The following is a 63,273-nucleotide window of genomic DNA, read 5'->3' as shown; positions in this document are numbered from 1 at the left end:
AGGGTTATTTGATATTGACGGCAAAAATCAACGATGACGGGGTCGAGGGGCCCCAACGTGAATGGTAAATGTAAACACTTAGAAACCCTTCCACATGAGTGGTGATGTCTTCTTCGGGGGTCGGGATCACCACCTTTTTGCCCTCCCAGTTGCAGTCTTTCTTTACCTACTTGCGATATCCCTCAGTTATCGAGCATATATACCTCGACATTGGCTCGCATCGACCAGGAATCGACGAGACTTTTATCGGTCTTAAAATCAGAGTTTAGCGCTCACCCCCAGGAATGCATTGCTCAAGACGGGGTTCCACTGACGCTTTCCCGCCGGCCGGTTGAGAAGAAGAAACAACTTCTTTTTGTGGTACCGTTTTCGACGTTTTTGCCACATGTACCCATATGGATGAGTATAAACTTTTAAAAACCATATAAAAATTATATGAGAAATGTGTTTGACTTATAAAATAAAAGTTAAAGAGAAAATACAAGTTTTCGAAAATGATATTGTTAATCCTATTTAACTAACTTAATAAAGGTAAAAACTTTGTCATAGTAGTTTCATTCATCTCGCTGAGTCTATTCAGGGGCGGCCCGACCAATTTCGTAGCCTGAAGCCAAACTTTATGAGGGGCCTTAACTTTTTTATTAATAAAAAATATTTTATTTTTATTTGAAGTCTATTTTTCAAACTTTTTTTAGATGCAAATTTATTATTAATTTTTTATAATTAATTTATCCTAATAAGTCTTTCTCAATTGACAATATAACTTATTCATTTAATATCTTTGAGACATTGTTGATCTTATGTAAGGTTTTATCAATTTTAGTTTTGAAACACTTTTTTTCGCTGTAGCAACGGTAATAGGAGTTATTAACATTATTCTATAAGTAATATAGGCATTTGGAAAATAATCAAACCTTTTTATTTGATTGAGTATATCAATTAAATTGTTATCTTCTAATTGTACTATTTTTCTTAATATTTTTTATTCAGAAAATAAATCTAAACTATCAATATCGGGTTGATTATTATGATTTAAGGAGCATTCAAGATGAATGCAATATTTTTTTAAATTTCCATCAACTAGTGATCTCAGTTTTTACCGCTAAATATAAAACCAAAAATATTTCCATATGCAAATAAAATTGTAATACAATCTAATAAGGAAAGATTAACAAATGAAATTCTAGCTGATTTTAAAGTTCTAACTTTAGGAAAATTAGCATGTATGGTAATTGAATGTTTATTCCTAAATATTAGGAAGGCAACTTAAATTATAATTTTATCTAGTGTAAAGTCGATTTTTTAAGGGTAAAAAAAGCGAACGATATTTCTCTAAGGGCTTTCGTGCTTTTAATGTATTATAGACTAGTTACTATGTACGTGCATTGCACGTTAATAATGACACGTGATGATGTAGTCAATTCTTTATATGAAGGGACAGTATCAATAATAAAACAACCCTTAACATATTCGTATATGTAATGCCGCCATAATTTAAATGCCAAGAAATGTTATTACATATGTTAGCATAATATGGGAACTCAAACCGATTGGATATCATCGTCTGAACCTACAAAAATAATCAATTAAGTTATGTCAGTTATGACATACTATTATACACTTATAGTTTATAAATATGCAATGTGATGATATCTTACCTAAGACTTCTTTGTAGATGACATTTTTTATGTATTCTTACGCTTTGGTTGCTCCGTCATGATAAGAACTTTTGTTGTGGACATCGATATTTCTCTTGAAAGTGCAACATATAGTTGCCCATGTAAGAAAACATATTGCGGGAGATACAATCGAATATGCGGAATTGTTTGTCCTTGTGCTTTATTTATTGTCATTGCAAAACACAAGCGTACTGAAAATTATTTACGGATAAATTTAAAAGGATATCCTTCATTTTATGGAGGTGAAAGGTAAATTATAGGCATGAACACATGCTTGGAAGTACATTGACCCATCATAATTTTTGCATGTATAACGTTGTTGTCAAAATCTCTACATACCATCCTTGTACCACATAAACCATTTGACGGATATAAGTTTCTCAATAACATGATGGGTGCATTTTTCTTCAAAATCAACCTCTATGCAAGGGAAAATCAATTTTCAATTATTAAAATTATCATTAACTCTTCAGTTAAAACTTAAAAGAAACAGAGAATTGGGGGAAAAAAAGTAATGTATCACGAAGTCAAAGAAATCTAAAGTGATTTAGCTGTCAAAATAAATTAAAATCTTCATAAAGCATGTTTTTGTTACTATTATCTTTTAAAGACTTACGAACTATGACCGAGTGAAAGAGGAAGAAGGCATACAGTGAAATTTATAAAAATAAAATTTTGTAATGGTTGCTAATTCAATGGAAACTTTTTAAGCATTTAGAGAGTTAGAACCTAACCCATTTCAAATTTGATATAATAGCTGTGTGAGATTTTTTGTGTCTGTTATATACAAATATGATAGTAGTAATATATATAATGAATTTGACAATGAACTTATGCAGTGAAAAACTATTTTGTGTAAAGTATTTAAATATTTTTTCTGATAGTAATTGTTGGTATTATTTTATGCGGAGTTAAAATTGTAAAATATTTTGCTCTCACCAGATTCTTAAATAGATATATGAATATAAGATATATGAATATAGATATAGATAGATATAAATTTTACCTCTTAAAACTGTCTTATGCCAAATCCGCCCAAAAAGTTAAGCATTGTGAAAAGTGTAAATTCAATTCAATTCAATTCAAATGTTAGTATCTGGAATAATTCTCTCCATAGAAATGGCGCAGACGTAAAGTATAGCTAAACCGCACAATCAACCCCCCCTCCCCGACTCCCCCTTCCCCAGCCGGGCCATAAATACAGTACAATAGTATTCTTCCTCTTTCCTTCTTTCTTTCTTTCTTTCTCAAACGCACTACCCTACTCTGATTAGTGACTGCTATTAAGGGGCAAATCTTTGGTTTTGGACATCTTCTCTATCAATCTTCAGTAACAAAGATGTCAGGGCCTCAGTGCTGTGAGAACCCACCAACTTTGAGCTCAAGTAGCGGTGTTGGGTCAGTGTTAGAGTTTGGGGGTCTCAAAACCTACGTCTCTGGTTCGTCCAATTCCAAACACGCCATCCTCCTCGTCTCCGACATTTTTGGTACTTACCCTTTTAACCCCTTACTGTCTGTTCTTATTCATGAACTTTGGGCAACTGGGTTCTGCTCAATTTGCACTTCCATTTCTCTTTCTTCTTATTTTAGCACGAAGATTGAGTAATCTATTGATCAATTTGGTACGACGGAAATTTCCGAAAGTTTAACTTATTTTTTGGAAAATACTTCTGAAAAAACGTTTTTTAGAGATTGATAAATAATGTTAGCAAATTAGATAATGTTTTGATGAAATTTGTAAGTTTAAAGATGGATAATGATATCTAATTGTTATTACCTCAGTCCATTTTATGGGACACTATTTCATTATTAGTCCGTTAAATCATTGAAGCTTTTACTATCTTGGAAGTTACATAGATCTTTCTTAAAATATTTTCATTCTAAGGGTTGTGATCTAGTGTGTTCTTTGTTAAGTATCTTAATCTCATTTCAAATGCCAGATTATAGACTGGAAGTTAGATGTTTTGTACCTTGGTTCTCAACTCTTATGTCAAACAATTAAGGAAGAAAATTATGTTTTTTCTGTTGAATTTTGACAAGATTAATGTGAACTAGTGTGAATATTTGAAGCCTCCTTTTAGGAAGAAATTGGTAGATGCATTTTTAATGCATTTACATTGCATGTTCACACTTAATATGATGTCATGCATGACATTATTAAGACCATTTCTCTTCTATAAATAGCAAGAGTTTTGTTCATTTGTAAACATCTCTCACTTGCCTTCTTATCTCCTAAGACATTTAAATCTTCTTTCTTTCTTGTAGTATTTCACTTGTATTTTTGGAGTGAAATAAATTTGAGTTGATTGTGTCCGAGGACTAGGCAAAAAATTAAATTTTGCCGAACCTCGTTAATTTCTGGTGTTCATTTTATTATTGTCTCATTTACTATTTATTAGCTACCTTTAGATATAGTAGTTGTGATTTAATCACTCTCTATATATTCGGCTTCCGCAACAATTGGTATCAGAGCCAAGGTTCTATCTTAGTATGCTCTGTGGTTGCAGCATAGTCTGAACTTCCATATCAGAAAAGAATTACTTTGGTGTTCTGTACTGTTAGCAAATAAATAGTATCTATAGCAAAATGGGAGATAATAAAAATGAAGAGTCCACATCGGGTGTCAGTAATACGTCGTTGGCATCTTCGCTTATGACAAGAATTATGTCAAATGCGAAATTTGCAGTTGAAATTTTTGGGAATTATGTCAAATGCGAAATTTGCAGTTGAAATTTTTGACGGGTCAGGACATTTCGGGATGTGCCAAGCTGAGGTTCTTGATGTCCTTTTTTCAACAAGGGCTAGATATTGCCATAGAAGAAAATAAACCAGACAATATCGGAGAAGGAGATTGGAAGATTATCAATCGTGTTGCTTGTGGTACCATTCGATCTTACCTCGCAAGAGAACAGAAGTATCCATACACAAAAGAAACTTCTGCAAGTAAATTGTAGAATGCGTTGGAAGATAAATTCTTGAAGAAAAACAGTCAAAATAAACTTTACATAAAAAGACTATTACGCTCCACATATGTTCCTGGTATTACAATGAATGATCATATCACCAGCTTTAATAAGTTGGCGCCAGATTTGCAGAATATGGACGTGACTTTTAGTGATGGAGATGTGGCCTTAATGTTATTAAGTTCACTTCCCGATGAGTATGAGCACCTAGAAACTACTCTACTTCATGGGAATGATGAAGTGTCTCTCAAAGAAGTTTGTTCTGCCTTGTACAGCTATGAACAAAGAAAGAGAGAAAAACAAAAGAGTGGAGAAGGAGAAGCACTGGCCGTGAGAGGTCGTTCTCATAATCATATGAGAACGAAGAAAGGAAGATCCAAGTCAAGATCCAGACCCAGCAAAGACGAATGTGCCTTTTGCCGAGAAAAGGGGCATTGGAAGAAAGACTGTCCAAAATTGAAAAACAAGGCCAAACCTAACAATGGAAAGGCTGTCATGGATTCAAATGTAGCTGATTGTGACGACTCTGATTTCTCGCTAGTTACAACTGAGCCATTCAAACCATCTGACATATGGCTGATGGATTCAGCTTGTAGCTATCATATGTGTCCCAACAAGGACTGGTTCGTTGATTTTCAAGAAGGAGAATGTGGAGTTATTCACACAGCAAATAACAATCCTCTTACCGCATATGGTATTGGTTCAATCCTATTAAGGAACCATGATGGATTGATCAGAACATTAACAGATGTTCGATACGTACCAGAATTGAAGAAAAATCTCATTTCTGTAGGAGCCCTAGAGTCAAAGGGGCTCAAAGTCGTTGCAGAAAATGGGGTAATGAGAATATGCTCTGGTGCACTAGTGGTAATGAAGGGAATCCGGCGAAATAATAACATGTACCACTATCGCGGTAGTACAGTTATTGGGACAGCAACAGTGACATCCAGTGATGACAAGGAGGCAGAAGCAACCAAGCTATGGCACATGCGCTTGGGACATGCTGGAGGAAAATCCTTAAAGATTTTATCAGATCAAGGATTGTTAAAAGGAGTAAAGACTTGCAATTTGGAGTTTTGTGAGCATTGTGTCAAGGGGAAATAAACAAGGGTTAAATTTGGAACAGCAATCCGTAATACTAAAAGTATTTTGGATTATGTTCACTCTGATGTTTGGGTGCTTCCAAAACACCTTCATTAGGTGGGAAACACTATTTTGTAACCTTTATTGATGACTTTTCCCGGAGAGTGTGGGTGTATACTATGAAAACCAAAGATGAGGTGCTGAGAATTTTTCTCAAATGGAAGGCGATGATAGAGACTCAAACAGGCAGAAAAATAAAGTGTCTTCGCACAGATAATGGTGGAGAATACAAAAATGATCTTTACAATAAGATTTGTGAAGATGATGGAATTTTGAGACATTTCACCGTCAGAAATACACAACAGAATGGAGTGGCAGAACGCATGAACCGGACTTTGCTGGAGAAGTTTCGGTGTATGTTGTCCAATGCTGGCTTGGGCAAAGAATTTTGGGCTGAGGCAATAACATATGCATGCCATCTCATTAATCGTCTATCATCTGCCGCTATTGGAGGCAAGACACCATTTGAAAAATGGTATGAAAAACCTGCTGAAGATTATAATTTTTTACATGTGTTTGGCTCAATTGCATATTATCATGTGAAAGAGTCAAAATTGGATCCGAGGGCAAAGAAAGCTATATTTATGGGGATTACTTCTGGAGTCAAAGGATACCGATTATGGTGTCCAGAGACAAGAAAAGTTATATTCAGGAGAGATGTTACCTTTGATGAATCTGCCATAATAGATAAGGTGACATTTGAAGATGTCAAACAAACTGATGGTGCTTCAAAGCACGTGGAGTTTGAGGGAAAATTAATTTTCCCAACACAGGGAGAAAACGAGGAAACAATAGAAGATTTTCCCTTGGAAGAAGAGTCAGTGGAAGGGGAGATTCCAACTCAGGAACCCCAACAACAACTTGAATCAATAGCAACCAGCAAGCCAAAAAGAACAATAAAGAAACCTGTTCGTCTCATAGAGACGGTGGCTTGTGCAGCCTCAATTGTAGCTGATGGTGTTCCTACCACTTATAAAGTCGCAGTCCAAAGTTCAGAAGAAGATAAGTGGAGGTTTGCCATGAATGAAGAAATGCAGTCCCTTCATCAGAATTGCACATGGAAATTGGCCAATCTCCCGAAGGGCAAGAAAGCAATTGGGTGCAAATGGGTATTTGCAAAGAAAGAAGGATTTTCTAACCAAGAAGATGTTCGCTACAAAGCAAGATTGGTGGCCAAAGGGTACGCTCAAAAGGAGGGAATTGATTACAATGAGGTGTTTTCTCCAGTCGTGAAACACTCCTCCATTAGAGTTTTGTTGGCTTTGGTAGCACAGTTGAATTTGGAACTAGTTCAGTTAGATGTAAAAACTGCATTTTTACATGGAGACTTGGAAGAGGAAATCTATATGACTCAGCCAGAAGGATTCAAAGTTGCTGAAAAGGAAAATATGGTGTGCAAACTTGAAAAATCATTGTACGGATTGAAACAATCTTCTAGACAATGGTACAAACGATTTGATAAGTTTATGTTGCGGCAGAAGTACAAAAGAAGCAAATACGATCATTGTGTGTATTTGCGCAAGCTTGAAGATGGATCCTTCATATATCTTCTCCTATACGTTGATGATATGTTGATAGCTTCCAAAAGTCAAGAGAAAATTGAGAAGTTGAAGATTCAACTAAGAAAGGAGTTTGAGATGAAGGATTTAGGTGAGGCGAAGAAAATTCTTGGCATGGAGATAAAAAGAGATAGACATTCAAAGAAACTCTATCTATCTCAGAAAGAATACTTGAAGAAAGTAATAGATCGATTTGGCATGAATGAGAACACGAAGTTGGTTAGCATTCCTCTTGCTCCTCACTTTAAGCTTAGTGTTGCTATGTCGCCGAAGAATGAAGCTGAACAAGAGTATATGTCAAGAGTGCCATAAGCGAATGCCGTTGGTAGCTTGATGTATGCAATGGTTTGCACAAGACCTGATATTTCACATGCTATCAGAGTTGTAAGCAGGTATATGCATGATCCAGGAAAGGAGCATTGGCAAGTTGTGAAATGGATTCTACGGTATATTTGTAATACTGTAGATGTTGGATTGATTTTTGAGCAGGAAGATAGTCAGTATCTGGTTGGATATTGTGACTCGGATTATGCGGGTGATTTGGACAAGCGTAGATCAACTACTGGTTATGTTTTCACTATTGCAAATGCACCAGTTAGTTGGAAGTCTACTTTGCAGTCAACGGTTGCTTTGTCTACTACTGAGGCAGAGTACATGGCAATTACGGAGGCTGTAAAGGAGGCAATTTGGCTTCAAGGGTTGCTTAGAGATCTTGGTATTGGTCAAGAAAACATCACACTATTTTGTGATAGTCAGAGTGTTATCCAATTAGCAAAGAATCAAGTTTATCATGCAAGGACGAAGCACATTGATGTTCGATATCACTTTGTACGAGATATTATAGAAGAAGGTGGAGTCATAGTGCAGAAAATTCGGACTACAGACAACCCTGCCGATATGCTAACAAAAGTAGTGACTGCGATCAAGTTTCAACATTGTTGAACTTTGAAGATTGGAGTTGAAGACACAATCAAAATTTATCAGTAAGAGACAATTGCAAAAGTGGAATCTTGCCAAGGTGGAGATTTGTTGAATTTTGACAAGATTAATGTGAACTAGTGTGAACATTTGAAGCCTCCTTTTAGGAAGAAATTGGTAGATGCATTTTTCATGCATTTACATTGCATGTTCACACTTAATATGATGTCATGCATGACATTATTAAGACCATTTCTCTTCTATAAATAGCAAGGGTTTTGTTCATTTGTAAACATCTCTCACTTGCCTTTTTATCTCGTAAGACATTTAAATCTTCTTTCTCTCTTGTAGTATTTCACTTGTATTTTTGGAGTGAAATAAATTTGAGTTGATTGTGTCCGAGGACTAGGCAAAAAATTAAATTTTGCCGAACCTCGTTAATTTCTGGTGTTCATTTTATTATTGTCTCATTTACTATTTATTAGCTACCTTTAGATATAGTAGTTGTGATTTAATCACTCTCTATATATTCGGCTTCCGCAACATTTTCACCCTTGATAATGTGAAACTATTACTCTTTTCGGCCAAAAGGGAGTTTATTATGGTTTGAGGATTAGTATTGTTATTTATATTGGAAGACAATCTCTTATGTTACGAATACTTTGCAGGTTATGAAGCACCAAACCTGAGGTATGTGCTGCTTCTCAAGTTCAGCTTGGAGTTGTCAAATACCTTCTAAATACTTTCTGTACTTATGTACTTATGCTTGCACCATATGTATTCTCTAGTATATTTCTCTGTTGTCAAGTATCAACAACTTAAGTTATTGCTTTCTTAGATGCGGCCGTACCATATACAACCACAACTATTTAAAAAACGGAAAAGGGCCAAATATACCCCTCTACTTTCGAAAATGGTCTAAGAATACCTCTCGTTATACTATTGGGTTATCTATACCCCTACAGTCATACTTTGGGTTCAAATATACCCCTCATTTAAAACGGAGGGACACGTGTCATCGTTTTGTTGGTCAATTCTAAATATCTCCTAATTAATTAAAAAGATCCATTATCCATACCTGAAAAATATTTTTTTTTTTTTTGTAAAAACTGGAAAAAACTAAAAAAAAATTTTACTAAAAAATGAAAAAAACGATTTTTTTTTTCAGTTTTTACAAAAAAACTGCTTTAAAAAAACTGAAAAATATTTTCTTGTAAAAACTGAAAAGCAATTTTCTAAAGCAATTAAAAACTGGAAAAAACTGAAATATTTTTAACTAAAAACTGAAAAAAAAGAAAGTATTTGTTTTTTCAGTTTTTACAAAAACATTGCTTTGGAAAATTGATTTTCAGCTCTTTTTTTCAGTTTTTACAAAAAATATTGTTTTAGAAAATATTTTTCAGTTTTTTTTTAAAGCAGTTTTTATGTAAAAAGTGTAAAAAAAAAATTTCGTTTTTTTCAGTTTTTAGAAAAAAAACAAAAATTCATTTTTTTTCCAGTTTTTACAAAAAAAATTGCTTTAGAAAATTGATTTTCAGCTTTATTTTTTTCAGTTTTTACAAAAATATTGTTTTAGAAAATATTTTTCAGTTTTTTCTAAAGCAGTTTTTTTGTAAAAACTGAAAAAAAAAATATTTTCGTTTTTTTCAGTTTTTAGTAAAAATTTTTTTTAGTTTTTTCCAGTTTTTACAAAAAAAAAATTATTTTTCGGGTTGGGATAATGAGTCTTTTTAATTAATTAGGAGATATTTAGAATTGACCAACATGACGATGACACGTGTCCCTCCGTTCAAATGAGGGGTATATTTGAACCCAAAGTATGACTGTAGGGGTATAGATAACCCAATAGTATAACGAGGGGTATTCTTAGACCATTTTCGAAAGTAGAGGGGTATATTTGGCCCTTTGCCGTTTAAAAAAAGAAACAGAAGTCAATTCTCTAGGGTGTTTCTATATTGTTGACGACTTCAGTTTTTGCTCCTTAATCACAGATTTCAGGAGATTCATTTATCTTATCTGTGTATCTTTTTGTTTACATTTCAAGGGAAGAAGTTGGGGTGACCATTTTTTGCATTTTTTCCAGTAATTAAGCTGCAAAAAGTTTATGTTTTATCTTGGGCTGATTCCAAAGCTTAACTGCTGGTATGTAGGAAGCTTGCTGACAAAGTTGCAGCTGTGGGATACTATGTTGTGGTTCCTGATTTTCTTTATGGGGATCCTTATAATCCTGAAAATACGGAGAAGCCTTTATCAGTCTGGATACAATCACATGGAGCAGTATGTGTTCTGACTTATTTCTTTTGGGGTTGAGTTAGGCCCAAGTGCCATATCAATACATGGTATCATAGCCAAGTCCGTTCCCGTTTAAGACCCTATGATATATTGTCCACGCTCTAATTGGTGGTCTGGGCGTGTGAGGGCGTGTTAGAGTGGTTTAGAGTCGCACATTGGTTGGGGAATGGATCGGTGGTCTCCTTATATGGACTTGGCAATCCTCCCCTCAAGATTTAGCTTTTGGGGTTGAGTTAGGCCCAAGTGTCATATCTTTACAATAATATTGCCATCTATTTGCATCGAGAATATAAGGAGGCCATGCCATCATTATCACAGTTTTCCATTCATTAACTTTGTCACTTTGGGACTATCATTGTGCGACATTCAGAGTATCAGGCTCACCACCGTGTTATTCATTTTTTGCTTTGTTCTGTTAGGACAAAGGATTTGAAGATGCAAAGCAGGTTGTTGCAGCTTTAAAAGATAAAGGCATATCTGCAATTGGAGCTGCAGGGTTTTGCTGGGGTGGTAAGTTGTTCAATTTTCTCTTTTTGGATTATTATCCATCGCCGGTACTAGCATGTATAGGTTAATTTTTTGTGGTTGTCTGTGATCCTGATCTCCTGTTTCCTTAACAGCCAAGGTGGTTGTTCAACTAGCTAAGTCTGACGACATTCAAGCGGCAGTGTTATTGCACCCATCATTTGTCACTGTGGATGATATTAAGGGTACGACTGTTTTTTACCAGAATCATTTGTGATTAGATAGAGCTTTTACTCCTGGATTTTATACAAGTGCATTGCTTAGGGACAAAACATTTTATGTCTAAATGACACTAGAATATTGGTGACTTGTTCGGTCAAATTATATTGCTGTCCTAAATTTGTTCAATGTCTTATAGGAAAAATTATTACTAATTGCTTTTGCATATTCCTACGTCCTAAGTGATATTTGGTATCACATGTTTTCTGAATTCTAGTGAGTAAAGTGAACTGCATCATTTTTAGATTCTTCCTGTTTCCTTGAATTCCCCCCCCCCCCCCCCCCCAAACAATCCATTGGAACTTATGATGTATTTATTTACAGAGGTGAAGGCACCAATAGCTATTTTAGGAGCTGAGATAGATAAAATGTCTCCTCCTGAGCTTATTAAGCAGTTTGAGGAGATTTTATCATCAAAACCTGAGGTAAGCGAACATTAGGGCCTTCCTGCCATTTAAAGATGTCTTTATCTTAGAAATATGTAGCTGCACAATAATACTCTCCTGTTTATTCAGGTGATGTATTGAATAAGATATAACTACTATAATGAATTTCTTAGATCGCATTACATCTAGAGCTGTGTGTTGCATGTGTTTCGGTCTGTAAAAATAGGTGGACAACTTTGTGAAAATTTATCCTGGCGTCGCCCACGGATGGACTGTGAGATACAATGTGGAAGACAAGAAGGCTGTGGAGAGTGCTGAAGAAGCGCATCGGGACATGTTGGAGTGGTTTACCAAGCATGTCAAGTGAGTGCAAAGAACCCAAGCAGTTTCCAGTTAAAAGTCTGAATGTCGACCATCATCATCATAGTATGGAGCTAATTATTGATAGACCTTATATTGTATTTCATATTTGAAGAATAATATCGTGCTACGGTGATGTGAAATGATACTGTATGAATTCCAAGGAGTGCTATATCTATCATTTAAAATAGGGAAAAAGGCCAAAATTGTCCCTATACTATCGAAAATTAGTCACGTTTATACCCGTTTGTCCAAATATACGCCTACCGTTAAAGTAAACAAAATCATTCCTAACCCTAACATATTTCCAACTTGGTAGTAGGACCCTCACTTAATGTGCCAACTAGGCAAATACCGACCCGAGTCTCATTACCCAGTCATACCTATTCAAACAACCCAAAACTCATACCCATTCAAATAACCCATTACCCGGTCGGAACCATTTTCCCTTTTAAAACCCGTTTCTTCTTCCACCCCACCCAAATGGCGGCAGACAAGGGAACAATTTTTTTCAGTCACCTGAGCTAAGGCACTGGAAAACGCAAGCAAATCACTCATCAAAATATCCAACTTCGGATACATCAACAACATCATTGTCGGAATCGTCTGCTATCCTTCAGGGAGAAAACCAGCGACGAAAATCTGAATTTGATACTGTTTTGAGCTGCGGCGACAGTGGAAGCTGATGACCCTTCCAAAAAAAAAAAACTCACTATATCCACTTACGATGAATTGCTATTTTTTCCGTTGTCCTTTTGTTTTCGTCTTTTTTGGGTGAAGAAGTTGCAATTTGTAGGTGAGAAAGCTGGCCTCAAATTAGAGTTAGTTCGAATTTTATTCTAATTTTATGAAAGTTTGTTAGGGCTAAGTAAGTGTTAAGGTAAATTAAATTTTAGAAAATAATTGTTATATGGATTTCAGGGGTTTTGAAAGAGAGGGGAAATGGGGCAGTTTAATATCGAAGAGGAAGAGTAAGAAAGAACAACTGACAGTCTGACACATCAACAATTCTTTTGAAAGCAAACTCCATAAATTAGAGCAAAGAGTAAAGATGGCGGAAGGAGAACGGAAAGAAGCTGTTGCCATTGAAGCTGTGCTTTATTCGGTGGTTACAGAGCACGGAAGTTTGATGGAGAATTGGGTCAGATAGCGGGGTCGTGTCTTCTGTTAGGGTTAGTGATAATTTTGTTTACTATGTTAATGGTGGGGATATATTTTGACCAATAATAGAAATAAGGATAAACGGGGCTAGTTAATTAAAGTAGAGGGATAAATCTGACATTTTCCCTTTAAAATATTATAAGAGCACGTACATTCTGGATTTGACTTTCGTTCTCAATTATAAAATACCACTGATACAATTCAATGTAAACGAGAGAGTAAATCTCACTCAACTTCTTAACCATATGATTTTGGAAACAATACGTCCTTGCCTTTTGCATGAGGTTACACACTCCACAGACCTTAAATTAGAGGTGAAAATGAGTTTAATTGCTACATATATTTTTAAAATGTCAAAAGTGACCTTCAATTTTACCGAATTACTATAAGCAGTTCATCTAAAATGAAAGAAAAAACTAAAAATGCCCAATTATACTGTATAGAAATGCATAAATTATGTCTAACCACCTTGTATAATTTTGACATAAGAAATAATACTTCGTTTATCTTTTGCATGAAATAAACGACACACCCGATTTAATGTTTTGATGGAGATTTCAATTTTTTAAAATATCGTCTGACCTATAAACTATACTAACATTCAAAAGAGAAACATTTTGTCAGAATTCTCCTTATTTTAATCAACAGCCAAAAATGAACTAGTCGTTGCTACATTTTGAAATATCAAAATGACATTCAACTCAGATTACATATATGCTTTCAGTTTTCTTTTTTAACATATCCGAAAATTTTGTGTGAAATGAGTAAATTTCATCTAATTGTGCTTGTATTCGGATGTAAGGAATAATACTTTATTCATCTTTTGCATGAAATAAAAAACCCATTCGAATAAACATATTTTAGATTTTTTTAAAAATTTTAAAATATCTTATCGCCCATAAACTGAAATGATGTTTGAAATATTTTCAAAATGATTGCCAATGAAACGTTTTAAAAATAGTTAAATCTTTGAATATATATGTAAAAATAACATGGAAATAGACAAAAAATAAAATTGATTAGTTAAAGTAAAGCTCCAATACTAGTAACTAAATGGATCAAACATATTTAAAATATGACACTCTATATAAAAAAGTACCATGGAGCAAATGAGGTTCTGAACATCAAAAACAACAAAATATGAACAAAGGGAAAAAAGAGCCATGCAGTTTTAGAATTATCAACCCTAGAGTCTAGTGGTATCAAAATCAAAATTCCTTGTCTCTTCCCCCATCCCCTATAATTTCTATACAGTACTACTAGTATCTAAATTTTATTTGAGATTTTTACCTATATGTATTACATTAGAAACTTATTTACCCTCGCTGTTTAGGTTTTAACTTAATTATAAGTTGATATATAATTTACCAATTATATACATTTTATTGATAAGTTAATATCCCTCGGGCTTTAATTGGTAACCAATCCTAAGCCTACAGGTTTCTACCCATCCCCACTGTGTGTCTCTCGGCAATACACTGTATCCCAACCCCCAACCCCACGTAACCAATCACCCAAAATATATAGAACAACAAGTTTCGATCTTAAAAAGTCATGAATGAAGAGAAGACATGAAAATCCTACGATCAGTAACAAAAAATAACTAAGAACATAGCTGGCACAACTTTATTACTCTCCCATCGATAAAAATGATTCAAAGTTTTGCATTATATTGATTAATGACGAGATTAAACCATTGGCACATGCATTGGGCGTGACACAAATTTTGATTAAACTGAGCATAAAGATTTTTATGCACTGATTAAACTAAGCATAGAGATTTGAATTTAAACTCAATTGACAACCGTTAACAAACTTCAAAGCTTTTAATTTGAAAATTGGGTTCATTCAATCGTTATTTGTTGGGTGTTGTTGCAATGATTGAGAATACTATTTGGAGTTTATATCTCAATTTTGAGAGAATTTGGAGAAGATTCGAGGTGGTCTTGGTTGGAGTTTCATATTGAGCCTCGAAAAAGAAGGCATAAACAAATTGTATATATTTTGTATGTCGAGTGTAGAAACAATATACAAAATATCTACAACTTACATAATTGTATACAAAGTTGTATATAAAATATATGTAAATTGTAGTTTTTAACCGGATTCTGTGTAAAAAAAATGTGTATTTAAGTTGTAGATAAATTATAGATTGTGACCGAATTTGTATATATTTTGTAAAACACTTTAGTTACTTTTTGTAAATATTAAAACATAGACAAAATCGGGTAAATAAGTTTAAAATCTCGTATATATACGAAAAAGTCTCATTTTATTTACTTCCTCCGGCCCATAATAAATGACTTTTTGGCCTTTTTATTTTGGTCCAAAATAAGTGTCATTTTACATAATCAATAAAGAATTAATTTTATTTTTTCAAAATTTATCAAGGTGACACATATCCCAATGTGTCAAGGTGACACATATCCCAGTGTGTCAAGGTAACAATTAATTAAAGGTAATTTAGTGAATACATCTTTTTATTCTCTAGGAGTTCATATTTTCTTAAGTGGTGTGCCAAAGGCTAAAAAGTCACTTATTATGAATCGGAGGGAGTATTAAAATATATACTCCATAATTCATAAGTATTAACTAAGGGTCATTCCAAAGTTCAATCTTCATTTAATGAACGACAAAGATCCAAATATATTCTTGTACTTTCGAAAATGGTCTAAGAATACCCCTCGTTATATTATTGGGTTATCTATACCCCTGCAGTTATACTTTGGATTCAAATATACCCCCATTTAAACGGAGGGACACATGTCATCGTCCTATTGGCCAATTCTAAATATCTCATAATTAATTAAAAAGACTCGTTACCCATACCCGAAAAGCAATTTTTCTAAAGCAATTTATTTTTGTAAAAATTGAAAAAAAACTGAATTTATTTTAACTAAAAACTGAAAAAGCGAAAATATTTTTTTTCCAGTTTTTACAAAAAAATTATTTTAAAAATAACTGAAAAATATTTTCTAAAACAATATTTTTTGTAAAAACTGAAAAAAAACTGAAAACTAATTTTCTAAAGCAATTTTTTTGTAAAAACTGAAAAAAACTAAATGTTTTTTACTAAAAACTGAAAAAGTCTTTTTTCCAGTTTTTAGAAAAATATTGATTTAAAAAAACTGAAAAATAATTTCTAAAGCAATTATTTTTGTAAAAACTAAAAACAAAAACTGAAAAGTAATTTACTAAAGCAATATTTTTGTAAAAACTGAAAAAAAACAAATATTTTTTTTCCAGTTTTTAGTTAAATTTTTTTCAGTTTTTTCAAGTTTTTACACGCTTTAGAAAATTGCTTTTCAGTTTTTTTTAAGTTCTTACAAAAATATTATTTTAGAAAATATTTTTTGGTTTTTTTTAAAGCAGTTATTTTTGTAAAAACTGGAAAAAAAAATATTTTTGTTATTTTTTTCAGTTTTTAGTAATAAAAATTCAGTTTTTTTTCCAATTTTAACAAAAAAATATATATTTAGAAAATTATTTTTTGGGTATGGGTAATAAAAATTATAAGATATTTAAAATTTGATAATAAGATGATAATACGTGTCCCTTCGTTTAAATGAGAGATATATTTGAAACTAAAGTAAAAAATGGTATAGATAACCTAATAGTGTAATGAATAGTATTATTAGATAGTTATTCGAACGTCTTAGGTTATTCTTTGTCTTTCTCTAAGTTTATACAGTAGGTTTGCAAAAGATAATCATGGTCTTTCTGAAGTATGATTTAGTCTATCGATGACTATTTTGAACAATAAATACTCAAGTATCATGCCATGGTAGCAATTAGCATCGAATTTCACTTTCATCTCATCTTCATCCATACAATATATTCAATCAAATCGAACCCATTCTAGGCTTCTTTTGATTCTTTGTTCAACGTATTCAATATCTAACTTTAATTTTCTTTTTGCTGTTCCGCTCAATCAAAGCTTTTCTTCTTAGGAATATGGTTTGTGATTGTGGAATTGGGGGAAATCGAGAATAATGAAAAGGGTTTATCATCTAGTGTTGGTCTGTGTTTTTTACCAGTCAATTGAGCTGCTTCATGGAAAAGCATCGTTAGTTTTTAATCAGAGTTAACCCATTATGTTGTTGGACCAAATGTGCTCTATTGTAAGGGACTAAAAACGGTTAGAGGTATATTTAAAGGATAAAAATTGACCTGTCCATAAATAAGGGATAATTTTGGCTAAAAACTAGTACCTTTTAATGATTCCGTCAATGACTATCGCTTTTGAGTGATTTGACCTTTCATTTTGAAGTCAAGAGAAAAGGAGATTTTTATCCCATTTAAAAGTTATAGGGGATAATATTTCAAAAGAGTTTACACTGAATGAGACGCATGAAAGTGTTGTACATTCATATGATAATGAGATTCTATATAATCTCTCATTTCTACATTTCAGGTGTAAGTTTTTACCAAAATTGAAATCCTAATTAATGGTATCCTCCTTTTCCATTTCTCTCTGTCTATAATCACTCATTATAAAGTCACTCTCTCTGTGTGTGTGTGTGTGTATTCTATCAATCTTAAGTAGCAAAAGATGGCAGGGGCTCAATGTTGCGAGAACCCACCAACATTGAGCTCAAGTAGCGGAGTTGGGTCCGTTTTAGAAATTGGAGGCTTCAAAGCATACGTCTCTGGTCCTTCCTCTTCCAAACTCGCCATTCTTCTCGCCTCCGACGTTTATGGTATGTACCTCCTCCCCTTTTATTTAGCAGCCGTCTTATTCATCAACTTTGGGCTATAGGACTGCTCCATTTGCACTTTCATTTTTCTTTCTGCCCCTTGTTTCTTTTTCTGGAAAATTACGCGACCCAACAACTATACTTTAAAATTTTTTTTAGAGTGAATATCTTAAAACCTCCCTAAACTATTACGTTTTTATCACTTACCTGCTTAAACTATTCGGTGTCCCGAAAACGCCCCCTTAACTATATACACCAATATATTAAAAACCCCTCGTCGATTTTTTTAGTGGTGAGTGTGATACACCCTTCTATTTACTCAGATATATCAATTTAATTAAGAATTTTAAATAATGATAAAAAATAAATAAATGGGTAAATGTTTGGGGGATTAAAAAATCAAAGGAAGAGGATGAAGGGATAAACACATGGTCATTTGTAAAAAAAAAAAAAAATTCTCTTCTATCTTCTCCGATAATGGCTACACCATGTCTCAATCGTGATTTTTACCATTAAACTTCGATTAAACATTGGATTTTTCCCAATAACCTTCGTTTTCACCGGGAATTATAGTTTAATACGAGATTTGGGATAAAAATAAATTAGGGTTTGGTTGAAAGAAGAAGACCTAAATGAAGAAGAAAGATAATTTTAGAAGAAACAAGCAAGAGAAGAAAAAAATTTCATATGAAACCCATAAGAATAAAGGAAGAATAAAGATAAAAAAATGAAGAAGAAGGCTAGAATACAAAGAAAATAGAGGGAAAATACAAAAATTAAATTTTTTAAAGAGGGTAACAGTAATTAACCATTAGAAATGGCCAATTGGGGCCCATTTTATGTATAATTTCATCTCTCACGCGTCTTTTGGCGATTTACCTTACATATTTCATTAAAAAATCGACGAGTTTTTTTTTTTAATATATAGGGGATATAGTTAGGGGGTGTGTTTGGGACACCAGATAGTTTAAGTTTGTAACTGACAAAAATATGATAGTTTAAGAGGGTTTTAGGGTATTCACTCTTTTTTTTTAACCATACGCAACTATATTTGAATTTTATGGCAAATCCACCTGTAGTACTTAAATAAGAGATCAATTGTTTTGAACTGAAACAAGAGAACAACAAGCTTTCGTAGCTTAATCGGTTAGAGTGCCCGCTTAATAAGCAGAGGTCTTGAGTTGGATTCTCAATGAGAGCATTCTATTTTTCTGTATTTCGCCTTGGTTGTATTCGCTACGCCAACGAATACAGTCGATTTGGGTATTTGAATACAAGTGATACAAGCTGGTAACAATTGAACAGTAGCTACGAATGATACTTAGGCAAACTATAGTTACTTATGGTAATTAGGCTCTAAACTGTAGTGCTTTATGAAAATTCCTCTTTTTTATAGTACAATTAGTATGGTAGTTAAAGTTGACTGCCAATTTGCTTGTAGCAAGAAATACAACAATTAGAGCCTCAGCAACAGGATGTATGGAATGTTTATTATGTTCTTTTACGTTCTTGCATTTTCGTTATTGAAAGTTTCTTTGCATCGAATTTTTCAATGTTCAAGCAAATTGGCTATACAACAAATATTTATTCTGGATTAACAAGAAAAATTATATGTATATTAGAGATGCAAAAGACTTTTGATTTTCTTGTTTAGTTTATTATAGTGAAGGGATGAACTTTTTATTTCGGAAGACGATTTCTTATGGTCTTAATAATTCTTGGCAGGTTATGAAGCACCAAATCTAAGGTACGCACCGCTTCTCAAGTTCAGCCTAGAATAGTCAAATAGCTTTTAAATTACTATTCTTTCCCACCTCACAATTGTTACTTGCTTATTGTATAAAAGCTCTTGGCTTAATATCTCTCTAGTGTTTATCAAACACCAAATTAAGCAAAAGAGTGCTTAAAAACTTGTTTGACCAACTTTTAAGCTTATTCAAAGTTTCAAACACCGTTTATATGTCCATTTAACCAAAAAGATTGGTCCTACCAAACGGATGTGGTATTAGTACAGATGGGAGTGAAGAAGCTAAATGTGGGTCCAAATAGAGCGGATATACATAGCTGATCCAACTAGTTCGGGATTAAGGGATAGTTGATTGATTGATTGATTCATCTCTCAAATGTATACTCTGAGAATGTTTCTGCTTCTATCGCACTTCCGTTCTGACTTTCAGACGTAGGAATATTCTTTACAACCACATTGCTTCTAGAAAATGAGTCTAACAGCTAGCAATTCAGTGATGTGTTATCATTATATCTTTTTGGTTACATTTCAAGGGAAGAAGTCAGGTCACCATTCTCTGTGTTTGTCCAGTTATTACGCTGCAAAGTTCCTATTTATATCTTTGGGTGATCGCAAAATTCAACTGTTTTTATGTAGGAAACTTGCTGACAAAGTTGCAGCTGCAGGATACTATGTGGTAGTTCCTGATTTTCTTTATGGTGATCCTTATAATCCTGAAAATACAGAGAAGCCTTTATCAATCTGGGTACAATCACATGGAACAGTATGTGTTCATAATTTGTTGAACTTAGGCTTTCTTTTTTATTAAATAGCCATAGATTTGACTCTAGAGAGTCAAAGGAGGCCATGCCATCAGTATCCTATTTCTCCATTCATTAAGTTGATCATGCTCGGGAATGTTCCGTGACATTTGTAGCAACACTCTTGCCACTATGCTATTCATTTTTTATTTGTTAATTCTTTTTAGGATAAAGGATTTGAAGATGCAAAAAAAGTTGTTGCTGCTCTCAAAGATAAAGGTATATCTGCAATTGGGGCTGCAGGATTTTGCTGGGGTGGTAAGTTTTTGCACTTTATGGTTTTAGGGTTATTTAACACGTGCCCCTACTAGGATGTAAAGGGTCAATGCTTTTGTGATGGTTGTGAATGTGATCCTGACCTCCAGTTTTCTAACAGCAAAGGTGGTTACTGACCTAGCTAAGTCTGACTACATTCAAGCTGCAGTGCAATTGCATCCATCATTAGTCAAAGTTGATGATATTAAAGGTATGGCTGTTATTACTAAAATCACCTGTGATCAGATTGAGCTATTACTGCCGATTTTATACCAATATGTTGCATATGAACCCATTCCATTTGATGTTCTCAATGTCACTTGAATCCTGGATTTTATACGAATTTGTTGCATATACTATTACTGCAAGGGGCATTGAGATCCAGATTGATGTTTAGTACTCCAAAGACTTCATATAGCTGGTTGTATTCATTTACGCCTCAATTCCTTTCTAATACGAACCTTGCTACTTAATTTATGAATACCCTTGGTTCTAAGCAATTGGTATTAACTGCTGTTTGAATTCTGATGACTACCTTGAACATATATCTTTTCTATCCTGCCCATCGACTGATGATACATATTACTTGCAGAGGTTAAGGCACCAATAGCTATTTTAGCAGCTGAGATAGATAGAATCTCTCCTCCTGAGCTTATTAAGCAGTTTGAGGAGATTTTATCATCAAAACCTGAGGTACATGACATCTTTTTTTTTTAAAGGGAACCACCTAGGTTCCAAACTCGAATTCATGGGTGATTTATTTTATTAATACTCAAAAAGAGATAGTACAAATAAAGGGGGCTAGGCCTTACCACAGGCTAACCTACTCTATGGGGAGGGGGGTCACAGGATCCCGTTAACCTCGGATATATATACCCTGCAAAATGTAGATATGTTTTACTAGGCACCCTGATACACAAATGTTAAAATGGGTCAGTGGTCGACGGGGCTCCTTAATTCTCCCCTTAGGTTCAATGATCCGGGTTCGGTTCCTGACTATAGCATACTGTTTTTTTATGTTTTGTAATTGAACAAATTTTCTTTAGCATACCAGATTCCTTTCTCTTTTTTTTGCTTTTTCTTTTTCCCTCCACGACAGAAATTAGAAACTAAGTAACTCTTTCTCCAATTCGAAACCCAGCTTCTCTCTCCCTAACTCACACCACAGTCCGCCATGACCGCCACCCACCACCGCAATGTCTTGACAGAAGTTTCGCCGGCGAGACCAAAAGACATTGGTGCCCCCTCCACGCTCTGCCTCTGGGCCTTACCTTACTACTCCTTAGGATTTTGTCGTCATTTTACATGATGTCATTCTTAAAGATGATGTGGGAAAATAATACTATCATGTTTATTCAGGGGATACACTGATATAAGTAGGTAACTAGTTTGATGAATCTCTCCCAGTGTTTTACAAGATTTTAGATTTAGCCTTTGCTTTTGCTTTCTTGCCTTAATATAGGTGGACAGCTTTGTCAAAATATTTCCTAGTGTTAAGCATGGGTGGACAGTAAGATACAATGTTGAAGACCAAGAGGCTGTGCAGAGTGCTGAAGAAGCCCATCGGCACATGTTAGATTGGTTTACCAAGTATGTCAAGTGAGTGCAAAGGTACCAGCTGGCAGTAGCAATTTCCAGTTAAAAAGTCTTAAAGTCTTTAAGTCTTTCGTGAGAAAAATGAGGTTGCTAAATATTGATAAACCCCGTATTGTACCTCTTGTTTGATGCGAAGTTATCTTGCTATGATCATCTGAAGTGTACTGTTGCTGTTATTATATCATACTATTATTGTGCCTGAGAATGATTTAAGTAACTTGTGTTGTCCAATGTATCTCTTTTGATTACTTTCAACACTGCAATATGCTTTCACATCTGACACACTGGTTTCGGCACCTGTCTTGTAGAAGCCAAAAGTGATGAACATAGAAGCGGAATAAATAGGCAGAGATCACAATTGCTCTACAAAGCTTATTCCAGGATTTATCACTGAATCTAGCCGTTAATATTTTCTTGTATGTGAGATCTGTGGGAAGTAATGATTATTCTTAGCGAAAGAAACCTACATATGCACCAGCCCTTGGGTGCATTAATATGATAATGATGTATTAAAAGAGTTTGAGGTAGACCTAAAATCAGGAAAGTTGTTCTAAAAGACCTATAATCTCTCAATATGTACAGAACTAAGAACAAATTACAGTAAAGGAAAAAGACATATATGTGAATACAAAGTAATTGAGATAAACATTTAGTTTGTAGTTACATTTGGTTCGATATTTGTTTGAAGTATTTCTAGAGTATAGTCAGTTCTAACTAGTTTAGGATTGAACATGATTAGTTTATTCTGTGATTTGTAGAGAAAATCTGGAGGAAATCAAAATTTAAGTAAGTTTTCCATCTGGTTTAGTTAATCTCTAATATAAAGGCATTGCTTCAGGTACAGTCAGAAGGGAAGTGGATGTAGCAGTCTCTGAGGTCCCCATTCCTTGATCTGACTTGACTATAACTAATCGATAATACAGGTAAACAGAAAGTGAACTTGCAGTTTGCTTCATCAGTAATTCTATACAGAGCTATGGCGTAGTATACTTTAGAGTTATGTGTGGCTCATGAACAAGACATGATGTCCGGTAATATGATTCTTAAGCTGGGTGTATAACCTAGACAAAACATTCATAAATTTGTCTGTAAGTTATAAATAGCCAGGAACAAGCAAAAGGTAATTTATAATGACTACAACTTAATGAATTTCAACTAGGCAGGAAGCATACAAGTGCCTTAGAATATCACAGGTACTGATTCTCCATCAGAAAACCAAAGTGCTGATTTGTCCAAAAAGTAGTGTAGTGCAGAACGAAGTTTTCAATGCATCAGCAGTTAACATTGCACAGCTGGGGTCTTTGTGGTCCAAGATAATCAAACCATCAAATCATTGGAAGTCACAGTGATAAAAAATTATTGAAGAAAAAGAAAAGAAGATAGAAAATAAAATGTGATCAAAGTATGCAACCAACTTGGTGCAACTTCCAGCCTCACATAGTATTGCAGTTGCGAAGATTTTCATTGTTGAGGTAACTGGTGTAGTCATTCATTGGCCGAGTCGGCGGATAAAAACCATACTCCGGTGGAAACATGGTCGGATGATATGGCGGATAACTAGCTTCTCTGCCATATTGTCCTTGGTAAAGATTTGGCAGCTGCCAAAACGTAGAATATGCTTTCTCTCTTGCTTCTTTAGTTACGCGGTCTTGAATGGATCCGGATCTTTTGTGTATTCTGCAATAACGATCCCTGCAAATTGCTTCATCAACTCCTTTAGGGGGCTCATAAGCTTCAGGTTTATGATCCTTCTTATCGTCTTTTCTCGATACAAATGTTTCATCAGAATCATCGCGACATGAAGATTCTTGATTCTTTTTCTGCTGTCCTACTTTGGTCTTGCCTTTGTACTTGTAGGGATCAGAAGCTTCATTAGAATTATCGCGACACGAAAAATCTGGATTCTTTTTCTTCTGTCTAACTTTAGTCTTGCCTTTGTCCTTGTAGGGATCAGGAGCTGCTGCATTTTGTTGATCAGGAGCAGTAGTATGTACTTCTTCAAGAAGAGGGGGATGCTTGTTGTAAGATATGAGTTCTGCTGCTTTCTTTCTCAATTTGTTGTTAATGGTACTCGTGAGAACAAAGGGATCAAATCTTCCTTTAATGGTTCCCAACTTTGTTTTTGGATCAAACATAACATCAAATACACCTAGCATAAGAGTCCACATCATACATAACATCAAATACACCTAGCATATAAGGAGGTTTTAGGCCTTCTTGGCCTTTTACAATGTTGAATTTAAGAAAATGTCTTTTTTAGATCTTTTATGTGTAAAAGTAAATCTCCCATGTGTAAAAAAAGAGATAGTGTCATAAAACTAAAAATAAGTTTGTAAAAGGCCAAAAAATCAATTGAATCTTATAGAAGACATGCACATAGAGGTGGATCCAACCATATAGCTGGTGGATGCATGTATACACTGACGCATTTGTCAAAATTACAATATTAGTGTAAATTTATATGATTCTCTCGTTTTAACATTTTTGGTAAAATTACAAATAGACTTCTCGTGCAATAAGGCCCTTTGTAATAAGGTCTATTTGACATGAAAATTGATAAATGAAAGAAAAAGGATAAAACAAACTTAAACAATAGGAGAATATATTATTACCTTCGACTTTTGTTAACACTTTCTTCAACTTCTTTTGACACACTTTGCAACAGCACACATCAATTTTTATAACACAAACCTGCAGTTTTAAAGTGCATCCAAGATAAATACTTATAGTTCACATATTTACAGGTATAAGATTATTATTATGTAAGATGAAAAGAGATGTCAAAGTGGTAAAGATTGGAAAGGAACAAAGTGAATACCCGATCATAAGGACTCTGTTCCATCAAGACAACTTGATCCCACCACCAAATAAGAAAACAAACACAAGAAGCTTAAGAGTAAAAAATGTACCGAGTATATAATATGTATACAAAATATACTCTCAGGAGTTCAAAGAGAGACGAATCTAGGATTTTAATTCCGTGAGAGTGGCTACCACTATTAATTACTCTTTTCTGATAACATAGGATACATATTTGGCATAAATATATATCTCTAAATAACTCTGTATATATATATATATATATATATATATATATATATATATATATATATATATATACCAGCACAAAGCAGTGACTTCGAATGATTAGCAAAATTGAAATGGACAATCTAAAAACAAAAGGGGCTAAATATTTTGCATGCAAAACCGGGAATTTGAGAGGATCTTAACTATTAAAATGGTGTCATAATGGAAAATATACCCAATTTATAGATACAGATTCTGATTATGGAAAGTAGCAGCATTTTATGGTAGGAAGCAAAAATATTGCTAAACTATGGTCGAACATTAATTAACATAGATTTTGGCAGAAGCTAAATCTTCCATCAGTTAGTGCTAATATTTTGTGGTTTAAAGTAGTCACTGACGGAAAGTAAATATTGTAGATACTCGTGATCAATGTTTTTGATAATTCTTATATGGATAATAATAATAATGGTTTAAAATATATTTATGGAAACGAATCGGATAGAGAATAAATACAGAATCCGGTAAAAGTAAAAAGTTATATGTTTAGCATGATGTACACAATGTAATATCGTGATTAGAGGTATGAGTCTTACAAATCTAAAACAGCTTAATATATATGGTAAAGTAATTTGACCTAGCTATTACTACTAATTAGCAGAAGGAAAGAAGCTACTTCTCAAAGATTTTACCTTTTGCCACAACCAAGAATAATAAGTGAATGTTAATCTCCGATGTACAGTTTAGCTATTTCCGTGGTTAGCATTGGAACACCGATTACCCTATGTTATTTCTTGTTTAATATTTAAAAATTTACAAAAGCATTTGTTTACCCGAAAAATGGATAGAGTTAAATTTGTATGTAGTTCTAAGGGTATGTGTTATAACTTGACACAAATCATAAAAATGAATAGAAATATCGAATGTTGACTGTAGAGAATGAAAAATAAGCAAAGTTGAGAAGAAGATGATTTATAGATTAAGCAAGATGAATCAATTTATCAAGCTAAAAAAGGATAACTCTTCAATATAGGAGTGTATGATATCTCAGTTACCATGTATGCAAAACTTGGTACTTACAGAAATAATAACCATCCCCTTTATAATTGAGGGATCCTACTTTAGATATAATGAAAAATACATAGTGGGAGACCCATGATAAATCAGATTTTCCGTAATTCCTGCCAGGATTCTCTCCTCTAGTGGGATTGCAACGGCTCTTGTCTATGAGCTCGATATTGACTCGAGCTCGATTCTGACTCGGATCCTTGTATTGATTCGGGGTCAGTATTGGTCGATCTCTGCCTCATAAGCTCGATAACTTCACTTTGCATCATAGTTAGATTTGGGTTCGAGCTCGATAATGATATCGAGCTCAACATTGATCGGTCCCTAGAGCTCGAAACTCGGTGACCTGACTTCGTACCTCAACCTGATATTATGAAGACGCTTCTCCGATCCAATGCATTACCATTTCGACCAGTTCGTACGAATGACTAACCGATTTTTACCGTATACAGATAGTCCCCTCGTTTCTCGGGAAGGATGTAGCGAGAAATGGCATGATTTTCCAACGGCTCGATCAGATAGAAGCTGACGTTTTCATTGGGCTCGATCATGACGCACGTGATAGCTGTCCCGTCGGTTTAGTTTTTCAAGGCATTTAATGCGTGTCAGACGGTGGTCGGCCATTATCGAAATTGAACCGCCATTACTATACCTATAAATAACCCTTTTAATCACTTTTACATCTTCAAACCCTAAATTTTCTAACTTCTTTCTCACACTTTCTGAATTCACTCGCAAATCTGTGATTCTTCTCTGCAAAATCTTTCTTCAAAAATATCAAATCTTTGTTACCTCCTTCTATTCTCGATCTTTAAATCCAAAAATGGCGAAAACATCAAAAACCATTCCTCAGAAAGAAAAAGCTTCTTCTTCACAGCCTGCCACCGACAAAACACCGGTGGAGCCACGACCTGAGGAATGCGTTCCTGGGGCGTGTGTTCTTACGTCTGATTTTAAGGTCGATAAAGGCTTGTCGGTTCCCGACCGATGTGAGCCAGTATCGAGGTATATGTGTTCGATAATCGAGAGGCACCTCGAACAGCTAAAAAAGATTGCAATTGGGAGAACAAAGAAATAGTAATCTCGTCTTCTGACGAAGATATCACCACTTACGTGAAAGGGTTTTTAAGTGTGTATACTTACCCTTTCACGTTAGGTCCCCTTGACCCTGTTATTATAGATTTCTGTTGTCAATACCAAATAACCCTAGGCCAGATCCATCCTTCTTTTTGGCGGATCGTTATTTTGATCCGTTACTTCGTGAACAAAATCGAGGGGATGCCTTTCACCCTCGACCATCTCATCCGATTGTACTGTCCTCGCCTCTTTCGAGGCAGGTTAATAAAACTTCAGCGTCGGGCTACCAAGGTTCTGTTCTCGAGTATATACGAGGATATGGATCGAGGCTGGATGGGCATGTTCGTTCGAGTAAAGACTTCGGACCTGATTCCGACTGAAAATATGCCTTTTCCCGAGGAGTGGAACATGAAGCGTAAGTGTAATTCTGTTGTTATCTCCTACTATTTTGCCCCTTCGTTCCTTTTCTCACCGATATCCCCCTTTTTGTGATGCAGTGGTTCCTTGGATGTCCGGTACAGTCCCCGATCTCAAGAATTGGGTACGGGATCTAGCTTCGACCTCCACATACACCGAGCGCTTGTGGCGTGATTTGTCAAAGGGCCGATGGGAGGCCAAAAATCATGGTGAGCCTCTTTCTCGTATCTTTGGTAGTTCGAATGAGATGCTTCCCATAAACTCAAATCAATTTTCCTGTATGTAGGTGTGGGCAAAGATGCAGTTTTGAGGACCTCACCCGTCGAGGAAGAGGCTTCGGCTTCTGATCCAAAGCTGATGAAGGATAATAAGAGAAAAAGGGCCTCCGCCTCTGAAGATCCAAAACCGAAGACGAGGATGGCTCGTAAGCCGAGAAAGAATACCATTCCTTTGACCGTAGACGTCTAAGGGATGAAGACGAATAAGAAGAAGAAGAAGAAGAAGAAAATAACGGGTCCGTGCTGGTGGCCCGAATGAAGAAAACCATCGGTGCCCTAAAGGCAACTGAATCAATGGTGATTTATAAAGCTCTGCCTCAGACTGAGGAGGTATCAGAGGAAGGTTCTGGCGGAGTCCCCAAATCATTAGAGATCGAGGATGCTTCCCACCGAGGTCAACAAACGGTGGGTATATCGGAAGGGGGCGGTCCTGAAGCTCTCCGAACTGAGGAGAACGCCCCTAGCGAGTCACTTGGGGCAATAGTAATCGGAGACTCGCCCATTCTCCCTGCCTTTTCCGAAGGGGCGATTCGGGAAACCCAAGCTTTGGGGGCCCTCGAGATGAGCCGGTCTCATGAAGGAGAGGACCCCTTCTATGATTTGTTTACTGGGGTTGAGGATGCTGCTGGCCCTAGTGATGTGTCGGCCCTTTTCTGCGAAGTGCAGCAAGCTTTGAATCGGGTAAGCTTTAACTCTCTTTGTTGATATTACTTTTATGTTTGCTATTCTTTTCTAACTTCTTTACTTCTTTCTTCGCAGGCCGTGGCGGTTCATCGAGAAGCATGTTCTCGGTCTCGAGCTGAGCTGCATCGGTTCGAGGCCGACCTCCGACGGGTTACGGAGGAGAGGAATGCCCTTAGACGCCTTTCCGAGCAAAGAGAAGAAGAAATCAAAGGCCTTCGAGCTGAGTTGGCCAAGGCTCATCAAGACCAGACTGACCTGACATAGTGGGTAATGATAATATTAAGAACTCATGGGCTTGATTCAGGATCGGAGGCTAATATTTCGATCTCACAGCTGCAGTAGAAACTCGAGACGATCGAGCAGCTTCGTGAGGAAGTTTATATAATAAGGGCGGAGACCATGGGATGGAAAGATGGCATGGACCGTCTTGCTGCAGAAAAAGGAGATTGTTCAGGCCCAATTATCATCGACTGCAAGCCAACTTCAAGGCATAAAGGAGAAGAGCTCGGTTCAAGCGAGAAAAATTGAGGAACTCGAGGCTCGATTGGCCTCCGAACTTGGCAAGGCCAAATTTGATGCCCAAAAGGCAAAGTCCTATGCGGATGTATTAGTAGTTGTCTATCGGGTGGATGCTGAAGCTGCTCAGGTACAAGCAAGAGAGGCAGCCGAGACCGCCAATACTCGAGCACATTGGGTTGCCGAACTTGCTAAATGTCGATCTCGGAGGGAGACCCTCGAAGAGATCCAAGCTCCAGGCTTCGATCTCACCGAAGAGATAAAAAGAGCAAAAGAGCTTGAAGCCGATACTGAAGCCTTGGCTTTCGATGAGAATGATAGCGGTGATGATGATGATGGCAATGATGGGAGCAAGAGTGGGTCCGAGAGCGGGGAGGATCCCGATGGAGAAGAGACTGACCCAGTAGATAACCAAGAACTTAGCCCTTAGTTTTCATTTTGGTTTTTTTGTGTAGTGTCCTGTTCGAACATTGTAAATATTCTTGTATATATAAAGATATTTTCTTTTCCTGACTCGCCTTCGTTTTATTCTCTACCTTGAGAAGATTTTGTTTTATTCATGTCTTATGAAGGTTTTCATAAGGTTTTAGGCAATTTGATCGAATTTGGATCTTGTAACCTTCATAACCAAGTGAGTGCTTGGTCAAACTTGAAATAAGGAAGCCCATAGGCTTAGTAGTCGAGTTGAGTGATTGTTTGAACCTAAAGTAATGTGGCCCGTAGACTTAATGGGTGAGTGAGAGTTTGCTCGAACTCGAAACAAGAGTGGCCCGTAGGCTTAGTAGTCGAGTGAGTGATTCGTAATGTAGACCGTAGGCTTAATGATCGAGTGAGTGATTTCTCAAACTCGAGATGATGTAGCCCGTAGGCTTATTAGTCGAGTGAGTGATTCGAACTCGAGGTAATATAGCCCGTAGGATTAATGGTCGAGTGACTGATTCGAACTCGATGTAATGTAGCCCGTAGGCTTAATGGTCGAGTGAGTGATTGCTTAAACTTGAGATGATGTAGCCCGTAGGCTTAGTAGTCGAGTGAGTGATTCGAACTCGAAGTAATGTATCCCGTACGCTTAATGGTCGAGTGAGAGTTTGCTCGAACTCGAAATAAAGTAGTACGTAGGCTTAATGGTCGAGTGAGTGATTCGAACTCGAAGTAATGTAGCCCGTAGGCTTAATGGTCGAGTGACTTATTCGAACTCGAAGTAATGTAGCGCGTAGGCTTAATGGTCGAATGAGTGATTGCTCAAACTCGAGATGATGTAGCCCGTAGGCTTAGTAGTTGAGTGAGTGATTCGAACTCGATATAATGTAGCCCATAGGCTTAATGATCTAGTGACTGATTCGAACTCGAAGTAATGTAGCCCGTAGGCTTAATGGTCGAGTGGAAGTCCCCGATTTGTGGGGCAATCATCGGCCCTTGAGCCTGTTTGCGTAAAAGATCATGAAATAGAGGACGACACGAGATATGGGTAAAGAAGTTTTTTTTCATGTTGTTATGCATGTGTTTATTTTTTATACCAGGGATCGAACAATCTACATGAGCATGGTTCGTTTTGACCATTTGGCTCTTACAATTTTTCCTATCGGAACCCTGTTGTTATGAAGTAACTTTCTTGCATCGAACTTGATATATTTAAGGGTAATGCCCCACCAGTATTTGAGGTTGATTGTAAAGAGGCCTCGGATACTGTTAAACCGTTCTAAGTTAGCACGATCAATGGTTGCCTCATTAAAAACCTTGCAGAAAAACCCATTTGGGATAAAACTGGTCTAAGGGAAAAAGAGTGCAATGCGTGCTTTCAGACCTAACGCTTCGTGTTGAATGATCCATCCTTGTTATTTGATTGAACTCCTGTAAGGGTTAGTTTTGAAATATAAAAGAACATGGGAGGGTCGTACCTTAGCAGTAGTATCGTTTTAGGTGTGACACGTTCCAATTGATTGGTAGTTGTTTGCCTTTTATAATACCGAGTTTGTAGGATCTTTTACCGATGTTTTCGAGTACTTGATACGGTCCTTCCCACTTCGGACCCAGTTTTCCTTCGTTTGGATTTCGGGTGCTGAGGGTGACTTTCCTTAGCACTAAGTCCCCGATTTTAAAATGGCGAAGATTGGTTCTTCGATTATAGTATCTTTCGATTCGCTGCTTTTGGGCAGCCAATTGGACGAGAGCGGCTTCTATTTTTTCATCCAATAATTTGAGGCTAGTATTCATAGCCTCGTGATTTGATTCTTCTGTTGTATATCGATACCTGGAACTGGGTTCCCCGACTTTGACTGGAATCAAGACTTCGGAGCCATATACTAAAGAGAACGGGGTAGCCCCCGTACTGGATTTTGATGTTGTTCGATATGCCCAAAGAACTTCGGGCAGGATTTCTCTCCATTTTCCCTTAGCGTCGATCAACCTTTTCTTTAGGTTTTGAATGATAGTCTTGTTCGTTGATTCGACCTGTCCGTTCCCACTAGGGTGATACGGTATCGATAATATCCTTTTTATTTTGTGGTCTTCGAGAAATTTTGTCACTTTGCTGCCGTTAAATTATTTCCCATTGTTACACACTATTTCGGCGGGTATCCCAAATCGACATACGATATGATCCCAGATGAAGTTTATAACCTCTTTCTCTCTCACTTTCTCGAACGGTTGTGCTTTAACCCATTTAGAGAAATAGTCAGTCATAAATAAAATGAACTTAGCTTTACCTGTGGCCAATGGCAGAGAGCCGACGATATCCATTCCCCATTTCATGAATGGCCATGGGGATAGGACTGAGTGAAGTTGCTCTCCGGGCTGATGGATCATCGGTGCAAACCTTTGACATTTGTCATATTTTTTAACAAACTCCTTTTCATCTTTGTCCATATCGATCCAATAATATCCTGCTCTGATTATTTTTCGGACTAATGAATCGGCACCGGAATGATTTCCACAAGTACCCTTGTGAACCTCACGTAGGATGTAGTCGGTGTCTCCTGGACCTAAACATACTGCCAATGGTCCATCGAATGTCCTTCGGTATAATGTTCCATATGCAGTCAATGTGAATCGAGCAACTTTGGTTCGTAGGGCCCTCAAATTTTAGGATCCGGTGGGAGTTTTTCGTTCTTCAAATATTCAATATACTTATTCCTCCAATCCCAGGTTAAGCTTGTAGAATTTATCTCAGCATGACCTTCCTCGATCACGAACCTCGAGAGTTGAATGACAGTCCCCGAGCTGATCTCATCTTCCTCGACCGATGATCCCAAGTTTGCAAGTGCATCGGCCTCACTGTTTTGTTCTCGAGGTATATGATGTAAAGTCCATTCTTTGAAATGGTACAAAGTTACCTGTAGTTTGTCCAAATACCTTTGCATTCTATCCTCTCGAATTTCGAAGGTTTTGTTTACTTGATTTACCACCAGTAAAGAGTCACACTTGGCTTCAACGGCCATTGCTCCCAAGCTTTTAGCTAACTCGAGACCTGCAATCATGGCCTCATACTCGTCCTCGTTGTTAGTCAACCTAGTAGTTTTGATAGATTGCCTAATAGTGCTACCCGTAGGTAGCTTTAAAACGATGCCTATCCCGGACCCTTTTAGGTTCGAAGCCCCGTCTGTGAAAAGAGTGCATACCCCCCATGACGTACCCGATTTCAACAAGAGTTCTTTTTCGACTTCGGGTACGAGGGTTGGCATGAAATCGGCCACGAAGTTCGCTAAAATTTGAAACTTTATGGTCGTCTGGGGTTGATATTCGATATCGTACCCACTGAGTTCGACGGCCCATTTGGCCAATCGGCCTGATAGTTCGGGTTTGTGTAAAATATTACGAAGTGGGTAAGTGGTTAATACATATATGGGGTGACATTGAAAGTATGGTCTTAACTTTATAGAGGCGCTTATCAGCGCCAGTGCCAATTTCTCTAAGTGTGGATATCTAGTTTCTTCTTCCCCTAAGGTTCGACTTACATAATAAACGGAAAATTGCGTACCTTGCTCTTCTCGAACTAGGACACCGCTTACCGCGATTTTCGATACTGCCAAGTATAAGCAAAGTTTCTCGTCTGTTTTTGGAGTGTGCAACAGTGGTGGGCTCGATAGGTATCGTTTCAATTCCTCTAATGCCTGTTGGCATTCCGGGGTCCAGGTGAAATCGTTCTTCTTTTTGAACAGAGAGAAAAATCTGTGACTTCGATCCGACAACCTTGAAATAAATCGGCCTAAGGCAGCAATCCGTCTCGTTAGCCTCTGCACGGCTTTTACACTATCCATGACGGTGATGTCTTCGATGGCCTTGATTTTATCGGGGTTGATTTCGATCCCCCGATTCGATACCATGAAGCCAAGAAACTTGCCCGATCCGACCCCGAAAGCACATTTCTCGGGGTTGAGCTTTATGTTGTATTTCTTTAAATTCTCGAATGTTTCCTGCAAATGAGCCAAATGGTCCTCTGCGCTCAGGGACTTAACTAGCATGTCATCAATATAAACTTTCATTGATTTACCTAGTTGTTCCTCGAATATTTTATTTACTAGGCGTTGGTAAGTAGCTCCTGCATTTTTTAGCCCGAAGGGCATTACATTATAATAATAGGTTCCATGCTTGGTAATAAACGAAGTCTTTTCTTGGTCCTCCGGGTTCATTTGGATTTGATTGTACCCGGAATAGGCATTGAGAAAAGTAAGGATCTCGTGGCCGGACATGGCATCGATTATGCGATCGATGTTAGGCAGTGGAAAAGAATCTTTGGGGCATGCCTTGTTTAAATCCTTATAATCTACACACATTCTAAGTTTGTTCCCTTTTTATGGACTGCAACCACAATGGCTAACCATTCGGGATATTTCACTTCCCGAATGGACCCTATTTTGAGAAGTTTAGTTACCTCGTACTTTATGAATGCATGTTTTACCTCGGACTGGGGTCTTCTCTTTTGCTTCACCGGTTTGAACCTAGGGTCCAGGCTTAGCCGATGCATTGTTATATCCGGTGGGATACCTGTTATGTCTAAATGGGACCAAGCAAAACAATTTATATTATCAATAAGAAATCAAATAAGCTTTTTCCTGAGTTCGGGGGTTAATCCCTTTCCCAGGTATACCTTTTCGTTCGGGCATATATTTGATTAGTACGACTTTCTCCAGTTCTTCGACCGTTGATTGGGTAGCGTCGGAATCATCGGGGACCACGAAAGATCTTGGGATCCCTTGCTCATCATCTTCGTCAATCTTCTGATCTTCTAGTTAGTTCGAAGCTGACGTCTGTGATTGATATTTGGCATTACGTTCCTCCTTCTAGCCCGACCCCTTTGTCGATGAAGGCGAGGATATCGGAATTGGCCGGTTGTTCCCCGTATACTGTTTTGATTCCCTCCGATGTTGAGAATTTAAGAACATGGTAGAAGGTCGAAGGTACAACTCTCATATTGTGGATCCATGACCTTCCAAAAAGGGCATTGTATCTCATATCGCCTTCTATTACGTGGAACTTCGTTTCCTGGATAGTCTCGGCCACGTTTATCGGCAGAATTATCTCGCCTTTGGTAGTTTCACATGCCATATTGAATCCGTTTAGAACCAGGGTTGCGGGTACGACCCGGTCCTATAGACTGAGCTGTTCTACAACCTTTGATATAATAATGTTGGTCGAGCTACCTTGTTACACCCTATGTTTTCATACGTGAAAGTACGCCATAAGTAAATTGATGGAAGTTCGGGAATGAGATTATTTTGAGATTATAAGCATTATGCTTTTTCAAACAAGTGATAAGTAAATTCGTGAAGGAGAAAGGGAAAACAAATCGAAGAAAAGGAATTTCGTCAAAGTTTGACATTTTGGGGTAAAATACGGTCCGAGCTAAAATACCCGATATTTATGGAATAGTGTCATACAAGGTACCACGTGGCCATGATAGTAAGGTGTATAAAGTGTATTAAAAGTGAGTAGTATTTTATGTAATTTGAGATAATTCTTAATTATGTGGATAATTGGATAACTAGTGATTTTAGTATGGGGTTTAACTAATTAATTAGATTATTTGTATAAATTTGATTAGCCACCTAACGTGGCAGCCCAAGGGGTCTTGATTTAAAGCCCATATAGTGACTCTTAATACATGTGAAAAGTGACATCTTTAGGAGATAATTGTAGGCCAAGTCATACCTAAGTGGGGCCCATATTCACTTTGATAAAGACAATTCAAGTAAGATGTATAATCTTGCAAAGGCTACTATTTTTAACAGCACACGGATTGTGCCATTTTCTTGCCTCTTTTACCATTTTACATTCATCACTTATCCAACCCCTATAGCAAAGAAAATTTCAACTTCATGTTCATAGAAATTTCAGCAAAACACTGCGTAGCATATCAAAAAGGGACTAAATCTTAAGACAACAAATGGAATCTCTTGTGTAAGTAGAGTGGGCTGATCGTGAGTAAGTAAGAAAGCAAAACAATTCCATACCAAATTCTAAGAGAATCGGTCCAGGTATGTTAAGGTTATCCCTTCTTTCTTTTTGGCATGATCAATACGATACAAACGAAACGAGCAAATGCACAATTTCCATAAATGACTCTATTCATAGAAGTATTAGGGGTGTTTATGTTATTGATTCCCCATGTGAATTATTATTATATCTTCTGTTCATGGGTCTCAGAAAAATACGCATTTGATATAGTTTATCCGACATGCATATTATTTTTATGACATTTCGAGAAATCTTATTAACGTATTTCTTATGCATTTCATGCATTTATATATGTACATTGACCCATGACCAGATGGTGTTATATACGCGTATATTATATGTATATGGGATATGGAAAAAGGTTATGGCGTTATATACGCACCACCACCTGATATACGTTGATGATTTGCCCACAGTGGCCGAAATGATATGATGGGATGCCTTCAGAGGCTTGATGATGTTATGAACGCATATACCTTTGCATGGTATGACATTTATACGCATATGCATGACATTATAAAAATGAAATGATTCACAGAGTTATTCAGACATACATGTCGAGTCTTTTACTCTATGTTTTCTCATGTCTATTGTTTACTGATTTTTATTCCTTACATACTCGGTACATTATTTGTACTGACGTCCCTTTTTTCTGGGGACATTGTGTTTCATGCCCGCATGTCACGATAAACAGGTCGAGAGCCCTCCAATTAGGCTATCAGCTCAGCGGAAGATGTTGGTGCCTTCTATTTGCTCCGGAGTTGCTTGTTTGGTCAGTATGATTTAGACGTGTATTGTTTGGTATGGCGGGACTCTGTCCCGACCTTTATAAAAATTATGTATTCTTAGAGGCTTGTAGATAAATGTCATGTACGCAAAAGATTGTATGGCCTTGTTGGCCTATGTTCAGTGTACGAGTGGTTATTTTGGTCTTATAGGCCCGTATGTCTTAAGTATAAGTTGGTATTTCATGTTGTATTCTACTTATCTCACGGCAGCCTCTCCGGCTCAGTTATCTATGATAGTATGATACGAAAAGATACATTATATTGATACTCGGTTGAGTAAGATATCAGGTACCCGTCGCGGCCCATCGGTTTAGGTCGTGCATACCTGGATCAATTAACACACACTTAACTTTAGTTTTATTCATGAGTACGGATATTACCAGTGCATCGTTGTGAGGTTGCATGACTCTTTCTGCATCTTCATCATTAAAGGACATGGTTCCTATGTGTGCATAATCCCAAGTTCGAGATCGTTTTTCTCTCATAATCGATGTCTTAGTGTGTTTAAGTACCGGTCCATGAGGGGTATCGACGCCACCGATGATCATGTGGATGACGTGCTGTGGTTCTTCCTGTTCGTTTTGTTTACCGAAATCCCTGTTTTTGAAATGGTTTTCGGCTCTGTCGCTTAAAAATTCTCGAAGGTGCCCTTTATTGAATAACCGGGCTACCTCCTCTCTTAGTTGCCTGCAATCTTCCGTTCTGTGTCCATGGGTGCCATGATATTCACACATTTGATTGGGTTTCCTCTGTGCAGGATTGATCTGCATGGGTCGAGGCCATTTATTGTCCTTGATGCGTCCGATAGCCGACACGATGGCGGATGCATCGATGCTGAAGTTATACTCTGATAACTGTGGTACTTCCTTAGGTCCGGTATGCCTATTGAACCCATTTCCGTTCATCAGTCCCCCGAGACCCTTGGCTTCGATCATTTCTCTTTTTACCTCGTATGGGGTTACGTGAAAGTTCGCTACCCCGATGATCTCCGTTGTATGGCCGGTATCGATCCTTGCTTGACCTTGGTTCTCGATCGGTATCTCTTTTAAAACCAGACCCGAAACCCAACTGGTCATCTTCGACCCTTATTTTAGATTGATACCGATTGTGCACATCAGCCCAAGTAATAGCTGGTATTCGATTAGGTTACTTCAGTCGCCGTGAAGCCATCGAGCTTCATTCATTCAGACCTTGAGTGAAAGATTGAACAACCCAATCGTCTGTGACTGGTGGTAGATCCATTCCTTCCATTTGGAAACGAGATACAAATTCTCTTAGCATCTCGTTATCCTTTTGTCTTACCTTGAATAGGTCCGACTTCCGGGTCTCGACTTTTATGGCCCCGGCATGTGCTTTTACGAAACAATCTGCAAGCATAACAAAAGAATCAATAGAGTTAGATAGTAAATTATGATACCATATCATTTCCCCCTTCGACAAGATTTCACCGAATTTTTTCAATAATACAGATTCGATCTCATCATCTTCTAGATCATTTCCTTTAATGGCACATGTGTAAGAGGTGACATGTTCGTTGGGGTCGGTCGTTTCGGGCATGCGAAAATTCTTTGGGATTGGTTTAGGGGCCGCGCTCGGGGGGAAAGGCTTCTATACGAATGTTTTGGAATCTAAGCCTTTCAATATCGGGGCTGCCCCCGGGATCTGATCAACCCTGGAGTTGTACGTTTCCACCCTTTTGTTGTTTTCTTCGATCCTCTTTTCTCCTGATTCTATTCATTTCGTCAGTTCTTCGAACATCTTAACAATTTCGGGATTAGTCCCCGATTCTTGCTCATTTGACCTCACTACAGCTAGTTCTATTTTGTGAGTGACTTCTCGTGGCGGATTGGACTCCGGCCTGCTCGGTATCTGGGTTTGACTCTGCAACTGATCTATTGCTACCTGTTGAGCTTGCAACATTTCGAAAATCATATGCAAGCTGACTCCGTTTTCTTCAACGTTATGGGTATCTCGAGATGCAGATCAAGTACCACGATGAATGCTATTTTCCGGTTCAGAACGTTGGCCTGCCTCGATGGCCACATGTGAGTTAACGTCCAATGGTACTTCGATTCGAGCTCCAACGGCGTTGACGAGCGGCCTTTCGCCACCGGGCGCCAAGTTATTGTTCTCATCTTGAAGGCCAGCTTCGTTGTCGATAGGCAAGGCCATTGATCGGGAGTTCGTTGTTGCTAATATGAAATCAGAGATGCTTCAAAATAAGCGTGAAACGACCAGTATTTCAGAGATTCGTGTCAAATAGTCACTGTTATCCTTAGCCCCACGGTGAGCGCCAAACTATTTACCCGAAAAACGGATAGAGTTAAATTTGTATGTAGTTCTAAGGGTATGTGGTATAACTTGACACAAATCGTAAGAATGAATAGAAATATCAAATGTTGACTGTAGAGAATGAAAAATAAGCAAAGTTGGAAAGAAGATGATTTATAGATTAAGCAAGATGAATCAATTTATCAAGCTAAAAAAGGATAACTCTTCAACATAGGAGTGTATGATATCTCAGTTACCATGTATGCAAAACTTGGTCCTTACAGAAATAATAACCATTCCCTTTATAATTGAGGGATCCTACTTTAGATATAATTAAAAATACATAGTGGGAGACCCATGATAAATCAGCTTTTCCATAATTCCCGACAGGATTCTTTCCTCTAGTGGGATTGCAACGACTCTTATTTATGAGCTCGATATTGACTCGAGCTCTCGATCTTGACTCGAGCTCGATTTTGACTCGGATCCTTGTATTGATTCGGGGTCAGTGTTGGTCGATCTCTGCCCCATAAGCTCGATAACTTCACTTTGCATCATAGTTAGATTTGGGTTCGAGCTCGATAATGATATCGAGCTCGACATCGGTCCCTAGGGCTCGAAGCTCGGTGACCTGACTTCGGACCTCAACCTGATATTATGAATACGCTTCTCCGATCCAATGCATTACCATTTCGACCAGTTCGTACGAATGACTAACCGGTTTTTACCGTATACAACATTACTTAATAAACTTTGAAGATTTATACCGTTATTTTTCTAATGTTTATTAAGTGCTCGATGTTGAATACGTTCATACCTTATTTCATTTAATGTCACTAAAAAGAATTACATTAAATCATGAGATCGAAACATGTAGCTTTCAGAATTTAAACACGTATTATATATACGTATTATTATCACTAAAATATAATTCTATTTCTAACTCTATATTCTTTGCTAATATTCTAATTCTTTCTAAACCAAAACTATTGATTCTAAACCCGTAAAATATGAGCAAAACACGATATAACTTTTGTATTATTAATGCCTTCCACATAACTTTTGTTGGTATTATGTTATCTAACCTCTAGCACAGCAAAACTTGCATTTTAGTGTGAGGAGAAAATAATCTCCACGACCATTTGAATAGAAGATGATGATCCTCCAAAGATCTCATATTTTACGTCTCCTGAAGATAGACATATAACTAGAACATTTGTATGGTCCTAAAGAACGATTTTTCCATTGGTAGGTAACATTTCCCCGAAAAAAGTGGCACTACGGAAGGATCTCGGGCGTTTTTAACATTCTTAATTTTGTCAAAAGACTGAGAAATGTCTTAGGGTCAACATTCATATCCACTGTTAATTTGCAGTAGTCATAACTACTACATGCAACATGCATCTAGAATTACACTGAACAGCAAGAAAAATCAGTATATACCGATTCATCCAACTGAAAATGTGAAAATGGACAGTATTTCAAAGTCCAGATTTCAGCCACCCCGAGCTTCTCTCCTTGTAGCATCATGAAGTAGTTCTATGTCAACTCCATCCTGAGGTAACTGCACATATCTCACCACTGATCCTCTGATGAAGCAATTCCTGACTGATTTCTATCACCATCAAAAACAGTTTTATCAGCGAGAAATGAAATGAGTACCAAAACACAAAAAGAAGAAAATACTAGGGACAAAAGAAAAGAGACAAGAAAAAGGTAAGTATGTTTAAGCGAAGGAAGAGTGAAAAAACTAGACATACTAGGCCAGTAACTATGAGCAACCTACTTCTAGTCGAGATCCCTTTCACTTTGGAATAGTTTCAGTTTTTCATCCATACTGAATAAATACATACCCTTGCACACTTGAGGAAAACCTGATGTCAATACGAAAATGTTCATACCAGTGTTTTGGAGTGCGAGGCGACAAAAAGCGACGAGGGCCCGATTCACTGAGGCGAGAAGCGAAGCGCTTGCTTTTTTGAAGTGAAGTGCCAATTAATATATATATATATATATATATATATATATATATATATATGTGTGTGTGTGTGTGTGTGTTAAATTTGCATATATAAATAACCAAAAACTCAATAGCAATAACATATTAGCAAATATTTCAATTCAAAAACTAAAAGTAGATAGTAGATACTAAAAGTCTAGAACAAGATAGTCAATAATTCATCAATTTTACACTAAAAGTCTGGCACTGAAAAGAAAAAAATGAAAATCAGAGGAGAAAATAGAGAAACAGAGGAAGAAAGAAGAACAGAAAGGTGAGAAGAAGAAGAGAAGAGTCTTTTTTTTTAAGAACAGAAAGGTGAGAAGAAGAAGAGAAGAGTCTTTTTTTTTTTTTAAAAAAAACGACGCTTCTGTCACATTGTCACCTCCTTGCCCCACTGACGCCTCCTCGCCACTTTTCTAATTTCGCAACACCTCAGCTGAAAATAGCGATGGGCTTCTGCTTCGTGTCACCTCATGCTATTAGCGCTGAGGCGAGCGCTATTTACAATACCGGTTCATACCTTTAAAATTGCGAGAAATAACATTTTACAGAATAGGAATATAGCGTATAAGAAACTGACGACTAGGAAAGGTTGATGGCTCCAGGGCTTGCCATATAAATAGAAAAGAGACCGTCATCTTTACAGTGGCGAAATAATCTTTCTTTTTATAACTATACATCCCAATCTATAGGATTAATCAAGCTGCAGCTCTACCGAGATCTCCTTCCTACTCTACAAGGAAGTGGGTGCTTGCCTACGTGGAATGGGCCAAAGGACATATGTTTTCTTTAATTCAGATGAGGGCGAGCTGGATAAGTGAATAAAAAAAAAAAACGATTCACAAGGCGAAACATGAGGGAACCCAACCTAGCGGGAAAAGTGCAGCAGGGTCAGAGGGGGACGGAGAAGTTTGCCCCGGGCAGGCCTAGGTTAGGAGGGTGAAGCATCTACCATTCCCCCCATTGCTATCCCTAGCACCGTCTAGGATATTCATAATTCGTGGTCCTATCCTGATTGTTGATTCCGGTTCCAATTTCGTGCACCTAGTCATATTTTATGGGCCTACAGAGATAGTTGCTTCCAGTTCCAACTTTTGTATCTAGAAAACATGATGCAAAAGTAATTCCGGGCCAATGAGACTAAAAGTTGCAACATTGAAAATTAACATTACCACCCGTGGCGGATCTATGTACAGGAAAGGGGGTGGTACGCCACCGGGTCGCTCGAGTAAAAATTCATATATACTCCCTCTGTTTCAATTTAGATGACACACTTTCCTTATTAGTCCGTTCCAAAAAGAATGACACATTTCTACAACTGGAAATAATTCAACTTTAAACTCTTCATTTTAACATTTTACCCTTAATGAGAAGCTTTTATAACCACACAAATGTCATGGCTCCACAAAGCTTTTACCCCTTAAGCTTTTAAAACCACAAGTTTCAAAAGTATTCTTTTTTTTCTTAAACTCTGTGCTGAGTCAAACTACCTCAACTAAATTGAAACGGAGGGAGTACACTGGTATTTTCACGTAAAAAGCGTTCATAATTAGAGTGTGGCACCCTCAGTCACAAAGTGAAGTTAGGTTCCGTGGTCCAAGTTTCTCTTACCAGGCGCAAGGCCCAAGATCGATACTTGCCTCACTCATCTTATCAATTCAATTTTAATGTTCCTCTCCACCTCGCTTGTTCCCTTTTTTCATTTTCTTTCTTTTATGTTCATCTTTGTATTTCCTCTCTTTGTACAACCCTTTTTTAATCTAGTTAATGTTATTTTTTTTTTTCATGATTTCAAGTAAAGGACCAAATATATTCAGTTTGGTTATCACATGTTAAGTGGTAAGTTTACATAAAATAGTGGCACCCGTAGTTATCAAATCCTGGATCCGCCTCTGAATTTACTACATATGCTTTGGTTCCAAATTGGTAAGACATCAAGGCACCAACGAGACAACAAATTCAATTTGTTAAAGCCATAGAAGATTTTCAACCCAAGGAAAAAAAAAAAAAAAAAAGAAGAAGACGACAACTCAAAACGAAACAACACAAGGTCATTTATTTGGAGAAGCCATCATATTTCACCCAACCACAGGCTATATCATGGTGGTTATACATAGAGCATAAGGTTCACCATTCTATTGACTTCTATGCGGCTACCAGGTTGAGTAAGACACAAAATTCTTTAGTTAAGGTTTTCCCCAGCACTACAATAGTTACAGTGATATTGGATTCTTGTACTTACAAGTTCTTAGCCTTGGAATAAGAAATTCTTAGTGTCCAAATGGTCAAAGAATGTAAAGCTAGATGCCTTCAAGTAACATAAGTAGTTACATTAAACAGAAAGGTGAATAGATCATAGCATAGCTTATAGCAAATATTAACAAACACTAGGCCTTAGCAGAACAGAGCCACCAAACAATCATAGTCATAGTGATCGACAAAGCTCATAACCATAGATTAAAACTACAAAAAGAATCTCATATCTTTGTGAACCTCAGTGACCAGAATTTTAGACACAGAGAGAAGTTAATACTTCAAATTGACCTTCTTCACACGACATCAGTACTTCAAATTGGCCCTCCTTAATTCAAATATCCAACCAACAGTAAAAAGTTCTAGCAAAAACTATCAGGGTTCACAACTAAAGACTATTGTGGAGGAGAAAAATATCATGTCCTCCTAGTGCATAACAAAACCAAAAAGAACCAATTCACAAGTTCTTCAATTGAGAGAGTGAGAGAGAGCCAATCAGAGGTTCTCAACCAATCGTACACACACAAAGAGAGAAGATGAAAGAATGAACAAAATGAAATGCATGGCCACTTATTTTCACAGATGAAATCGATGATATCTAACAAGAAGAACAAAGATGGAAGAACACAACATAGCTCATAAATAAAATGAACCCTAAATGTTAATTGTCCCACCCAACCCACACGATTGGAGGAGAACAAGGAATAATTACCATGTGGGGGTACTTGTCCTCGTCAACAACCCTCGTGTTTTCAAGCTTAATGTTCAGATACTGATCAACTGAATGTAGTGTTCCTCGGATAGCCAAGTCATTCTTCAGTTCCACAGTCACTTCTCTGCCTACCAGATCCTTGAAATATGAGAAAAACAACTGGAAAACAGAGTGGGTCAGAGGCAAAACCCAGCCAGAATATAGACCAAATAAATATATGAGAAAAAACCTCAAATAAGAATTGATTCCAATAAGGTAAATAAACTTTCCACTGTAGAACAATTGGAGAAAACAAAGCAGACACCAAGTATATACAGCACTAAGAAAGAGAGATCAGGAAAAAAAATACCATTTTTCTCTCCCAGGAATATCACTGTGCTCTCTCTGTCCTTGACAGCTCTCTGCTTCAACAAAATTGGACAATTTCAGACCTTTTTTTATAACATAGTACAACAACGAAGAAGAACCATGAGGTCTCAAGTCCAAGTTCCAATCAAGGCAAAACACACTAGGTGATATCTTCCCACCCGTCTAAAGCTTGGTAGGCAGAGTTATCCAGTACCTGTATTGGTGCAAGGTAGCAAGCACACGAAGGAATAGTCGAGGTGCGCATAAGTTAGCAGGGACATCACCTTCAATAAAAAACCCAGCACAACAACACCTAGTTTTTGAATTCTGTGAAGATTCATAATTCGCTGAGGATTGATAAATTGACTAGTTTTAGTCTGAATGGACAACCTACTCTACAACCGCCCCCTTTATCCAAGCTTGGAACTAGCAGTATCAGCTAACATAAGATGCTGAGCTCAGACAAACAGATTTCTTGCTTAAAAGTATATAGTATAAGCGGAAAATTTCTAATTGTTACAGATGTTAAAAAGTCAGTTCAATAGCACACCAAACAAACCTCAAGGGCCGATTGTTTAGACTGTATTAGATATAATCGGGATGTTATTCAATTATTGGTTAGGAATTAGAATCAGTTGTAAATCTTGACCTCCAATAATCCCAAATGCTGAATAGTAACAATAAAAATAAAAAGAAAATAGCATATTTTACGGTCTTATATATTATCTTAATAATCTAAATATTCACAATTTCAGAGCCATCTATTACATGAGCCTCCAAACAAGAAACATGAGAAATCGAAGTCGACAATTTGTTTAAGCAGCGGAGCAGTACAAAGCATGGGAACAGAATGAGATTTTTTTTTTTGAGTTTACCATTAAAAACAAAAAAAAAAATTTAAATTAAACAATTGGGAAGAGGGATTTAGGGTTTTCCTTTTTCAAATACAGAGAGATATAAAGAGGGGGACTTACAACTCGACTTCGCCGGAGGAAGAGATGTTTGAGAAGCAAGTGGAAATCGGAGGCTAGTTTAGTTGGAAATTCGCGTCAGAATTTGAAGTCCTTTTTTTGCTTGAAAACATATAAGCAAATAGTCCTACCGTTCCAAACCGTGAATCATTGTTAAAACAATTCTTTTTCCTTAATAACGGGGATTTTGTTACGAATTCGCTAACAAGAAGATTATTCATTTAGTACAAATTTATCTACAAGTAGATGCAGTCAGGTTGCAAGCAACTTAATGAAATGATTTGCAGCAGTTTTTTATTAAACAGGCACATTACAAACAGTTCATGCACACACCTTACAAGCAGCTAAAGAAAAACCTTGCAGCTGCTTCCTGAAAAATCTCGCAACTGCTTCCTTTCTTATATAAATAGAGAAGTTTTCAGTTCATTATGAACAACAGTTTGAAGTTGAATAAAAAAATCAATCCCCCTCTATACTTGTCTTCGATTTCTTTACTTTACAGTCTTTATTTTATAACACGTTATCAGCGCGAGGCTCTACCATTTTGAGTACGTACTTCGAATTTAATTTCTATTTCAGTGTTCGTCTCTGATGTAAGGCGACACTCTTATGTCTGTGGTTAGATCTTGTTCATAACAAGCATCATATGGCAGATTATATCCTTGAGGTGTGTTTGTCTCCGAAGTAAGGCGACACTCTTATGTCTGTGGTTAGATCTTGTTTATAACGAGCATCATATGGCAGATTATATCCTTGAGGTGGTGAGTTTTTCTTCTTGACAGTAGTGATATAGATATCACTTACATCTGGTGTGGCCAAATTTGCGTAATTTAATTTGAGCCTTTTGCTTATATTTTAATATCACTATCATCGCTTGCTTTGTTATATGTTACGTATATAGTACCTATTTTGGTATTTGTTTTCATCCTAATTATCTTAATAAAGGATTACAAAGTGGATAACATTATTAGATCCACTTAAACTCCAGCAGAGTTTGCAAGAAATATACAACCACCAGAAGTGATTATGTTTCATATATCTCATTGTAACTAAATTTTGTTAACCACCAGAAGTGGTATATGCCTATGACAACCAGAAGTGATAATTTAGGCTTTTGGTGGTTACAATTAAAGATAAGCTAGAAAAATATTCTCTATATTACATGCACGCCTCGATTTGCTCCTGAAGTAGTAAATATTTTAAAAGAGGTTGAAGCATCACAATTGATGTGATTAATGCGCGTTCAGATAATTATATTCGATTTCCTGAAGGATGAGAATTTTTGATAAATATTAATCCATTCCCTGAAGTGAATGTGATAATATTAATAAAGTTGTAAATATGAACGTGCTCTTTATGTAAATATATTACAATTCACCTCCAGAAGAGGTAATATGATTGAGAGAATATATACTCAATTTTTCGTATTTTAATTTGCTCCTGAAGAAGTAACACAATTGAAATTTTCTCCCAAAGCAGGAAAATATTATGAAACTGTATCTTTTTGTGTGTAAATAAAATAATGAGCTATTCAAAGTTATTTTTGAAGCACATTTTCATTCCCTGTAGTGAATGAAGAAATACCACAACTCACCTCCGGAAGAGCTAGAATAACAAATGATATAAATATTATTTTTGTGGCATAAAAATCATTGTCGCACGTACCTGTTGTACGTAAAATATCTTGGATAATTTTATTAAGTATCATTCTAAGGCAAAAAAATTCTTGTAGAATGCTTTCTACTACAACCACATTAATATATTATGGTTAGTTATTGAGTTCCCCGAAAGAAATAACAACTCGTGTATCTTTCCTTAAAAGATGCAATGACTATGTGATTGCCGTATTGATACAAAATATTCAGATGTTAATGATATTTCTCCTTGAAGGAGATATTTGTCACAAAGTTAGTAATAGAAATATTAAAATTCTTAATTTTCGTCATTTATAGATTTAGAATTAGTTTTATATTGTTCATTTGGTTATAATTTTCTCTCATAATACCAGAAGTGTCTGAGCAATATTTGATAGTACAAAATGTGTCAACAACTCCTGAAGAGCTAATTGTTTGTCTAGAAGACACATGACACCAGTAGTGTCTGGTAAATATTAGATTGTGGATAATAAAGGAAGGCTCTCGAAGAGCTTATATACAAATATGTCATTCATATTATATGATCATGGTCAAAACATATGTTGTAGTAAACCTGAAGTTTACTAATACAAATGGCTATCATATTGAGACTACAAATGATTGAAAGATTGAAAATCTTCATGTTCCCACAATCATATGGGGTAAATATGTATGTGAGAAGTTACCCGCCTTATTCTTCAAATTTGTACTACATCATGTATCACAGTATCCCAGAAGTTTACTAATGCAAAAGCAGCCACAGTAAATTAGAAATTTACTGATACAAAAGTAGCCACAGTAAATCAGAAGTTTACTGATGCAAAAGTTTATGCCATAGTAAACCAGAAGTTTACTTAGAGATAGCACATGCCATGATAAACTTGAAGTTTTCATTTGCCATTTTTAAATGAGCTATTTGAGAATTCAGATAAGCATATACTGAAGAATTATAAGATTCTTCAAGAATTCTCTTGGGTGGCTTGTTCTTATAATAACTTGATTATACCAACTAAAGTTGGGACTAAAATTCCCGAATTCTGAAATATATAAAAGGTGAATATGAGCCCATTCACCTATCATGTGAACCACTTATAGATGCATATATAAGATGGTTACGTGTATGTTTATTGTCAACCTGCAGTTTTACATTTGAAATTGTCTTTCTCAATTAATAGCATAATTTTCAGATTATAAAATCAAGATAGTTCATCTTGATGATGCTGGTTTATATCCAAGCTAGTTTAGCATTGAATACCTCATATTAATGGCTAAACTGTTTCTTATGAGAACAAAACTTCATGTGTTGGTCTAAGATTTTCTAAATTGCATATAGCAGCACTTGTATGCATCAGACCAACAAAATATGATAAGTCATTCCCTCTCAATTGGTTTAGGATCAGAAACCAAATATTTTTATTATTATCTAATAACTTTTGATGTGTGGTATATGATTAATTTCTCTACCACGATGCACAAAGATGTATTTTTCAAAGAAGATTGGGGATATGAGTTAGTTTTTCTAACATTTGAGGGATGAAATAAACAGCTGAAAAATATGCTATATGAATCGAATTATCATTAATATGATCATCGCTTAGAAGATAATTCAAGTCAAATGCCAGAAGCATTTGTTGATCCAAAATTAAATATCATATTTCAGCTGCAAATGCTCCTATTAAAATTAAAATCCCTGAAGGATAAACTTTACTGCACGCATGAAGCGTAGTAAACCGATCGGTTCCAAAGGTAACAATCCTTGAAAAGGATAGGAGCAAGTGATCATAATGAGGAGGAAATGAGCAATGAGCTCTAGAAGAGCCCACGATATAACATTTCATGAAACTCCAGAAGAAGTTCAGGTACCTGAAAATAAAGAAAGTGATGAGATCTCAACAAGTTATGCCGCTTAGGAACCGATACAAAATGATCGTCGGCGATATATTTGATACAATATAGTACACAATATTATAAATGATTGTGAGGATCGGACCTGTAGTCCAGACACCTGAAGATGTCATGCCATCTAAATACAAGTCATAACCTCTATGACTCATTTGATTAAGTCAAAATGAAGATCCCCGAAGGATTTAAAAATGCTTGAAGCATATAATTCAAAGTCTCAAGAAATATACTCAATCAGATTACAAAAATCTTTGTATGAATTAAAACAATCAGGGCGCATGTGGTATAATCACCTCACTGAATTGATGAATGACGGTTATATAAATGATGGCATTTTTCCATGCATTTTTACAAAGAAAACAACATCAAAGTTTGTTATACGTGATGTTTATGTTAATGGCATAAATATCACAGGAACTCCAGAAGAGCTCCAAAAGGAAAAACTTTGTGTTAGTCTGCAAATTGAATATTTAGCAGACGAGATCTTTATCCATCAGTCTGTCTATACAGAAAATATCTTAAAATACTTTTACATGGACAAAGCGCACCCATTAAGTACACCAAATAGGTGTTCGATCACTTGAAGTGAATAAGGATCCGTTCTGACCTTCAGAAGAGGATGAGGAACTCCTTGGTCCTGAAATACTCTATCTTAGTGCAATTGGTGCACTTATGTATCTTGCCAATGCTAACAAAGGTGGTGCAGATCATATTGGTTATGCAGATGTAGGTTATTTATCCGATCTCCATAAAGTTCGATCTCAAATCGGGTATGTGTTTACATGTGGAGGTATTGTCATATCATGGCGCTTCACAAAGCAATCTATTGCTGCTACTTCTTCAAATCATGCTGAGATAATAGTTATTCATGAAGCAAGTAGGGAATGCATATGGTTGAGATCAGTGATTCATTTTATTCGAGAAAAATATAGTTTGGAATGTGATAAAAGATCCACAATTTTATACGAAGACAATGCTGCATGCATAGCCCAATTAAAGGGAGGATTTATAAAAGGAGATAGAATGAAGCACATTTTACCAAAATTATTCTATACTCATGATCTTTAGAAAAATGGTGACATCGATGTGCAACAAATCCGTTCAAGTGACAATCCAACAAATTTGTTCACTAAATCTTTGCCAACTTCAACTTTTGAGAAAATGGTATACAAGAGTGGAATGCGGAGACTCAAATATTTGAAACAAGATTTTCATCAGGGGGAGTGAAATACGCGTTGTACCCTTTTTTCCTTACTAAGCTTTTTTTCATGGGGTTTTTCTTATAAAATTTTTAATGAGCCAGTTAGAAATGCGTATTACTAAATACGTGTACTCTTTTTCCTTCACTAGAATTTTTTCACTGGATTTTTCCTAGTAAGGTTTTAACGAGGCACATTATCTTTTAGTGAACATCCAAGGGGGAGTGTTATGAAAATATTATATTGTGGATGTCCATTTATTACTCTGCTATAGATAATCTTCCTGAAGAAGATTATCCATTTAGTACTATGTTGAAATTTATCTACAAGCAGCTGATGCAGGCAGGTTGCAAGCAACTCAATGAAATGATTTGCAGCAGTTTCATATTAAACAGGCAGGTTGCAAGCAATTTATGCAGACAACTTACAAGCAGCTAAAGAAAAGCCTTGCAGCTGCTTCCTGAAAAGCCTCGCAGCTGCTTCCTTTCTTCTATAAATAGAGGAGTCAGTTCATTATGAACAACAGTTTGAAGTTGAATAAAAATATCAATCTCCCTCTATACTTGTCTTCGGTTTCTTTACTTTACGGTCTTTATTTTATAACAAATTTAATATTATATACTACTAGTAACTTTTTTAATTATAAAAATATATCTAATTTTTGTTCTTCCAATTCTGAAAGACTTGTCGAAAATGGATTGGTTTGATCGAGAAAGGCTTGAAACTTTAAAGCATTGCTCGAGACGAGTTACTTGTTCAAAACAACATTGAACCTTAGACATAAAAAAGTGCAATGCAAAAGAATACTTTCTTTCTAGAGGCATCGATAATTTAAAAAAAAAAACAGTTATTAAGTAATAGCTTGAACTAAGAGGAAGTGAAATAATACGTTGTATAACATTTGTAGTAATATAAATGATATATTTTTATAGTACATAATTTACATTAAAGGTGTTAATCGAGATGGACCAACCCACTAACAATCCGGTTCAATTCGGTCATTCTGTAAGGAATGAGATGGGTTGGTTGGGGTAGGAGTTGTGCCTGACGGGGTCGGACCTTTTTTGGCTACTGGTGCACTGGAACCTGGCTAGCCCGATAACCCGTTCGAGGGTTTTAACCGTGTTCCAGTCCGGTTTAAGTTGCAATTTTTTTTTTAAAATTCTGACCGCTGCCAATGGTCAAAATAAAAAATGACTGTTGGGCAACGGTCATTTTTTGCACTTTTAGCCATTTCGGCCTACTCCTTGCTAAAATAGTCCCCCACCCCTAATAATTAATAAATTATATTTTTAGCCTTCTAAAAACAACAACTAACTCCCCATCTTCTTCATTTTTTCTCACAACTTGCTCTCTTCTCCTACTCTAATTCTCTATCAATTTCCTCTTGATTATTGAATTGCTTATTGCTCTCAAGTTCTCAATTAATTATTATTTCAAGTTTTATCAAGTATTTATGGTAGCCACTACAAAATTACAATTTTCAAATGAAGTGTGGTTACCATTTTTGTTAGTTTCAAGTTCAAGCATGTCTCGTGCTTCTAGAGTGCGCTCACATGTTTGGGAACACTTTGAGGTAGTAGAAGAAAATGAAGAAGTTCGCAAAGTAGAGTGCAAGAACCGTGGTCGAGTCTTTAATGTTCATCGCAAGTGGGAGCGCACATATGGTTTAAGGAAGCATATCAGAGGGTTGTCTTGAGCGTCCTCTAGTAATTCGTGATTAAGTTGATTTGAGACAATTTGTGTTATTTTGAATTTATTAGACTTATTTAAGTTTAATGTGTTAGTTTATTAGACAATTTGCTCTTATTAGCATTTGACAGTAGTAAACACTAAACTTTTAATTGTTGTAAACTTTTAATTTGCAAGTTCAAAAATGAAAAAATTAAAATAGAGCTTGCAAGTTAATTTGAAGTATTATTATACAGTGAAAATATGAAATGAAAGCATTTGAAATTTGATCCTTACATATTGGTCTTATTAAATAATTTTATGTAGTCACTTAATTTCAATTTTAAAATTTTAAAATTCAAATTTCAAATTTAACACTTTAAAGTTTAAACTTTAAAAGTATATTTAGAAGTTTGCAAACACTTAAGTATCAATTACATTGAACTAGAAAACATAATACACACACAAAAAAAAAACGTCCCGGTTCAAACCAAATAGGCCCGAACCCAGACGGGCACACTAGAACCCGGAATCACCCAGCCCACTAACAGCCCGTTCCACTAACTAGCCCGCCCCACTAACCGGACGGGTTATATTTTCTCATAACCATCCCGGTCCAGCCCGTCCAATAAACACCCTTAGTTTACATATGCACATTTTTTCCAAAAATTTAAAAATTGATATGCAAAATACAATGGCAATTTTTTTTAGGGTATTGATCTTGTAAATTGTCAATCCGCATGACATATGTACAATGCAAGTTATAAAATTTGTTAACAATTTAACAAGATAGGTAATACTAAGGCATACCGCATACCCACCGGCATGAAAAAATAATTTTCCATAGCACCAAGCTATCTCTGCACAAATTCCTTAAACATGGACAAAAGTTGAACAGCGGCGCGGAATGATCCGCAAACCACCAACGTGTGATTACAATGCTAGAAGCCCTACAAGCCTAATACACAAGCCTATTTGTGGAGCGGTAAATTAGTTTCATCGTAGACCTTCAACGGTGACGAATATTTATCACCTAATTATCTGTCGAATAACAATACCCCAAATAACAGCAAATAAATTACGTGTTCCAATTAACAAATCATGGGCTAAAATATCAAGTTCAAATACACGAAGGAACCGCACATAAGTAGAGGGAATAAAGAGAACCTTATCAACAAAGAGTTAGAAGCTGAGTCTCTTGGGAAATGTATCAAGAGCTTCAAGTAGCGGGAACCATACACAAATACATATTACTAGGAACAAGATATTATTATAGATGATTACAATATCAATGACCTTGACAGACCCAAATTTACATCTATGTCAAACTACAGGCTGCATCATGAAAAATATTACTATCCTAGAAACGACCACAGTTTGGCATTCAGAACTTCAATTATAATCTTTGTTTCACGCGCCGTCCGTTAACATCGCCACCATCAAGGATAACCTCATTCCCTAGCTTGCTGGCAATGCCAGAATGTTCACTTACCCTGGCAACATACTCCAACAGTTCTGTGAGGACATGAGGACAACTCTCTCTCAAGTAGTCAAAACCATCGGTTTGCATAACAGCTGCATAAGAAAGATTATGCTGGTCAATACCGCTTAATAACATAACTCAATCAGTATCAACTAATAACATAACTCTGACACTAGTATGTAGCAAGAACAAAATTCACTTCGTTTGTACAATCCTATAATAAGATCAACGCTAAGAATTTAAAGGTGGAACCTATCAACTTTAAATCCTAAAAAAAATCCTGGATTCACCTCAGAGGTGAATGGAACCAAGGTGCTTAGGATAATTTTTCTCCAAAAGGTTCTTGGATTAAAATACTATGCTAAGGATGTGACAAGTTAAAAATCAAAGGGACAAATGGTCAATGAACATCAAATGCATAATGCCAACAATAATTATATAGCATGTAAAACCTAGATGCATGTTACCAAAAGAAATCTACTAATCAATAGACATTTTCAATTATGCTAACTTGGATTTGAAGTGGTGGCATATAAATTGCAATTTGCACAAAAATACTGTAACTATGTCCTTTAGGCCTATCGGTTGAGCATAAAGTTCATGATCCACACTGACAAATGGCATCACCAAATTGTAGAGTTGCGAGTCTTCTTTCACTTTTTCTTTTGTGCCTAAACCTGAACCCCTTTAGAAATAAGGACGACGAATAGAAACTCATTTCAGAAATACTAATATAGACCTGCATTAATGTCTCAGGATAATTTTTCTCCAAAAGGTTCCTGGATTAAAATACTATGCTAAGGATGTGATAAGTTCAAAATCAAAGGGACAAATGGTCAATGAACATCAAATGCATAATGCCAACAATAATTATATAGCATGTAAAATCTAGATGCATGTTACCAAAAGAAATCTACTAATCAATAGACATTTTCAATTATGCTAACTTGGATTTGAAGTGGTGGCATATAAATTGCAATTTGCACAAAAATACTGTAACTATGTCCTTTAGGCCTATCGGTTGAGCATAAAGTTCATGATCCACACTGACAAATGGCATCACCAAATTGTAGAGTTGCGAGTCTTCTTTCACTTTTTCTTTTGTGCCTAAACCTGAACCCCTTTAGAAATAAGGACGACGAATAGAAACTCATTTCAGAAATACTAATATAGACCTGCATTAATGTCTCAGGATAATTTTTCTCCAAAAGGTTCCTGGATTAAAATACTATGCTAAGGATGTGATAAGTTCAAAATCAAAGGGACAAATGGTCAATGAACATCAAATGCATAATGCCAACAATAATTATATAGCATGTAAAATCTAGATGCATGTTACCAAAAGAAATCTACTAATCAATAGACATTTTCAATTATGCTAACTTGGATTTGAAGTGGTGGCATATAAATTGCAATTTGCACAAAAATATTGTAACTTTGTCCTTTAGGCCTATCGGTTGAGCATAAAGTTAATTCCATGATCCACACTGACAAATGGCATCACCAAATTGTAGAGTTGCGAGTCTTCTTTCACTTTTTCTTTTGTGCCTAAACCTGAACCCCTTTAGAAATAAGGACGACGAATAGAAACTCATTTCAGAAATACTATAGACCTGCATTAATGGCCAGACTTCTTCCCTTCCAAATTAACTAGCGACAATATTTTCAGTAGTAGATAAAGAGAATTGTTGAAAATCAAATTAGAACTTTTAAATTTTCATTTTACAGAGATAAAGCACAAGTACATTTTATTACAGAAAATTTTCATAAGGGGAATTAAATCTTTTGAGAGTTACACTTAGGAGAGATTATTTGTAGATCATGATGCCAAAAAAGTATAAATGTGTTAAAATTAACACAAAAAGTCAAGTACTTGAAAGTTGAACCAAATAATCAAATTGAATCGCAACTATGATGTAGCACTATAACATGAGTTGAACAGGAGATAAAAGATCACCTCTTAGATTTTCTGGCATGGCAACAAATTTGAGACAGACAGATTTCAGCTGGAAACAATGATGCTGTTCAGCCAGGGCTAAAGTTGTTGCAACAGTATTAATAGCAACTTCCTCACACAGGTTAGCCTCGCAGAGCAACCTGAGCCTATCTAACCCATAACGGTCAGCAGCCGCAAGCAGATGTTGAGACATTAAGGTCGATGCCCATTTTGAGTTCAATCCTGTGAGTTCTTCCATGTCCGGCAGCACATCCCAGTAAATGAAATGAATAAGAGCCTGCCATCAACATACACGAGAATTAAAGCAACTAATGCAAAATTAAATCACAAAAGTATAATGAAAAGAGACAATGCCACATCAGAACTGTAAATAAAAAACATTTAACTCAAAAATGAACTCCAAATACGGCTTCTATTGGCATCTGCGGTAATCTACTTAGCTTCCTGTTGATACTGTAATAAATTAAACAGCTTCAACAAGTAATTCACAGATGCAATGTTACCAAAGGCAAAAAGCATAGAAAGGTGTTCTTGGGATTTAAACATAAAGAGCAATCACTGTGGGTCCAGTGAAAACATGCAAAAATGAAGAAGCAAATAAGTAAATATGTAATGCAAGAAAAAGTAGATATAAACACAACCAACAAGTATAGATAAAGGAATAGGAAAAAACAATAAATCAACAAAACAAGTGGATGAGATAATTATAAATCAAGATGAAATTTTACGTATCTATAATCTCCTATTCTTAATCATACATATTCATTCATGACTTTTGATTGATATTTAGTATGTCACATTTCAAGGTACATTCATTATTTAGTGTCACCCTCGTCAAGATTATAGAAAATGGGCAATGATGTGTCCCTTTAGTGCCTCGGTGCTTACACTGAAACAGTAACAAAGCAAGGCACAACACCTAGCTTATGTTGTATCTAATTTCCAGACTTAGAAGTGCCTCGAGGGAGCCTTTAACAACACTGAGCATTCCAAAAAGTAGGGATCAGATCAATGTATTTAAGTTTACAACCACTGGAATGCTTGGGACAAAAAATAGTTAATGCATTAACAATTTCCAGACAAGAGTGGGTTGTTGCTCTAGTGGTAAGCACCCTCCACTTCCAACCAAGAAGTTGTGGGTTCGAGTCACCCCAAGAGCAAGGTAGGAGTTCTCTTGGAGAGAGGGAACCGAGGATCTATCGGAAACAGCCACTCTACCCCAGGGTTGGGGCAAGGTCTGCGTACACACTACCCTCCCCAGACCCCACTAGTGGGATTATACTGGGTTGTTGTGGTTGTGGTGGTATTAACAATTTCCAAGATAAGCAAGTTAAAGAAATTATTTGACTGTTGTCTGAATGCATACTTACGTCGCACCAGTCAAAATGAAGTTGCACTTCTTACTACTTGCATATAAATTCATAACCACTTATCCCCCACCAATGTCAACTGAACTTTAGGAATATTATCATCAGTGGAAGTCAACTTCCATCTTTTTGAGATTAGAAAGTAAAAGGTAGAAAATTCAAAGCAAAAGCACCACGATGTAAATTTCCCATGAGTTGGAAGAGTTAGCAAGTAGATGTATCACATACAAGTAGTTTACAGCAAGAGAGGTCTTCAATTTTATGACAATTGGAAAAACAAACCAACAAAGAGAAAATCATATAGTAGAGCATAAAGTTCCTATATGTCTTCCGAAATAGCTTCATACTACAACTTTTAGCCTTCCAAGCTGAAACTGTTCAACTGAATACATCACAAATCCGTAAAGAACAATTCCTTGTCCACCTATAACCTTCTTAAACACTTAATTATGGGTCAAAACTCTCTATTGAACTGCCAGGTCTCTATAGGAGAGAAAACTTATGAAACCTATTAAGAGTGGCAGAAAGTATTCATCTAAAAAAAAGAGGCAGTAAATAACAAATAACTGCTGCAGGTGCAAGTAACTTCGAAAAAATTGCTTAATCGCAGTGTGAAAGAAAATGCAATGACAACTGAGATAATAAATGGAATGAGAAGTTTTCATAGTAGTACAGTAATGCAAATACCAAGTTCAGCATATTAACTATCTTGAATACTTACAGATCACATTAATGATATTTACATTATAAGAAGTCAAATCTAGAGATAAGGGAAAGAAAGGGGAGCGAGGTATATGACTTTGACCTTAAAAACAGGGGCTTCCATGTCTTCTACTTTTATATGCTCTGTATTTTGATCCTTCATTGGACCATAGAGTTGTGCTCTGAACACAGGTGACCTCGCAGCAAGTACCAATTTGTGAGCAGCAAATATCTCTCCATCAACTTCAAAGTTTACATCAGTACCCTTCCCACTTTCAAGGAGTTGTCCAAAATGTAGTCCAATATTTGATGGTGGTAGAGAGATGGCGTAAGTTTTAGGTCCTTCAGTGCGGGACCTCACAACACCAACACAGCAATGAACTTGCAGGCAATCATCCTTCAGGTAGTCTGATGTTTCTAAAGCAGTTCTTTTGAAGAATCGTTTATATCCCCTGCAGAACCCAAATTAGCCCATGTAGATTTATATGCGTGCATGTTAAATAAACAAAGGGTTCGACAAACATGGATAGAGAAAGTGATATGTGAAGTAAAAAAATTAAGTCAAATCCTGCAACTGAATTCTGGTCTGAAGTGCTAATTTCAATCATCAACAAAACCACAACAAGTTTCAGCATACTTCAAAAGCTTACATGAAACGCAAACAGTCTCCATTTCTTAAATAGGGTAAATCAAAATAGAAGTTTCTTTTTTTATCAGGCAAGATGAGTAAATCAGAAAAGACGTTATGAGAATAAGAACTACAGCACAAGCATGTAAAGGTAGACAAGGACGAACGAGACGTGCAAAGATGACTGCTGGTTGCAATTTCTTCTACTAAAAGTTAAGCAAATCTATTTACAAAGACAAGGACAAGGTTAAAGCGCCCAGTGTCACAAAATCAAAAGTATACCACAACACAAGCCCATAAATTAAAGTACACCGTACAAAAGAGTAAGTCAACCAACCAATACATCAAACAATACTTTATCGGAAAGGACAGAGGTCAGGTAAAACCAGCGTTGAATAGTCAGTGAAATTCAACTACATTAGACCACACCGTACAAAAAGTAAACGAAAGAACCCATAAAAGGGAACTCACCACATGCTTCCACGATATTTAAGAGTGTAGGGCCCACTCTCCAAAGCTCTCCCGAAATGGCTATGCACCTTATGCCTACCCTTACCGCTTTGATCAATTAACGTCAGCTCAAAAAGCGCCCTCACATCCGTGCCTTCGCTCGCTAAGGCAATGAACAACGAAACATACGTGGAGTTATCTTCAATACTCTTTCCATCAGGATAGAAATAGATCGCCCACGAATACCCACCTACCATGAACGTATCAGAAGCGATGTATTTCCCAATCCCAATCCCCTTGGACAACGAATATCCCGTGATCTTAAAATCGTGAGAGCCATTCACCGTCTCCGTCACCGACGTCGACGTAGTCGTCGTCGGAGATGATGAGGCCGAGGACGATGAAGAGGGTTTGTTAATTGCCTCGTTTTCAACCCTTCCCATGCCCACCATACGTGAAAATTTTAACGGCAATCGGTCAATTAATCTTTAGTCAAATTTCCAATTTATGAAAAAATTGGAAATGTGGATCAGATCTAGGGTTTGGAAAGCCGAATTCGAAGGAAACGGAGTGTTTTAGGCTAGAGAACTAGGGATTTATCTGCGAAATCGAGGGTGAATTTAGAGGAAATCTAGACTCTGCGAAATTAGGGCTCAGGAATGGTAGAATGTGAATTTTCTAGGGCTTCGCGAGAGGAGGAGGAAGAAGAAGAAACAGAATGGATGAATTGTTTTTATACGCGCGGTGGGGTTGTGACAGAAATGATGACTAGGTACTGTGCAAGCTGGCTGTATGATTGAGTTGGAAACTCACGCGCTGTTGGGGGGTTGTTTTCGGTGGTTGAGGAAATGCGGGATGTAACCGTTGGCTCTAAAGGAGTAAAAGGAGATCTTTTGTTAACGTGCATGTATAGATGTTGTCATGTATAGGGAAATTTATACTCCTATTATATACCACTGTCCCACAAAATAGTAAAAAATGCACGGCGTTCTATTTTGTCGCCCCCGTTTAATCTATATTTATTTTTTAATTTTTTTTTTAATTATACTCATTTTTTAAACAATTTCACACTTCTTTCTCTTCCTCTTCTATTTTCTGAATGCTGAAATTTGAGATATTGTTATGCGTTCTATCCTGATGATTTATATATATATATATATATGCTTGTCCCATTATATTCGGTTTGGTCTTATTCACGATAATTTAACCTCTTAGATATTTTAGTTACATTGGTTTTTGGTTCTAATTTATCTGTAGTAACTTGTTTTCATGTCGAAAATATTTTTCATTCTTTAATCTTTGAAATGAAGAGCATCAATCGTTGCTAATCATGATTTATTAAATTTATTATTATTTAGTACTTTTCGTTTATGTACAATATATTCTTTTATTGAATTCTTTTTTTGAAATATTATCTTCCTCATTTCCGTGTGCAGATTTAGAACTTCAGCTCTAAGAATGCTGAAGTTCAGCAAATATAAACAAAATTTCAGCTATTAGAATGCTGAAATTCAGTAAATACAAAATAAACTCCAGTCCTAGAATGCTGAAGTTCAGCAATTACAAAACAAACGTCAGCTCCTAGAATGCTGAAGTTCAGCAATTACAAAATAAAAATTTTAGCCAAAACATGATGTAGTTTTATTGAGCTGAAGTTTGCCATTGCACTATGAACTGAAGTTTGCGTGATTGCCTTTGCAAGTCAGGCCAAACTTCAGATAAAATTATCTGAAGTTTTGCTACACTTCAGGCAAAACATTCTGAAGTTCAAACTTCAGACATAAGTTTTTGCTACTTCAGGCCCGTATGTCTGAAGTTACCCGAAAAGTGGGTACGCTTGCAATTATTTTTTGCAAAGCGGGTATAAGTTAAAAGTTGACCCAAAAATTGGGTATAGATGCAAATGCCCCCACAAAATAATAGCCTTATATATATATATATATATATATATATATATATATATATATATATATATATATATATATATACTATATTTTATACATTTTTTTTTAATATTCAGCAAGTAACTGTAATTATTTTTGACCGACTGACCAATAATATTAAAAGCCATAATGTATATAGGTTCACATAATAATTATACGAGGACTATAGTACTATAGATTCTTTATACGAATATTAAAGAATTATTATGAAATGATTAATATTGGGATGATTATTATGTATTAATTTTTTTTATTAAAGTCAAATTGTATCAAAAGTATATCTGTATAATGCCAAGTAGTTGTTGACCAACTACTTTCCTGAATATAAGTCTAATCCTATATTATAAGTTTCATCTATGTCTACTACAAATCTAGGGATTACTCAATAGACTAGATACAAAAGATGTGCACTGCAATTACATACATAGAACTATAAGGAAATCGTTCTAAGATGTGTAATGTGTGCTCTCAAGATAGATATCTTCTGCCTCTAGTGTGCACATGAAGGGCAATCTCTCTGCATATTCTGTGTTCCTCAAAAGTGCCTTGCTGGAATATAATCATGTTTTTCCCTCCAAATACTATAAACTAGCATAGCAAACACATATCTAGCAATGGTTCCACGCCCTGTATTCTTTCTAGCTATGCGACATGCCCAGTTGAGCTCCTCTTTCCAGCCAGTTATGTTACCAAACCAGCAGTTTACTCCACACTCTCCTAGTTACTGAACATTCAAAGAATAAATGCTCTAAAGTTTCAGTACTTTCTTTGCAAAATGTACAATTATGAGGCACATGCACACCAATTTTGTATAGTATATCCATTGTGGCTAGTCTTTCACGTGCAACCAACCATTGGATGAATTTAAATATAGGATGGATACTTGTCTGTAGGACTATGCTCTTTCAATGAACCTTTTGATACTGGGCATCAACATGCGGTAGGCTTGCTTAATCGAAAATTACTCTTGCACCTGTAATATCTTCAGTCAATCAATCAAGGAACCGTGCATGGACTGACTCTGCAGAGTCTCTCTTATCTCTAAGATTTTCCTGATCACTCATGCTGTAACCTTAGGTGTGGGCATGTGCTCCAAGTTCTATTTTTTTGATGTAGTAATTATATGTCCATTTTATCCACAAACAATCTTTTTTTCATTGCAACAACCTATAATTGTTTGAGTATAGCTGCTTTGTTCCATAAGCATAGATTTATGACATTTAGTCCACCAACAGTTTGGGACATACATATCTTTTCCCAGGATACCAGTATTTTTTTGTGATGGAAGCCACACCAATCCATATGAATGATCTACACATTATTTCAATCATCTTCATAACCTTCTTGGGGGGGCAGAATATTTGTGCCCAGTAGGTCTGAATACCAAACAACATTGACTTGATCAATTATAATCTACCAGAGTAAGAAAGGAGTCTGGCAAACCAACAATTGATTCTTGTTGTGATCTTCTCAATTAGGGGTAGGCATTGATGAATAATTAGCTTTTTAGTTGACAATAGTACTCACATGTATCTGAAAGGAATAGTACCTTCTTCAAATCCCACTTGCTATAGAATAGCATGTCTTTCATGTGCATCCACCCTAGCCAAGTAAATAGAGCTTTTATCAGTATTAGCTTGTAACCCAGAAGCTGTAGAAAAACCTCTGAAAATCACATTGAAGAAGTTTGATGGATTCAATGTCTGCTGTGCTGAACATGAGCAAATCATATATGAATGATGACTAGTTTCCTGCATTTAGGATGAAAATTGAAATCACTATTTTCTGCCAGTTGCATCACTTCTCTTTGTAGGTACTCCATTGCAATGATAAAGAGGTATGGGGACATGTGATCCCCTTGTCTAATCTATATTTTTCCTTGAAATGGTTTTGTAGGTCCACCATTTAGTACTAAGGAGTATGAGATAGTGGTAACACATTCCATAATCCATTCAATGAATTTGAAAGGGAACCCAAGATCAATGAGCATTATTCTCAGAAACCTCCGGTCTATAGTGTCATAGACTTTTCTTAAATCCACCTTCATAACACATCTAGGAGAGACACATTTTCTATTGTACCCTTTGAACAACTCATGGCCGAAAAGTAGGTTGTATATGATACTTCTTCCTTCTATAAAAGTAGACTGTGAGTGTCCAATTAGATTATCAATCACCTTCTTGATTCTCAGTTGTAGAACCTTGGCAATAATCATGTAAAAGGTATTACAACAAGAAATAAGCATATAGTCTTTAACCTGAGATGGTGAGCTAACTTTAGGAATCAGTGTAATAGCTGTGCATTTCACCTTTCTCAAAAGTTTTCATGTTTCAAAGAAGATTTGCACTGCAGCATAAACCTCCTCCTTCATTAGGTCCCAGTTTTTGGTGAAAAACTCTATAGGGTATCCATTAACCCCTGGAGCTTTGTCTACTAGCATGGCCTTGATGGCTATGTCTATCTCTTCTGTTGTCACTGTTGTATCAATGCACCTTTCTATTCCATATTCAAGCGTGGACCTTTTTGTATAACTTATGAGTTTAGACATATAATGTCCCTGCTGCAATTTCCCATTAGCCCTGTAAATAATGCAATAAATTCAATTTTTACATGTGTAGGGTCTGTGAGCTTTATCCCTGTCTCTGTATATACAGATGTGATTGTGTTTTTGCTTTGTCTGATCTTCCATTGTGCATGAAAGTGCTTGAAGTTAGTGTCACCACACATAATCCAACTTGCCCTAGATTTCTGTGTGAGGACTTATTCTTCAATACTACTCCATTTATCAATCTCAACGAGCAATTCCTTCTCCTGGTCAAATAAACTTTGACGAAAAGATTGAGTGAGTATGATGGCTTGTACAACCTCTAGTTTTTGCCTAGTTTGATTCAGTCTTTGTGCATATGAATCCATATAATGATTCAATTCCTTTATCTCATGATTCAAATACTGCAGCTTTTTATATATGCTAACCATAACATCTACACCTTGATTCTGATGTCACACCCTGTGTAATACTGCATGAAACTCAGGTTAGTCCATTACATTAATAAATAGTTTGAATTGTTTTGGGTGCAATCGCCCCTATTGTCCATCCCTCAAGAGTATATGGGAGTGATCAGACACTCCTAGGTTTAGAAAGTCAACCTCCATATGCCCATATTACTGTATC

The 63,273-nt window shown here is 36.2% G+C and overlaps 6 protein-coding genes across 14 annotated transcripts; 3 read left to right on the top strand and 3 right to left on the bottom strand.

Moving 5' to 3' along the window:
- The first annotated feature begins 2,728 nt into the window (after window positions 1-2,728).
- LOC104094902 (endo-1,3;1,4-beta-D-glucanase-like) lies at window positions 2,729-12,271 on the top strand. Its single transcript, XM_070188518.1, has 7 exons — window positions 2,729-3,166; window positions 8,931-8,952; window positions 10,413-10,539; window positions 10,974-11,064; window positions 11,175-11,264; window positions 11,623-11,723; window positions 11,911-12,271. Exons 1-7 carry the CDS (start codon window positions 3,019-3,021, stop codon window positions 12,049-12,051), a joined length of 720 nt encoding a protein of 239 aa, XP_070044619.1. The 5' UTR covers window positions 2,729-3,018; the 3' UTR covers window positions 12,052-12,271.
- Window positions 12,272-16,885: 4,614 nt separating this feature from the next.
- On the top strand, window positions 16,886-24,437 carry LOC104094892 (endo-1,3;1,4-beta-D-glucanase-like). Of its 7 annotated transcripts, none has more exons than XM_009600907.4 (9): window positions 16,888-17,905; window positions 19,628-19,649; window positions 20,286-20,412; window positions 20,617-20,707; window positions 20,826-20,915; window positions 21,297-21,397; window positions 22,167-22,303; window positions 23,139-23,223; window positions 24,248-24,437. In XM_009600907.4, the coding sequence occupies exons 1-8, from the start codon at window positions 17,758-17,760 to the stop codon at window positions 23,173-23,175; spliced, it is 753 nt and encodes a 250-aa protein (XP_009599202.1). In that variant the 5' UTR covers window positions 16,888-17,757; the 3' UTR covers window positions 23,176-23,223; window positions 24,248-24,437. The 7 variants fall into 7 exon arrangements, 4 of the variants coding, with proteins under 4 accessions (XP_009599202.1, XP_018625857.1, XP_070044607.1 ...); XM_018770341.3 differs by lacking the exon at window positions 24,248-24,437 and adding an exon at window positions 24,158-24,175; XR_011412173.1 differs by having other exon boundaries at window positions 16,889-17,905; window positions 22,167-22,315; window positions 24,248-24,301.
- Window positions 23,151-25,009, bottom strand: LOC138900870 (uncharacterized). Its single transcript, XM_070188512.1, has 2 exons — window positions 24,913-25,009; window positions 23,151-24,449 (listed from the first exon to the last, which is right to left on the bottom strand). Exon 2 carries the CDS (start codon window positions 24,433-24,435, stop codon window positions 23,734-23,736), a length of 702 nt encoding a protein of 233 aa, XP_070044613.1. The 5' UTR covers window positions 24,436-24,449; window positions 24,913-25,009; the 3' UTR covers window positions 23,151-23,733.
- A 4,254-nt stretch (window positions 25,010-29,263) lies between these two features.
- Window positions 29,264-29,797, top strand: LOC138907673 (uncharacterized). Its single transcript, XM_070198280.1, has one exon. It carries the CDS (start codon window positions 29,264-29,266, stop codon window positions 29,795-29,797), a length of 534 nt encoding a protein of 177 aa, XP_070054381.1.
- Window positions 29,798-40,170: 10,373 nt separating this feature from the next.
- Window positions 40,171-45,327, bottom strand: LOC104094893 (sm-like protein LSM2). 3 transcript variants are annotated; one of them, XM_009600910.4, is made up of 4 exons: window positions 45,169-45,327; window positions 44,196-44,247; window positions 43,847-44,005; window positions 40,171-40,494 (listed from the first exon to the last, which is right to left on the bottom strand). In XM_009600910.4, exons 2-4 carry the CDS (start codon window positions 44,196-44,198, stop codon window positions 40,375-40,377), a joined length of 282 nt encoding a protein of 93 aa, XP_009599205.1. In that variant the 5' UTR covers window positions 44,199-44,247; window positions 45,169-45,327; the 3' UTR covers window positions 40,171-40,374. The 3 variants fall into 3 exon arrangements, with proteins under 3 accessions (XP_009599205.1, XP_009599206.1, XP_070044597.1); XM_009600911.4 differs by having other exon boundaries at window positions 44,196-44,250; window positions 45,169-45,320; XM_070188496.1 differs by having other exon boundaries at window positions 44,196-44,408; window positions 45,169-45,315.
- A 7,308-nt stretch (window positions 45,328-52,635) lies between these two features.
- LOC104094894 (BTB/POZ and MATH domain-containing protein 2-like) lies at window positions 52,636-59,060 on the bottom strand. The gene is made up of 4 exons (XM_009600912.4): window positions 58,180-59,060; window positions 57,184-57,532; window positions 55,012-55,288; window positions 52,636-53,146 (listed from the first exon to the last, which is right to left on the bottom strand). The coding sequence occupies exons 1-4, from the start codon at window positions 58,608-58,610 to the stop codon at window positions 52,968-52,970; spliced, it is 1,236 nt and encodes a 411-aa protein (XP_009599207.1). The 5' UTR covers window positions 58,611-59,060; the 3' UTR covers window positions 52,636-52,967.
- Between the last annotated feature and the right edge of the window lie 4,213 nt (window positions 59,061-63,273).

This window comes from Nicotiana tomentosiformis, chromosome 1 (assembly GCF_000390325.3).
Source record: "Nicotiana tomentosiformis chromosome 1, ASM39032v3, whole genome shotgun sequence".
NCBI classification, from domain to species: Eukaryota; Viridiplantae; Streptophyta; class Magnoliopsida; order Solanales; family Solanaceae; genus Nicotiana; species Nicotiana tomentosiformis.
Note: the sequence above shows the minus strand (reverse complement) of the source record. Positions and strands in the feature narration are given on the sequence as shown.

Bases quoted from the DNA above. Each gene is read 5' to 3' on its own strand.
- LOC138907673 (XM_070198280.1), top strand. From the start codon at position 29,264: ATGGCATGGACCGTCTTGCTGCAGAAAAAGGAGATTGTTCAGGCCCAA.
- LOC104094894 (XM_009600912.4), bottom strand. From the start codon at position 58,610: ATGGTGGGCATGGGAAGGGTTGAAAACGAGGCAATTAACAAACCCTCT. The intron at 55,289-57,183 runs GTCAAAGTCATA...TGTTGATGGCAG, and splicing joins TGGAAGCCCCTGTTTTTAAG to GCTCTTATTCATTTCATTTA. The intron at 53,147-55,011 runs GTGATCTTTTAT...TTTCTTATGCAG, and splicing joins CATGCCAGAAAATCTAAGAG to CTGTTATGCAAACCGATGGT.
- LOC104094892 (XM_009600907.4), top strand. From the start codon at position 17,758: ATGGCAGGGGCTCAATGTTGCGAGAACCCACCAACATTGAGCTCAAGT. The intron at 20,413-20,616 runs GTATGTGTTCAT...AATTCTTTTTAG, and splicing joins GGGTACAATCACATGGAACA to GATAAAGGATTTGAAGATGC. The intron at 20,916-21,296 runs GTATGGCTGTTA...TATTACTTGCAG, and splicing joins CAAAGTTGATGATATTAAAG to AGGTTAAGGCACCAATAGCT.
- LOC104094902 (XM_070188518.1), top strand. From the start codon at position 3,019: ATGTCAGGGCCTCAGTGCTGTGAGAACCCACCAACTTTGAGCTCAAGT. The intron at 3,167-8,930 runs GTACTTACCCTT...AATACTTTGCAG, and splicing joins CCTCGTCTCCGACATTTTTG to GTTATGAAGCACCAAACCTG. The intron at 11,724-11,910 runs GTAAGCGAACAT...CTGTAAAAATAG, and splicing joins TTTTATCATCAAAACCTGAG to GTGGACAACTTTGTGAAAAT.
- LOC104094893 (XM_009600910.4), bottom strand. The intron at 40,495-43,846 runs GTAATTATTCCT...TGATGGTGATAG, and splicing joins AGGACAAGTACCCCCACATG to AAATCAGTCAGGAATTGCTT.
- LOC138900870 (XM_070188512.1), bottom strand. From the start codon at position 24,435: ATGTTTGATCCAAAAACAAAGTTGGGAACCATTAAAGGAAGATTTGAT.